Genomic DNA, 72,089 nt, shown 5'->3' on the forward strand with positions numbered 1-72,089 from the left:
GTTTTTTATTTCACTTGTTTGGATTTCAATGTATTATCTTCAAAATGAGAGTATTGGAATAAATATCTGCATAGTCTGGGCCTACCCTTCAAATATTGCTGCATATACCCATCAGATGTAACCCAGACAATCCAAGTGCTCTGTGAATTCAGATGAAAGGCCACTTCGAAATGTCAGTACAGAGGAGATCACAGAGGAGGAGTACAGAGGAGAGGTTAAAAAGTAATGCAAACACATTTAACCATTGCAACCTTAAAACTGACCAGTGAAGATCCCATGATGTATAAACAAGAGGGTTGACCCCCGTTTCAATTTTATTTTCTGGATTTTAATCTGGAGGTTGCACCATAATTTCCAGACCTTGAACAAACTTTGCATGCACACGGGTTGAAACAACTGCACTTATTTGAAACAACATCATTTTCTTCCTTATTCAAAAGAAAGTTCACAGTGCATCATCTCAAATTTACTGTTGTCGGTAGCATACTTTACCGCATCTGTATCCCTTTTGGTTTTTCATATCCAGCAAGACTCTGCAAGTAGGTAAGGCTGTCTTTTCTTATTCCTTTCTATTACATTCAGAACCAAAATAACGATGCTCCACATGGCGGGGGGGGGGGGATGTCACACAAAAGTGCAGATTGGTTCCACTTTAGATTTTTGATTACCAAACACAAATATAATCTCAAGGAGACCCAGCAATTCTGTATTTTTTGGGTCTATTTGATAACAATCTACAGCCATTCTATACTATCATAACTAAAAAAAATTCCAGATTTCTCCAATTTTTTTTGTTTATCTCAATATATCAATTTCTTGTATGTAAGGTCCATTTCACAGATTCCATTCTTTATCTCTTGATGGTCTTTACAGTAATAATTATTCACTGTTCCCTACATGTTCAACTTGTTTCCATTTTATACCTTTTCTTAAAGTGATGTTTCACTGGGCTGGGGATTTAGCTCAGCAGCATAAGTACCTGACTTGCAAGCAGCTGATCGTGAGTTCAATCCCCCGTACCAATTAAAAAAAAAAGAAAAAAAAAAAGTGATGTTTCACCATACATTCACTGGGATCAACATTATCCTTCTACCTCCCCGTTTCACTCTAAACTTTATTTAAAAATCTACATTGTATTTATTATCTCACCCCCTTTCTCAAGTAGCAGACTATGACTGTCTCTACCTGTAGAAATATTTCTCTCTAAATCGAGTTTACTCTCCTTAGATCTTCACCTTGTTGAGCTCTTCTATTCAGTATCACTGGTAAGTCTGTTTTTAAAGACTCATATTATGAGTTTCATAATTATCAATACCATCTTTTTTCTGTCTGCTAATATCTGGTTAAAATTAGTCACAACTGGGGCCTAGGCTGTCATGTTTTCTTTCACTGGACTTTTTCTTTAAGCAGTCTCACTGACAGTTGGCTTTGAATACCATTCATTGTATTATACATGGCAAAACAAACATATCCTCCCTTCTATTTATTTTTCAGCTCTGCTTGGATGTTTCACTGACACATTGACACCATTTCCCCCCCAAAAAAATGCTATATTGGCACAGCAAATGAGATGCAATGTCAGTGTTGTTTATCTCTTGAATGGTACATTCAGACACAACAGGTACATAGCCAGAAAGCTATATCTTTTCAATCCCTTTCTCACACTATGCATTTATTACACCATAAGCATTGCACTGTATAAGTTTCTCCAGATTTGCTTATGTTTATACGTCCAACTGTGCTCAGGGCAGACCTTCTCACCTGTACCAGTTCCCCAGTTTTGGATGAGTTACTTTCCAGTCTATGTTTTCTGATTGAAGAGTGAGGTTTCCAAACCACAAACATCTTTCCATAGCTTGTTTCAATATTCCAGTAGCTCTGTACTAAATTTAGAATAAAGAATTTCTTAAAAGACTCTATTTCATGACTTTTTTGCTTCTTTTCATGTGCTTCTATGGTTGCTTTCTACTTCCCAGCATCAGTGGACTTCCTTTGATCTTACCTTGGTCTATGATTTCTCTAATACACAGTATGCTAATGCACCTAGGCTGTTATTTCATATGCTTTTTTCCCTTCCTAGAGTACCCCACCTTTCTCTATGGCACATTCGCAGATTTTCTTGTGAGCACATAATGAGACACACTATGAGACTGCAATGTGATACCGTCACACCATAGGCTCATGTTTCATAGTGTTTACATTTGAGTTTTGAAAACATCTACTTGTTATCACTATCATAGTATCTGAAGCATTTGGACACATAGCTTTTCTTCTTCAATAATGGACTGAATTATAAAAAAAAAAAGTTTGAGAGACATTAAAATATTTTTTCCACATAATTTCTGTCTCCACATGTATTTCACAACTGTTTACTTTTTGTCTTTTTTGAGATAAGATTTTTTTTTTTTATGCAGTTCAGACTGGCCTTGAACTCACACTGTAGCCTAGGCTGACTTCCAACTAACAGTGATCTTCCTGTCTTGGCCTCCCAAGTGGTAGAGTTAGAGGCATAAGCCAGCACCCTTTGTTAACAATGCTTAAGAGAAGCTTGGATGTGCCTACAGAATTCTGAAAGCTGTGAGTCACTGTCTTTAGTGCTATTTGATTTATTATTTTTTATAGGAGTTCACAGATTAACATGACCCAAATTATTCTTCAGAGAAGACAAAAGTACAAGAACACAATTTAAGTCTACATTTCCTTTTATGCACTACTTGTCTATGTGTGATGTGTATCCTTCCCTATCTCTACCTGGAATCTCTTCCTTCAGTGATTACTAGTCCATTAATCTGTTCAAGAAATAGATTCCTGTCTTTATCTTACTGAAAACTGACCATTGAATTCTAACATTTATTTCATTCTACATTCACAAAAAAAAAAAAAAAAAAAGTTTTCACTTTCTTTATTCTTTGGATTCGTAAATTGAAACCTAATATATTTTCCTTTGTCAAGATATATGGCGAACAACACTTGGATTTTGGGTGCAATTCTGAGTTTTTCTCTCTTCAAAAAAGGACCTTGAAGAATCTTATTGCACCTTTGAGTATTTCTGATTCTTGATTTTTCGGTAAGATTATCAACTCTTACTTCAATCATTTTCCATAGCACACAAAAGCTCCCAATGTGTGGACATAAAACAAAACACATGTCTAACCATTCAACTCTATCATTTGATCTGTGGCCACCTTTTTCATAGACATATTTAGTGGAAAATGTTATGACAAGTTTGTTTCAACTCAATTAAATTTTCTAGACATTTGTTTAAAAATAATACGTAACCCTAAACCCTTAAACACTTTTGGAAACAAAAGACCCTGCTTCTACATAAAATTATTCAGTGTTAGGAAAAAATGGACCTCTTTGCTATTTCAAGTAAGCAAAATAAGAGTCAATGCTAATAATATTCATGGAAATAGAAAAAAGAAGTAAGCAGTTCCCTAATTAGGCAAAGCAATACTGAGCAAAAAGAGAAATGCTTGGGGTATCACCATCTGACTTCAAAATATAATGCAAGGCTACTGTAACGAAACCAGCATGACACTGGCATAAAAATAGACACAGAGACCATTGGAACAGAATGAACAGTCCAAAAACAATGCTCCCTAATTGTAACCCAAGAATTTTTGACAAAAGATCCAAACTCATACAATGTAAAAATGTCTCTTCAGCAATTGTTGCAAGGAAAATAGGATATCCATGTACTGTTCCATGTATCTCACCAGTTACTTAGGTGAACCCTAACCACAATATAAACAAGGATTTGTCACCATAATATACTAGATAAAAATAGAGGAAACACTCCAACACATGGACTGTCCCAGAAATACAGGAAAAAAAAATTGTCAAATGGGGTGACATAAAACCAAAATCAACATAGCAAAGAAAAAAAAATCAACAGATGTCTCAACACCACATACAAAAGGTGAGCAAAGATTTGTGTCTATACATCTGTCAAGGAGTTAATAGCCAAAACTGATCAGAAACTCAAACCAAAAAATCACAAGTGAAAAAGTAGGTTTAAAAATGGGCTAAATGCCTTGGCATGGTGTCCAGATCTTTAATCTCAGCACTTGGGAAGTTGAGGAGGAAACTACTGAGGTTCTGAGGCCAGCCTAGCTACATAGCCCATTCAAGGCAAGTCTAACTAGAGAGTGAAACCCTGTCTCAGAAACAAAACAAAAGCCAAATAAACAGAGGCACAAATGGGCTAAAGATTTGAGCATCAATTTCTCAAAAGAAAGCATATAAATAGCAAAGAGATGAATGAAAAATGTACAATATCAGTCAATGTGGCAGATAATTTTAATCTCTAGTTTGCCTGGGTCAAGAGACTTAGGAAAAGTGATTAAATCATGAATTTGTCATACTTGAAAGTGAATTAATCCATTAATATCCAGTGCTGAATGTGCTGATAGAAAGTGGGACCCACTTGGAGGAGAGTGATTGAGAGTTTTCCTCGGGAAGATACATCTCTACCTTTTAGGTGCCACAAAGTGATCAGCTTTGTTCCACTGTGACCTTCTGCCATGACGCTCCTTCTCTGAAGCCAGCTAACCACAGAGTGAGACTTCTGAAACTGGAAACTCAAATAAACCTCCACTCTCATATCAGCATGTAGAAAAGGTTACTCCTAAAGCTTCCTGAATAGACTCATTTAACCCAATTTACAAGGTATTTTGAAACCTCATGAGTACTTTTGGCAATGCTGTTTCAGAAGAATGATGTTTTGATGCAGGATGAAGATGGTGCTTTATTCTGACGGGCTTTGCTAGAAATAGAAAACTTTCCCCAATTTTATTAGTAAATTTCTTCCTAGTAAGGAATTTGGATACAGTAGGACAATTCAAACTCCTGATTGGACATCTGATTTTGAATTGACATACTCAAACAGGACTAAAGAAGCTTAATTAGTGCTTCCTTTGACCCCAATTATGGTTATTGATGCATAGGAGGCTTTTTAAGAAAAGAAATTTGAAGCAAAGGGTACCACTTTTATATCTCTAAGGACCTTCATTTGCTTTCCCAGGACATCTGGAGTCACTTTAGGTTCCTCACAGGAGATAAGAATGTGTATAGCATGGATGAGATGTTATAGTTTGCCCCAGACCTCTTTGATCCTCTCTGTCACAGAAGATAATTAATGTTTTGGCTGACTTCGCCCTTTGTGGCTGTGAGAACAGTCAATTTTCCAGTGATATGGGTCAGTGACATGCAAGTCATGGCCTGGTATGGTTGCATGCCCAGTGTCCTGTTTCCTTGAATAAAAATAGGAAGTCCTTCCTTCAGTAGCTTTGTGTTTTCCTTTAGATGGCATTCTTCCTGTTAAAACACTGTCTACTATTCATGCCATAATTTTGGCCTTTGTTCTAAGTTCTTCTGAATCCTGACTGATGAACACAGCAAAGGTTGTGTCTCACAATCGGCTCAAAGAGGTCTGGGAATCTAATCTAAAGTTTCTGTCGTATTCACTGAATATCTGTAGCTTATTGACCAATGAAATGCTATTCCACCAGTGCCTGCCTCTCCTTGACAAATTGGGAACTAATTTTCTTTACGTTTATAAGGAAAGCTGCTTCTAGTCGGCTATGAAAATGGTTGAACTTTCCTCTTTGCTCAGTGAAATGTCACTTACCTTACCTTCACATAATTAATAGGTTTCTTAATGAATTAATAAGAGCAGTGATCATTTTAGACTTCACGTATAATCTAAATGCAGTGTTACAGTCCTCATTTGGCTCTACTGGACAAACAGTAACATCTCTGGAGTGGTTTTCTTCTCATTTCATGGCATACCACTCTCCTGCATATTTCCTAATCTAAGATTCTTTGCTCTTCATCAGGATTGTGGAACCTGATCACCATTTGGTCATCTCACCATGTAAGGTCAAAAGTAATAGCAAGGTCTGAATCCTACCTGCACACCTGCTAGGATCCTCTGGAAGTTGGCCTAAATTTTATTTGCATTGTTGAATATCTGCCATTGAAAAAGAAACTTGAGGGGTTGGGGATTTAGCTCAGTGGCATAAGCGCCTGCTTTGCAAGCAGGCAGTCCTGAGTTCAATCCTCAGTACTGATAAAAAGGAAAAAGACCAAAAAAAAAAAAAAAAAAAAAAAAAAAAAGAAAGAAACTTTAACTCAAGTAATAAATATCCTCTACTCCCAGGACCTTGTTAGGGACATGATGGACTGTGAGTTGGAAGAGTAGGAAACTTTACTCTGAGTATGTCCTTCAGGGCTTAGAGTTGTTAGGGGACACAAAGAGAGACCTGAGGAGTACAGAAGCTCTCTGGGCAGAAGTCTGATGAAGTTTCTTAGTCACCTTGAGAAGGCAGGTCTGAGGATGATAAGGAGGAGGTTAGGGGATCTCCCAATGTGGTTTCTTTTGTTAAGCAGAAAGGGAAGACAGTATCCCCTGAGACACAGGTGGAGATCTAATGAGGTGATCAATTGTATGAATCTCCTATCTGGAGCCTTCATTAAGCACCATACATCTTGGGCCTTTGCAGAGGGGTGGTTTCTGACAAAGAGACATAAAAGCCTGAAATAAGGGATTTTAGAACACTTCCCTTGCCTTTTGCAGGAAAGATCTAACTGATCCATAGCATTATAATTTAGACTGCCTTTTTGCAACAACTTCTTGCCATTTGCTAGTTCATTCTGAAGTGTAAAGGTGAGGTAATATCTTGCTTCACGGGTTTTATGTTCCTTATTATGCCTCACACTGTTTTTGGAGAAAAGAAAGGGAAGACCATATCTGGGGGCTTTCTCAGGGGTTTCCCATAGAAGGATGGAGTCCTACTGAGCTCTGGGGAAACATCTTGGAAACTTCAGTTCACTACTATAACTCCCTGGAAAAGCAAACTGCATCAGTGCCCCATTGTTTCCTTGATCTTTTTCATTATGCACTGTGGAGTAACGTGGATCCTTATAGAACGGACAGGGGTGTTTCATTGCTCTCTTTCTAAATAAACAAGTAAAGCATCTTCCTATAAAAGACTTTTATTTGTCATTATTATTATCTTACTATTTTTAGAGCAGTAGAAATAGAAGTCTATTTCTCAGCATTAAAAAACGAAAAAAGCCTGGAAACTTCCAAGTGCAAAGGTGAGTCTGTTGCCTTTTGACTAAAAGACTCCAGCTCCACTTCTGAGCACTCATAGTTCTTGCAATGACCTTTGTTTTCTGTTCCGTTTGTTCCACTCAGGCTGTCAGGTTCATGTTCTGAAATTACCTGAGTTTTTGTGAGAAGAAGGGAGGGAATCTAGCAAGATTTAGAAGGAAAGAAAGAAGAAAACTAGGAAAAAAAATCTCCCTAAGAGATCTGATCTACCTAGGCTAGCCAAGAATTGTTACTGAAGGATGGGTTGCAGGTGTGTCTTTTTCCATTTTATGTACTACAACTTGGACCAGACGTGGAAAAGTCATTGAAGATATGCATTTACCGGAGGTAGGAAAGAAGTACACTCTGCAGAGTGACAACGGACTCTGAGGATCAGGGAAACAAGTATTTGCACACAAAATTCCTGGATTGGCTTCTCTGTCATTCAAATAAATCATTGGGATGTTTGTCTAAGAAGTCACTTGGGGGCTGAAGGCTTAGCTCAAAGGCACAACTGCCTGCTTGGCAAGCGAGAAGTCCTGAGTTTGGTTTATAGTACCAAACCAAAAAAAAAAAAAAAAAAAAAAAAAAAAAAAGAAAGAAAAAGAAAAAGTCACTTGACTGAGGCCAGATCTAAATTGCCTCATAGAAATACTTATTTGACTTTCCATTCGATGTAAATGCAGAATTGAAAATGAGATCATGGTACAGTGTTTGTTCAGTGCACAGGAGCTCTGGCATCTTCCTGGGTCCTGTGTTCTGTCCCTGTCCCCTAGTTCTGCATGATTTTCACAGATTCCCACCCTGAAGATAACCCAGTTTGTAACACCCGGGCCTCCTACATCCACATCACCATAAGGTGACAAATGTCATGCTTGCTAATTTGTAAAGGTCAATTTACAGGTAGAATTACTCATGTTCTTCCTTGTTTGAGTAAAATGATATCCTCAAAGAGATAATTTTAAGGCACTTTTCTAACGCACATAAAAGAATTGAAAAGTAGGTCATTCTATGTGTGTGAAAAGTCATTTCTTCCTAACACATTCTGTCTTTGAGCATTTTGTTTGTATCTCATAACAGAAATTAAAAGCACAATAGCACAATAGACACGGTTGCTAATGTATTATTCTCCCATCATTTTCTACAACTGACTGACAAGAGAAAAGTAAAAGGTTAATTTTCTAATTACATACCCCCTTGAGGTAAATTATACATGTTATCACACATTCATTGACACACTATAATGGGCACTTTAGGGAAAAGTGGTTTTCTCTGAAGCTATGAACAATCAGAAATACATTTTTAGCAAGCAAGTAGGCAGTAAGAAAACCAGAGAGTAGATCTGATTTTATCAAAATGTGTTCCTGAGCAGCTTTTGCCTTCAAAACAAGTACGGTGTTTCCAAACCACTCAATCCAATGATAGGAGCCAAAAATAAATTGTGCCTTGTAGGTCTTCTGTTTACTAATCATATTCTTATATATCTGAGCATTGACTTCTCCAGACATAAATAGAAATAATTATTATGAGGATGCAATTAAAGGCAGAAATATGATGGTCTATGTATATACGGTAATTAATACAGTGTCTGTCACATATCAGACTCTTGGTGCCTTATTACTGAGATAATGAGTCATGAAAGAAGTTAAACATAGAGAGTGGATCACATATACTATACTCATCCTTAAATAGAAGCAGCAAGACAAACAAAAATGTTCCAGACCATGTCCCTTTTTGACTTGAACTTCAAAAGGAAACACTATATGTTTTAGAGATAGAGGTAAATCATTTCCCGTGATAATTGTATCTGTTTTCATAGCATGCGTTTCTAAGCTTCATTCAACTTTAACAGTAACACAAACCCTGCATATATTTAATGTGCACACATACAGGAATTTGGACATAGGTTCACATTTGGAACACCACTGGCACATCCAAGCATGAGCATGTGCTTCACATCCATACATTTCTGTATGTTCTGTGTTTATATATTTTGTTTCCAAATGTTTCAAAATGCAAATGCTTTAAATAAAGGAAATTACTTAACATATATCATTTTATTGTGTTTTAGAGGTTATGTTACTGTTTTGATAAATGTGTTACACTGTTTAACAAATTTTTAGAAGTTATTTTTCCTACTTAACCATAGCTTTATAGACATGAAGCAATGATTTCCCACTTGCTCCTCCCCTCATCTCTTGGCAACCACCACTGTTCTCTGAATCTATGAGTTTCTCTATTTTAAGCTCCTCATGTAAGTAGAAAAACTTCATGACATTGGTCTTGGCAATGACTGCTTGGATTTGACACCAAAAGCACAGGCAACAAAACTGAAAATAGACAAATGGGATTGTACCCAACTAAAAAGATTGTGCACAATAAGTAAACAATAATATGACTAAGGAATCACATTTTAAATCATCTCTCTGTTGAACCAAATTAAAATAGCATGATTAACATAGGAAAACTGAACAAAGCAACATTTCTTCAAATAGGATGTGCAAGTATTCAACAAATTCATGGCAAGTTGCTCAACAGAAAGACTCATGAGGGAAATGTGGTCAAAATCACAGTGAGCTGTCTCCTCCCTCCGCTTAGGACGATTGCTCTCAAAAATCAGAGGCAACAAGTGCTGTTGTTGGGATGGCGACATCAGATCCCTGATCCCATACTGACAGAAACATAGAATGGAGCAACCCCTGTGGCATGTTTTGTGAGACCATTCAAAATGCTAAAAATACAAATGACAGGTAGTCCAATAATCCCAACTCCACTTCTGTATTTATGGATTTGTATTAAAATCAGGATATAGTGGAAATATCTTCATCTTCCTGTTCCTTTGTCATATTTTAACAGTAGCCCAAATAGGTAAACAACCTCATGTGAATGGATAAATACACACACATACACACACACACACACACACACACACACACACACACACACACACAGTAACAGGACCTTAAAAAGAGAAAAAAAAATCAGTATTTTTTCTGTGTTTTTTTTTGGTACCAGGGATCGAACTCATGACCTACCTATGCCACTGAGGTATATCCCCGGTACCCCCAAAATCAATACTTTTGAATGAACCCAAATGAAATTATGTTGAGTGAAATAAAATAGTCATGGGAGACAAAACACTGCAAGACTTCACTTTGAGGAAGTGTCTTAAACTGTCAAATTCATAGAAAAAGAGACGAAAATGGGATCCTAGTATCTTTATGTAGTGCGTAAGGTTTAACCAATCTGGTACATAAATCTCAGTGTCCCGTTAGAAATCATCCTCTGAAACTTCCACTCAAGTTTACAAACAAACACTCATGCTTGAAACCTCACAAGTGGGGGCACCTGGAGTGAGACTGTTTGAGGAATACTCAAGACTGATGAAAAGGGAAGAAAGCTAAAGCTAAAAAGTCTCAGGGAATTAAATCTATTTTTGTATATCAGTCTTTATCACTAGAGGACCACACCAATGAAGGTCACACAATTAAAACAGTCTAGCATCCTCATTACACTAATTATTTTAATATTAATATACATCTCAGTAAGTTTTTACTTGGAATTTTCAGTGACACCTAGAATACTTGCATATTTGCGTGTCTGTTTCAGGCATGAAGGGTTTTGTATTTTGTGAGAAATTTATTGTAATATACTCGCTTGCATCTTTAGACAAAATAAACTTATGTTCAGCAGAAATAATGTGAAAGGTTGAAAATCATGTAGAATTTTGACTAACACCCAGCTTCAAACAGTATTTGCTTTGTGATCACAGAGATGATTCTTTACTTGTGAAAGAAAACTAATACCAGCAATACTGGAAGACTGTGAGAAGGTTAAATATTAGCAAGACTAAAATAGTTGCCTCAGTTCTAAGTAATTGTAGGTATTTTATGTTTACCCCACTAATGTGGAAGACATGCTTACTGTGGAATTATTGGAATGGTCTGGTACACAACTTGAATTTGTCAGGTAAGGATTCACAGATTCGCAGATGTCTATAAATCACATGTACTTCTACCTTGGAGAACTCCACATGACAGGCAGAAACACACATGCTGGCACCAGGGAACCAGAAAGACTGGCGTGGCACATTAAGGTGGCCCTGGTCCTTATGAGGAATTGGGACTGGCTTAATGGAGTCATTTCATGGGCTGGAATGGAGCTCATCTGCTTGCCAATGATGAGAAGAAACTGTATCAAGACTGTTTCAAAAAATGTGTTGCTGAGCTAGAGCGCCTTACCCACAGGGAGAGAATGAAAAATGAATCTTGAAATTAGGTGTTGTGAGGCCTTCCCTACTTCTCTGGACTTTAAGGAAATATTTAGCCCTGAACCATGCTTTTAGGCCTTCCAGTAGAGTTTAATGTAATCTTGTAATCATTTTTATCCTGGATTTTATTTAAGAAAAGGAAAGAATAACAACTTATCTGTATTTTGTTCAGAACAACTAACACTCCTGAAGGTGTTATTGTAATGCAATGATATCATTATGCAAAAAAAAAAAAAAAAGGAAGAGAAAGAAGCAGAGAAGGAGAAAAAATATTAAAAGAAGAAACTTTCTAGATAAAATACAGATAAAAAAATCTAAGTTTCATTAAATAACAATGTGAATTTTATTGAACCAGTCTCTGAAGTACTAGTTCATGTTGGGAAAGTTTAAGGTGGAGACATAAATTTTGTACTACAGTTTCATCATTCACTACAGATGCAGGAATTTTTTTTCTCTAATTATTTAAAAATGTTAACAAGTCTTTTGGAAATAACAGAACAGAGAAAATGGTAGAAATAACAGAACAGAGAAAAACCACTAATGTCCAGTAGATCCTCACACTTCTGTCCTAAGGTCAGCTACTGTTGTCTGCAATTGACCTGATGGTCTGTTTTTTTTTTTTTTTTTTTTTCTATCAGGTCCTTAAAAATTTCACCCAACTCTCTCTTAGAGAAATTTCATATTGCATCTATAGGCTTATCTTTCAGCTAATACTTTGCATGTAGTGGAGGCAATTAGACAGTAATTTTTTTTTTTTCTTCACTTTGTAGTCTTTTCTCTAAAGTCTTTGTAGTCTTTCCTATCAGGCTAAATAATTTCATTTCCTCCAATATTTATCATTTTTGGTGAAATCGTTCAAATTTATTTTTCCTTAGCTTATTTACAAGCATATACTGCATACGTCAGAGTTACCTCACGGCACCCTGTGATAGGACCCCAGGACTAATCCTTTGTGCCCATTGCTCCTCCAGTCTCTGTACCCACAATCAGTTCTCTAACTCTGACTGTTATTTATTTGGTGGCAACTACCTCCTTCCTTTCTCCCAGAAAATGAGCAAGGAATTACAGGAAGCAATTTCAGGCTTGTGAGTTTCTTAAGTAGACTTTTTAGATAATATGGAAAGGAAACAGTATATTAAGATTCTTACTTTAAAGAGCCCAGGACTTGAAAGACAAGTGGTGCTTTTTTATTCTGAATTTCAAATAGCTCTGGCTTGGGAGGAGCAATAGTCAAAGCCTGAAGAAATGCAAAATGAAATATATCCATGCAAGTGAGACATGTTGAGGAAAGCAAAGTCAAAGTCACAAAGTAAATATTTACTAAGCAATAATTACAACCTAAAGCGTATGCAAGTTCAGTCATTTAGGGTAAGAAGGTGTGAGAACGTGATTAAATTGAACTTGCTTGGGCGGGCGCTTCAAAAAGAGCACTATATCCTCTGCTGTCTCCCCAAATGTGGTTCTATGCTTGACTGTAGCTTCCTGCTTCAAATGAAGACTATATGTAACTAGACTGTCAAGGGATCCTCAGCCTGCAAATATCAGTGAAGGCCATTGGTGAGAGAGTTCATCTCCACTCAGTTCTGAATGAATACAGAGCATCTGACGACGCAGAGCTTCTCTTTCAAATGCCTTGATGTCATAAATGTCTACTATTTTTCAGTATAGAAGGGGAAGAATAGGATATCCAGTAGTACTGGGTCAACTAGGTTCAAAACAAGAATCAAAGTTTTGGCTATAGCTCAGCATCACAGCATCTACTTGCCAAGAGCAAGGTTGTGAGTTCCATCCCTGGTACAAAAAAAAAAAAAAAAAAAAAAAAGTATCAAACTTCAGGATTGAAAAAAAGGTATCAAACTTCAGGATCTGCAGCTTCTGTTGTAAGAGTAGACTGTTCTCACTGAAAATGCGATCTTCAGTTTATGAAGTTCTTTAAGGTATTTATCAATTACTATATATGTAATTCGCTACATGGAAAAAACCATTTAAAACATTCTATTTTATCTTACAGTTTAAAAAAAAAAAACAACATAAAAAATTCATGGTTTATTTCCTCCAAAAGTGATATTCTATTTGATACTTTATTATAAGACAGTCCTTTGCTTACTTAGCCATCTTTTGGACTGAGCTAGTAAAAATATTGTATGCACCATGGCAATAAGCACCTTTTTTCTTTCTTTTAAGATAAGAAAATGAAGCAAAATGATACTAATAACTTGTCAAAGTTAGAGTTAAAAAAGACTTGCATTTGGTCCATCTGACTGACATGTAATACTATAATCTTCACATGGTATGATCTCCCCAAGGCAATATATAATCTGATCACTGTTAATTGGAAACATTTAGTTACATTAGCTTGTGGGAAACTGGTCATATATAAAGGATAATGCTCAATTCATCACTTTAAATTACATGTCTCTTTCAGAATAGATATTGCTGAAAATTTCCTAAAAAAATAATTGAAAATGTATTGACACGAACTTTCTCATTTTCATAATAGAATCTGAGACCCAGAGGGAAAAATTGTTGCTGTATATCTTCACACAATTTAGTAGTTAATATAATAATTCCAAATCCAAATTACATACATGCTAATTTCTTGATTTTTCACTGTATTGAGATTCTGCAACCAAATATTGTTGCCTGCTAGGACATCAGGGTTTAATAAGCTTCCGCCTCTGCTTCATGGACATTAAAATCCAGGTGGAAAGAACTCGTACCCTGAGCATTGCTATCTATTAATATTCTCAATACATTTCTTCTTAGTGCCATATATAAATGATGGGAAGGGTTGTCAGATTTGGGTTGATATAATACAAAACAACATCCCAGAGTAAGGCAGACATGGTTATTGTGATAGGCTGTTATCAGTCAATTCGTTCCCTCCGGATGTGCTGTAGCATAATCAGTCACAGAGAATTGGAATATTTATTTAGGATGGCCATCTGTAGTTTGTACTGAGCATTTCTCCAATTACTGCCGTTGCCTTAGTTACTATTTTCACCAGCGTGTTTTATTTTAAGACAGTCTCTATCTTCACATATTTTTATTTTGTTAAATTCGCTTACAGGCGGTGTCCATTTTACATTCAATGTAAAGAGTTCAGAGAGCCTGGATTTGAAGGCAGATTGCTCTAGAAAAGTCCGTTGTTCTAAGGAGTAGAATGCAGATGTGCCACTAGAATCCTCTGTTCAAACACTGACTATAGTCACTGAGCAATGTGTAGAGGAGTAAAAAGTGAAGAAGGAGCCTTTGATTTAGCAAAGTGAGATGAATGAGAGTTTGTAAATTTGTAAATGAGAACAAAGCCCAGCCTTTATATAACAGCGTTCTGTTGTTTTCATTTCTATTGAGAATATAACAGTGTGAAAAAAAAAAAAAGTGTAGTGTAGGACCTTAGGCTCTTTGTACTACACTATTTCAGGCTCATCTTTTATTTCTTTTGAAATACAAAACTTTGCTGAAAAAGTCAGACAATGGTAGTTTTTCTGAGTCCACCTACTACCTCAGAGAGTTGATATTAGCCTAAATTGTATATGCAATATATATATATATATATATATATATTTGATATATTTGTTGTTTCAGGCCATAATAATTTGAGTGGAAAGAAAAACACAAAGAAATAAAATAAATCCTGTCATTAATGTCCCTCTTACTGATAAAAGAGCAATTAGACAGGATAAAATGAGTATAAAAAATTTGGCAGAAATGGACCGATTTATAAAATAGGTAAATAATTGTGATACATTTACATAGACTAAATGAACTATAACAATTGCTTAAATTAGGATAAAACAGTCCAGGAAGAGCCATGAGAGATATTTCAACAAGCGTAGTATAGCATTATTTGTGAAATATTAGACTATTTCCATAAGTAGAAGTGAGGCAAAAGTCTTGCCAATAACTGAGGTCAAAAAATGGAAATAAAGTTGAAAATTTTAAGGATGGGTTGAAAGAAAATAATGTGAATTGTAGTATAATGTGTGGTCTAACACATTTCTTTTGTGAGGAAAGGGGATTTCATCACTATGGATTTAATGAGATAACCAGTCTCAGGAGACTGCTGTGCCTTCTACATAAATAATGAACCACAGTGCTGTGTGGTTTTAGCCAGTGCTTTTGGATATTGTCCCTGACCACATGCTTCTCAGCTTCTGAATATTAGATACTGACATGGCCATGATTGAAGAAAAAGAGCAAAACTTCTAGTAATCTTTGGTAAAATAGAGTGATTCACTAGCTCACTGAAAATAATGAGGGCTCAAAAGACCACAGACTACTACCATTTATCTTTGGAAATGGGTTTAGCTTATATTTTCTTATAAGGACTCCTTACATATTTATCTTCCACAGTTAAATTATTGAGAAAATATTTTGCAAAAATACCAAAAAATAGTTTAATATCACCAACATTGTATTAACATTTATGTTTTATGAAAACATTTTCATAGTTTTGCTATTATGAAAAATAAATATGAGATACTTTGTGAGATATTCATATTAATAATAAATTCCTATTAATGACAAATTCTATGAAAAACATGTAAATGTAAGGTGTACATGATAAAACATAGACATTTTCTTAATTTGCAAAAATCTATTAAGAGTTACTGTCTCACATAATAGTTAAAATATGCAAAATATTCTTTTCAAAATTAGGGAAAAATACTAATGTTTAATTTATTTATTGTATTGAATTATTGTAAATCTTAGCTACCACAACATGTGAGAGAAATAAAAGCATAGTTTAATTCTTTAGATGTAAGATGGCAAACTGTTATTACACTCTGCATTAGCATATGTTTAAGAATCTTAAAATAGTATACAAAACAAAAGAATGAAACAAAATGTAATTTATGTATATGTATGCAACAAATAGTAATACAATTGATAAATAAATGTGCCGCCTTTAAAAGCGATAAAAATAAAAGAAAAATTATGTACTAGAGATGCAATAACAAGAAAAAATAAAATTTAGTTTCATACAATTACTATATATATATATATATACAATGCTCTCTACTACTTCTTAACATATCAATGGGAGTGAATTGTATTTTTCTGGCTATGTAATTTACTTTGGCCAGTGAAATATTAACAGTAATAATTTTTCCCATTTCTAAGGGGAAGCATTTATGATCCAGTGTGTGTTTCTTTATGATCCTTCACTACCATCACAGATACTAAACGTTTTTTTGTGCTGAGGTGATATCATAAACAGGTGAATCTATATATGTCTCTGTCTTTAAAAAACTGCAATGAACAGAGGCAGAAATATTTTACCAAAGTTATGACATATTTATGATAAGGCATGAAAATGCCAACTTTTTACTGTAGCATAACCTAATCTGTTATCACAATAAATGTAATTATTAATCTTTTTAAATTTGGCTCAGTTTATACACTTCACATTTCTTTTTGAAAGTTGTGTGGGCTTAACATCTTTTATGTATAAAATTTTTCCTAATCCATATCAAATTCAGTCAATTATAGTCACTAACAATCAAGATCTGATATCAAAGTGTGAGAATTTGGGGTCAGAAAAAGGGAAAGTGGACTGACTTCCATTTAAGAATCTTATCACTATATCCAATACCTAAAAATATTTTTTAAAGGCTTATAGCCTCATGATTAGGCTTAAAAATATCCAGGTGAGTTCTGCAGTTAATAGCATCTTGTCAGTCAAGATACATGATCCCACATGACAAAGGAACCACAAAAACTGCATTTCCACTTATCCTTTATTAATCACAAAGGAGGTTGTAATATAATAAGGAATACCCACAGCAAATACATCCAATTTACATTTATTTGTAAGTAGATAATTTTATTTACAAAACATATTATAAGAGCTTCTGATGAATAAAACAGATTATAGCAGGAAAAAACATATCAAATCTGATTTAAATTTTGTATTCTAATCTACTTTTAATTATTTTCCTAATTAGTTTTTGCCTCTTATAAATTGACTATCCGCCATGTGTTAAATACAGATCTACAAAAGATAATGAGTATCTTCATTATTCAAGGTTCTTTAGCAAAGCAATATTAAAAGATAAATTATATTACTGATTTCTAACTAAACATAAAGGAAGCCATATATACATAAGGAAATCAATGGGGAGAATGTGCTTATTTTGCCAAATGATATGTTCATTTTGCTGGTTATTTTGCTCTCATCACTGAGATAAATAGCTTGCTGCCCTAACTTAAGGAAGGAAAGGATTATTTAGTTTACAGTTTGTGGAGGTTTAAGTCTATGATCTGCTGGCTCTGACATAGGGTGGCACAGGGCAGAGGAACAACATTTCATGGAGACAGCAGATTCCAAAGCAAAAAGAGCACAAAGGGAGGAGCATGAGAGAAGATTATTTCTGTATGTAGGCTGCCCATCGCAGGGTGAGTTTAGCACTCACATCCATAATCACAGCATTGCACCTGAATCAATTATAGACTTCAGAAGCCTGCTCCCATGACTGCTTGAGACTTTGAGGAGACATTCAGACACAAACCATAACAAACAAATATTGCAAATCTCCCATGGGACAGTGTTCATGGATTTCAAATGAAACAATAAGATTTCTCTCAAACAAATTAATAAATACAAAGATAAATCTCTAAGTCAAGGCATTATGTAGATATGGATTTCTCCAAAACTGGCATTTTCTTTCAATTCAACCTGAAATTTTAACTTATTTTTTTCTAGGAAAAACAGTTCATAAGTGATTTCTATTTCAGACACGTATTTGTAAAATTTAACACACTAGAAACCAATTTGATATCTTTTCTAATTTTTGTATCTCTTATTAGTGTACTTATGATTATTCCAATTTATATCTTTGGTAAAAACCAGCAAAACATTCCAACACAGTTCCACTTCCCTGAAATTACTGATTAGTAGTCCTAAATTTTCATCCTAAATGTTCAAATTTCCTTGGCAATATAAAGTAGCAAATAATCTAAAACAATTAGCTGTTTAAATATAACTTTGAATAAGTCCCACACATTTTTTTGTGTCTTAAATGTCCTTCTGATCTGGGAGTTTTTTATTCTAGGATATTTGGAGAACACAAGAATGAGAGATAAAAAAAAAAAAAAAAAAGAATTGTTTTTAATCTTGGTCAGTGTCACGGTTTATGTTAGTGGCCCCCAAACCTCAGGCAATTATGGACTCAACCAAAACTAGCATTTGTGATTGGTTCATTGTCTAGCACTTGGATTGGTGTTGTGAGTGTTTCACCGGCCCAGGAGTACAGCCAGGATATGATGTATTGATGGAAGAAGCTGCGTGTCTCTCTCTCTTTCCCCTGGTGCCTTGATGTCTGTTGCAGCTATGAACGGCAGCCCCAGGATGCCACCCTGCCTTGGAGCCAGCTGAGTATGAACTAAACCCTTGAAAACTGTAAGAAACAAACCTTCCCTTCCCTGATTTTGAGCATCAGGTGTTTTGTCTCAATGAGTAAAAAGTAACTAAGGCACTCAGAAAAAGCACTTGTTTTCTGACCAGCATAACAGAATGTTTTATTGCAAATTAATATTAGCCAAGTTTTCTAGTAGAAATTTTAAAAGTGAGGATCACTTAAATTCAGTATTCTTCAATTGAAACAAAAATACTCTGTGTGTACATAATCCCCCTTGGTCTCTCCACATCATTGCAGTAGGTCATGGGGGCCAAAGGATGTTAAAGTAAAGATGAAACGCATGCGTCTCTACTAACTGTAAGCAATAAAGCCTGCTTTGTCTCATTTAAGAGTCTTCTCATCTAGATATCTGTAACACTGTGAAAGGTGATTTGTTAGCTTGTAAACAGGATAAAATAAATTATTGTTCACAATAGGACTATGCAGGAAGTTATGAAAAATTCACTTGAAATGTCTTATAGCTTGTTAATATACTAGAAAAAAGTTATCAAATTAGCCATGAAAAATTGTTCTAAATTATGCAAACTCTTGACGTAAATATGACAGAAACTGCTGAAATCTAGAAGATTGTTGGCAATTATTTTGAAAATCTGTATGCCAATAAATTGGAGAATTCAGAAAAAATCAATATATTCCTAGATTCATCAGAATTAGCAAAACTAAATAAGGAGATATAAATACCCTGAATAATACAAAATTAGGCACTCAAATTAGAGCAGTATTAAAAAAAAAAAAAAAAAACTTACCCATGAAGAAAGTCTTATATTCTGATGAATTCACTGTTGAATTCTATATGAAGTTCAGGCAAAATCTAATACCAATACTCCTCAAGCTCTTTAATGAAATTGAAAAAGAAGAAATACTACAAATGTAATTTCTTGATTGTAGTATTTTCCTGATTTTGAAACCAGACAAGGATCAAACTAAAATAAAAAAAAAATATATATAGGCTACTCTGTTTCATAAACATAAATACAAAGCCCCAAGTCTTAGTAAGCAGAACAAATATAGTCAAAATGAACATACTTCCAAAAATGATATACAGTTTTACACAGTCACATTTAAACACCAACAACATGCCAAATAGTGGTAGACAAAACAATTCTAAAGTTCACACAGAAGCAGAAGAGAATGAAAATATCAAAAGCAATCTTGGGCAACAGGACAAAGACAAGAGGCATCACAAACCTTGATTTGAAGTTATATTGTAAAGTTACCATGATAAAGACAATATGGCATTGTTATAACAAGAGACTTGGGGATCAAAAGAACAGAGTAAGGAATGTAGAAACAATTCCAGGCACATTTGACTGTTTGATCTTTGAGAAAGGAACTCAAAACATACAATAGAGGTAAAATATCCTCTAGGAAATGATGTTCAGAAAACTGGCTACCACAATACAGGAGATTGACTCAACCTATATATATATATATATATATATATATATATATATATATATAATCATGCAATAAGTTAAAAACCAAATGGATAAAAGATCTAAATGCTAAAACAGAAACAATCTACTGAAAGGTAAAAGGGACAAAATGCTTGAAGATTGAGTAGGAAAGAAATTTCTGAACACAATACCAATGGCACAAGAATAATACCGAGCATCAACAAATGTTATCATTTCCAATCAAAAAGATCCTGCCAGAAAAAGAAACAACCAACAAAATGAAACAATCTACATAATAAGAAAAATCTATATAGTCAATTATTCCTCAGAGTAGTATCTAGACCATATAAATAACTGCACCGAATTAGATCCCCAACATAAATGACTTAATCCAAAATGTGTATTGGAAATGAATATAGTTTCTCAGAAATTAGTAAATTCAGGAAAAAATATTCATCTTCTCTGGCCCTTAGAGAACTGCAAATTAAAATAAGACCAAGATTCCACATTAGTTAGAAAGAATCACTGTCATTAAGACATCAAATAAAATGACAAGAGCTGGTTAGCTTACAGGGAAAATGTAACATTTCTATACTGTTGGTGAGAATATAAAGCAGCACAAGTATTATGAAAATCAATATGGAGGTTCCCCCAAAAATCAAAACATATGCATTCCATTTGACCCAGCTCTTTTTTGTCTAAGCATCTTCTCAAAAACAATTAAAGACATCATATTACAGTGATACATGTATATCATGTCTATAGCGGTACAGTTCATAATGCTTTGATCCTTGAGGTAATCTGTAAGTGTATCAACAGATGAATGGAAATTAAAATACAGTATTCTTACACAGTGAAGCCATACTCTGTCATAAGATTAATGCTTACGAATCATTTATACAAAAATGGTTACACCCTGAGACCGTATATTAAGTGAAATTATCAGACATGCAAGGTTAAACACTGAATGGTTTATCTTATGTAAGAAACACAAATTATAAATAAGAGGAAAACAAAAGATAGATAAGACAAAGCAATGGGATAGATCTTTGTCAATTGAGAAAGAGACCAAGAGACGAAGAGAACAGAGCGAAAGTGGAAGAAAAATATTGAGATTGTTTTACACGTTTACAGACTCCCCACACATAATGTATATATGCTCCAAATGTATACTAATGAAAGATAAAGTCTGAAAAGAAAAATAAAATAGAATGATAGTTACCAGAGCCTATGAAATCTAGCAAGGAACACTGATCAGTAGCATTAAATTAGAGTTATAAAGGAGCGGGGAATTTTGTTATCCTAATTTATAATATTATTTTATCCACAGATAACAATAGCATGATACTTATTTTAAGTAGCTGCAAAAGGGGATTTTGAAAGTTATAAAGAATGATAAAAAATAACAAAGAAATGGTGTTTCAGGAGTTAATTATTCCTAGCCTGATTTTAACAGAATACAGTGTATATCTAAATGACACAATACTGCTTTTGTTTTTATGTATCAGCTAAAACTAAATTTAAAGAAACTTCCACTAGTTCTCTATTTTTTCAAGTCAAAAACTGACTGAAAATAATGGCATGTTAATCCACTTTTATCTAACTTCTTATATCAAAAGACACCAGCATTTATATTTTAATCACAATGCAATGTTACTTATGTAACACTGTTTCCTTAGCACATGTGTAATACTATTTTTGTAATTCTTGATTTTATGAACCTCAGCTTCTATGAGTATGAAGTTTGAATTTGTCATTGCTATATGTTTGCAATGCATTAGAATTGGTTTTATCTTTTGGAATTGGTACAGATAACACATTTTGATCATTTTCTCTCCCCATTCCCCTACCCAATTTTTTTCTCTCCTTCCTTTCCTGTATTCCCTTTCTAAACTCACAGAAACTGCCTCCCTATTTCCAGCCATCTATCATTTATTATGCTCTTTGGATGATTTACATTATGGGTTTCTCATTTTAGAGAAACCATATGATATTTAATCCTCTGAGTCTTATTTCATATAAAGTATTATGAGTTTTTAGCACATAATCTCTTAGTAAGTTTATGTTGTTACAAATCCTATTGGAGAATACACCATTTAAATGCTCTCATTTATAAAAAACAAAATACTGTATAAATAACTATGTAAAACCATTATAAATGAGAATCATGTAAGAGATGAAGAATTGATGTTTTTAGTGTAACTTATCTAGTTGAGTTTTATATTATTTTAATTAAAGTCAAGATGAATTTACAGATTGTAAAGACTACTGAATCCTCCAATAACCAATAATGTTATCATTTTGACTGCATATGAATATAACTTTAAATTTTTGACTTTGTATTACCTGGTAGATAATAATTGTCAAGAAACCTAGATAGAGTGAATATAGAAAAGACGGTAGAACAAACCTTGAATAAAATGTGATTTGCTTAATACTTACCTCACTAGCAACCTCTGCTATATCTATTCTAGTCTTCACTTCCTCTTTACAGAAATACTATCTTGCAGAGAATGCTAGATGATCTGGGGCTGAAAACTTCTATGATTCTTTATTAATTATTTAAAATTGATTATCACTAATCATAAAAATAAGGCTTGCTCTCTAAAAAGAAGAGAGGGTTTTTTAATCTCTACTATACGTTTCCATGACTGATGTATTATTACTTGTGAATATCCTTAAACACCAACATTTCCATTTGGATTTTATGTGTTTACAGTAATAAAGAGCATTTTTTCCAGTATTTTACAGAATGATCTACTACAGATCACTATTACTTTAATATTCTCTTTTGCTCGGAGAGTTAAGTATTCAATACTCTGGCAACTGATTCCAAGAATATTAGTACAAAACCTCTTAGACCTCAATGTATACTTATATCCAACTGCTGTAAATAATGACACAAAAAACAAAAATTAAACTCTCTAATCCAATTATCTAATCCCATCGCACAGAGTCCGCTTGATGATAATTGGTTCTTATGCCACCAATCCCTCTCTGCAACTGGATGAATAATTATGAGAATCTGTCTATGATGATGGCAGAGGTACAATCTTTTAAAACAACAATACAAAAATATTATCTAAAATATATCTGTAAGTTGCATTTAAGTTTAATATTGATGTTGTGAAAGGAGCATAACATAAGTTTACTTTTATCTCTTTCATTTACAGGAGCACTTGTTGCAAATGTTGTGTTACCAACCACAACCCAGTGAAGCATTTACAAGGGTAATTTTTATTGTTGTAAGACTCTAGAGTAGTGAACTTGAGCAGTAAAATTGAATCACTCATGAAAGTCATGCCCGATGTTATTCATATCAGATACTCATTAATGCATACACTTCATTTAGCAGAACCTTACACTGAGTTATTAGCATGAGACTGTCACTTTGTAAGTGATTGACATCTGAGTTTGGAAAGATTTATGAGATTGGTTTGCAGGAGGATCTAAAATATCTCTTGTATGGATTTTTCCAATGGGAAAACAATCAATTATGCTTTTTATTTCATTATTTTCCCAAATTTCAATGAGTACCGGATATAGTCAGTTCTCTGAGAAAGATATTTTAATCTTTCCTACCCTAAGTAATGATTGACAGCTGAATAAGTTGCAGTTTATGGTGTCAGTAATCTGGATAAAATTATATGAGTGAATCAAGAATAAATAAAATAAAGGTATTGGGAAAATACACTGTTAAAATTTAATAGAACAGTATTTCCTAAATCATTTTCCCTTTGAGTTCAGTTTTCCAGATTTGGTGTTTTAAAGGGTTTTAATAACATGGAGCTAGTGAATGAAAAAACTCTAGATGAATTGTGACACTGAATTAAGGAAAGGAGTGGCCTAGAATAGTATGTAAACACATTGCTTTTGTTATGGTACGTAAAATAGATAAAAAGTTTAGGTTTAGAGAATAAACTGACTGCATGAGCTGGCTAACAAATTCAGAAGTATGGATTTCCCTAGAGTTTTCTAAATAGGAAAAATCCTCAAATGATTTAAGTTTTCCATAAAAATACTAGACAACACAGTCTAGATGAATCAGATATGATCCTACTGAGGGTTTTGGAAGTGGCCTTGAGACATATAACTGTCATTAAAGTTTTTGCATTGTGATTTTTTCTAATATAATGATCTCAGTTTTTTTAAAAACTATGCTACTAAAAGATACAGAATAAAATGCTAGATGATCCTTGTTTTAACAGAATCTTTAGGACTTAACTAATACTTCTGGATCAAACTACAATTTAGATGACTTAGAAATACAGAGCTCTTCTGTGAGAATTTATTTATAATAATACCTTAATAAAATGTGATACTATTGTAATGCCTCTGGATATAATAGGACTTACTTTGGTTTTCACTGAAACATAACTTGATATGCCTATGCAACTTCTAATGGACTCATTTTTAAATTTTTAAGAAACAAAAAGGGGACCTCCATTCAGTTTTCATTTGCATATGTAAGCCCCTATCTAAATTGTTCAAGCATCTCAGCTGAGAAGTCACAGTTGACATAAAATGATAGCATAGTTCTTTATCTTCCCAGCCTGAGTTCTGAAGTTAAACTACACATGGCATTGGCAGACAAGGAAATGTCCAGCTTGCTTGCTAATATAATCAAGATGCCCATGAGGTCAGCCCTGCCCAGAACCTACTTCTTGGCTTTTGAAGTTAGAACTAGATGATCACCTACCAAGAGCAGACTCAATGGAGATGACCAGGTGACAGTTCACTGAATGACCGATCATAATTCAAAGTCTTTTAATCTTAGAAATTCAAATTATAACAGCACAGATTCAAACATATTTTTAAAAGTGCAATTATTGTTCCACCTCCAACCTTTTCCCTAGTGAGACTAAATAAATTCTTACCTATTTCTGTTCCTGAAACATAAATTCTCTTTGCATTTCTCAGCTATGAAATGTTTTATCATATATACCAAATCAAAAACTCTATCCAGGGCACATGCAGGCAGGTGTAGGGAAACTCACATGGCTCAGTGGAAAACATGAGACATTGCAATCAATAGAATTATCTAAAAACTTTAGGGTCTATACATGTTTGATCGATTGTGGGTTTTAAAGAACGTCAAATTAATTTAATGGAGACAAGATATTATTTTCAATAAAAGGTGCTGATATGGTTGGATAAGGTTGTATAAGGTAAATAAGAAAACGTTGAAAACATAACTATCCTTTCATTAGACAAAAAATACAAAGATAATGCACAAACCATAAAAATTATAAAAGCTGACACAAAATTGTAGGTCCAGGCGTTTTTATTTTCAATACTGTGGCACATTTTTCAGGAATTTTACTCAACATTTTGGTTTAAATGAAACTTTCATTTTACTCAACTGAGAGGTTTCTCACTCCAGAAGTTTCTTTAGACATATTACCATTTTTCCATATCCTATAGCTACACTTAAAAATAGTAAGTAAATGTATATAAAAATGCAATCCAGGCATGGTGATGCATACCTATAATCCATTAGGCTGAGGCAGGAAGATGGCTGTAAATTCAACAGAGTAAAATTTTCAGTTTCCCTCATTGATGTTATCACAGAACACTGTATTATAATCAAGTGTTTTTTTAGGCCAGGTTTGGTGGATTATGTCTGTAATACCAGCACTCTTGGGGGCTGAAGCAGGAAAAAGTCAAGTTTGAGGTCAACATGGGTATCTGAGTAATTTAGTGAATTACTGAGACTCTATCTCAGAATATCACATTAAAAAGGATTGAGGATATTGGTCTTTCATTTCAGCTCTTAGCACTGAAAAATATTGTGTATGTGTATTTATTTATTTGGTATCTTCTGTCTGTCTGTCTCTCTCTCTTTCTCTCTCTCTCTCTCTCTCTCTCTCTCTCTCTCTCTCTCTCTCTCTCTCTTTCCCCACATTATATGTTAAAGAGAAGCCCATATTAGCAAGTCAGAATGGGACTTTAGTTACCTCTAATGGGAAATACACACATTTGAGCTTTAACCGTTTTATAAGAGAAAAATCTTTGTTACATGGCCTTTTACCTATATGATAGTCTGTGCTTATAAGCAAAAATATAATGGTTTTCCCTAACTGGAGATGCACAGAGACATTTGTTCTGTTCTACCATTTCCTGCATGTGTTTTCTTCCACAGCTATAAAAATATGCTCTCCAGTGCCATGAAAATTAGGTCTCATAATTTTTAGATTACTGACATTGTAAGTGTGACAACCACCTGCTTCCTATGGAAAGCACTGTTAATAACCTCCTCCCCTTTGATCTGGTTACTCATCACAGTAGTTCATTGTTGCCTTTAGATTTTGTACCGCACTCAAACACAGCAAGCAATGTATACATTCATCAGACAAGAAAGGTCATGGAGAGCTCTGGGCTTTACCCTCATCTCAGAATCATCCCACTGTAGATAATCACAGCAAACAGCAATGCTACTCTCTGTAGAATCATCTCAGAGCATATTTGGAGTTTGAAGTAAGCATAGACTCTGAAAATCCCACAGGTGATGTTAGGAGAAAAGAACGATAGAACTCCAGAGACAGGCAAATTCGTTCTTTTGCAAAGTTATTAAATTATTAAAGTTTCATAGTGTGTTATTGCAAGAACAAACTTGTCCCTGTAAACTGATTTAGGAGGATGTCACCTTCAAGCCTTTTCTCATTATTATTTGAAGTGTGTTGAACACCGACAGGGAGCTTTGATAGCTTTTAGGCTGTCCTTGCATTGTCAATATTAAAGATGTAGAAAAGGAAAGACACAAATACAAATGCACACACACACACACACACACACACACACACGCACAAGACTCTGCAGTCCTTTAGATCTTACAGTTTGCTTCTTACTAACAGCTTGCAGGAGCTTTGCTCAAGTTGGCTAATACACAAGGACTTCATCCTGTACTAACATAGGGCACTTCCAATCTCATTATCCATTCAGAATTAATGCATCTCTAAGAAAATTGTGTTTTCCATATTGCTGCTTTCTTTTTCCAAATATCTATTATTATATTTCTCCAGGTAACTTAAGCCTTTGATTCTTAAATCAAACCCTTTTAAAATTCTTCCTAATGAGTTTCCCTAACACCTCCTCTTTTTTATTAATTCACCTTGCTATTTTACTAGAACATTGCCCATTACTTATGACCCTGCTCTCTACTTTGTACATTTTGTCACACACTAAAATCACAGTATATGTCACAGTCTTCTTTTATCAGTGTACTTTAGCAGTTATCTGTGCTTCTATACCACATAAGTAGGTAAATAGGTGAAAACGTTTTTTCTCTCAGACACATAAAATTTAGAAATTATCACCAAACATATGGATTTTTTTTTTGGTTCAAATATCTTGCATTTATTCTCACCTATTTTTCCCGCAAGATAGTTTTTTCCCAAAAATGTAGAATATTATTTCTTTCTGTTTTATAGGTTTTACTCCAAGTAACATCTCCTCAAGGAATTCTTTTAGGATCTCTCAATTTAAATGCAAGTAGATTATTTACTGGTTTTGCATGGTATAACATTAATTCTTTCTCAGCAAAACATAGATTATTTACAGTTTGTATTCATGATTTCTTTTTTCCACCAACCTCTTGTGACAACAATGTGATCTATAAAAGCAGAAACCTCATTAGTCTGTTCGTATCTCTTAAATATATTGTCTTACATTTAAATGACTGCTTAATAAATATTGCTTAAGTAAAATTTTAAAAAGACAAAAGCTTATAGAGGTGGGCTTTTATTTTATAATCTAATATGTCTCGGAAAAAAGAAGACAGTGCTGACATCATTTATCTAAGAAGCCATAATTTACATTGAATCATAAAATACCTAATTAGGAAGTTTTTATTCTACACAAACACTATGAGATGCAGGAGCATACGATCCACCAAACCTGCCTTTCCATAGCATATTGTAAATCAAGAAGGTAAGAAAAGTTAATAGGTGACCATGTCTTAGTGGATTCAGAAAAAAACAAGGATAAGTTTCACGGGTTTGCAGAAGCAGTGAATCTACCTGAGAGAATCAGGTAGGCCTGATACAAATCAGAGGCCTAGGAATAGATGATGACTTATCAGTGTGAGCCAGCCCTAAGAAAAGGTACACGTGAAGGTCAATTCAAGCATGCTGGATTTTAAAAACAGAGTATTGAAAAGTCTTGCTTATAGAACATTAAAACTTTCTGTTGAACAGATTCAAAAGCCACTTGAACCTATTAGGTCAGGGTTCCCCATTTGTGTTCTTGAATTTACTGTATATGATTGGATACATATTTAAAAAGAAAATAAATTTCACTAATCAGTATACTAGGGCCTTTAGATCCATTCTAACCTACTGGGTTTTGTAAATATCATTTTATTGGTATATAGTCTTAACTTAAATATTATCTCTATCCACTTTTGTACAATAATGGTTCTTTAGAATTGCAGTGACATATTATATATATATATATATATATATATATATATATGAGAGAGAGAGAGAGAGAGAGAGAGAAATTAAATTAAAATTGTACCTGTGTGTCAGTTCACAGAAAATATACATGAACTTCCACTAGATAAAATGATAACCCATTTGTTATTCTTCATAAAGGAAGATAATACAATTGTTTTGGAAAATTGTATAATGTAGAAAAAATACAAGATTTTATAAAATGGATGCACTTACTGAACCAAAGCAACAGTACAGAAAGAACTAAAACAATTAAAAATACTAATTAAAGGAGATTGAAAGTAGTGGTTAGTAGCAGCAAAATGAGGGCAGAAGGAGTTGATATGAAAAATATCATAACAATAAATTTGCATATGAATGACCTGAGAAAAATCAAAGTTGACTGAACTGTAGAGCTTTAGTTAATTGAAAGTTAACTTATGATTGCTAAATTGGAAAACCTAGACTTGGAGATCTGTTTGGAGAAAGAAGGAAGAAATTGGGTGCCTTTGATTGAACCTTTCATTACAGTATCCTTGTGGACATATCCAAAAGACCTGCACTTACACTGAGAGGTCCAAATCAGATGCTCAAATGGATAATCAACACAAGTGTACTGTGGTATCTTAGCAGAGAAATAGGAAGGATAACAGGATTAAGAGAAACTAAGCCAAGGAATGAGGAGAAATAGACACATGCACTTATTGAAGTTTTTTAATTTACTACCTGAACAGTGGCTCTCTTTGTTCTTTGACTTGCTTTTTGGAGTTTATGAAGCTTATACCAGAGGGGACATAAAAGACTAGGCAGAGAATCAATCTAAGAAATATTGCTATCAAGAAATGATACTGCGGTGCTAAATAACACAAAAAAGCAATTTTTCAACTTTGATTCAGATGAGTAGGTGACTCTGTGGGGACACAAGGAAGAGAATGCATCATTTCTTAGCATACCATTGAAATGGTCTGAAGAAGAGCAGTAAAGGAATAGCAAGCTCTTTCTTGATTTAGCAGATAAACCAGTAGATTTTTTATACCACACTGAAAATAGATGATCTGCATGGAAATTTACAATAAATAAGAGTGAGAGACTTCCACAAATCAAATAAGGGGCCTGAAAATGGGAACAGCCTACTTCATGGTGGATTGAATGATTCAAGAACCATTTGGAACATAAATATATGGGATCCGGAGATAAAGGAAAGTAAGCCAGAATGCAACAGTTAATCACAACAATAAGAATAAGTAAGTTTATCTGGAATACTTTAACAGTTCATTAAATAAAATGAACTGTAATTATATGATAAAGTTACATATTTGCAATTCATTAAATATATTTAGAATCAATTCTAGCATTACATCTGAGAGGTTGTTATTCCTTGGTATAGATGTAGCTGTCATCACTTACACTTATAAGTAATTTGTGTGGTTATATATATTTAAAAAAAAACCTTTCTTGCTAATATAATATAGCCAAGTACATTAGATAAGCTGACACGCACGATTTTAGTGTAGACAATCTGATCAGGATGGAAAACAGAGTAGTGGCACAACCTCAGATCACAGTCTATTCTATGGAAAAATAAACCAAAAATTCATAATATAATAATAAATGAGCAACAATAGTTGATATACTTGGTACCATCAACTTCAAAGCAGTCACTCAAAGTACAAGATATCTGTAAAAAAAGATCCTACCTTATAAGAAAGAAAAGATGATATTAACTCAAAACAGTAAGTGAATAAGGCAAAACTAGTACATATTAAACAAAATAATATATATTTGAAAATATTTTTGAAACAATGAAATAGGTAATTTGGAGAACCTCTTAAACCTTCTTCCAGTGTGTTGTTTAATCTGTCTTCTATTTTGCTCCTCATTTGCATACATATACACATTGATTTTCTCATACAAGGGAAACCATGCGATGTCTATATTTATGTGTCTGACACAGTCAAAAAAGAATATAATCATAATGAAGAATATTCCTCTTTGTGTATGCTATATATGGTATTGGTATACTCCTTTCTCATCTATTTAATTACATGAAAGTTCTACAAGTGCTTAGAGATTGGAATGTTTGCTGAGTGTGTTACCATTAGCATGTTGTAAGCTGTCCTTGTACTGTTATTTCAAGGCATGTGTAGAATTACTGTTTTTCTTCTTTATGAAAAAGAATGTGTTGGACTAGGAAAAGCCTTATAAAGACCTTGCACAGATGATGGTTTCTATTTCAGGTTTATTTTGATATCTTTGAGTGGATATTTATTTTTTCATATTTTCATAAACACTACAACCATCTGTGGAACATTTGTTCTCCTTTGGAAAATGCAAATCAATTTGTGTATCCATAGGTCATGAGGTCAGACTGACTCTCTAGGAAAAAGGAAAACAGTATCAACCATAGGTATTGATAAGAAATTTGTGAGTTCAACCACTTAATCTTGAGACAATCCTAATAGCATTTTTCCTGTGACCTGATGTATAGCCGTTCCATTCCTTAATTGATCATGATTAACTCCAAGTATAAAGCTGTTCCCAACCTGCTAGACGTAGCCCCAGAGTGACCCTGATGATCCTGGCTTGTTAGTAACTTGGATATGAAGCCATCTAAATGGATACACACAGTAGAATCTTTTTATCAGTTGGGAAAGGTATAGCACTTATAAAAAGGAGAAAATGATCAAACAGAATAAACAAAAGCACTGAAATATGCATATTTCTAATTGTGTGTATTTTCAAGGTGAGGAACATTATCCATCGATTTTCTTCCATTTTGTTATACAGTCCAAATGCCATCAAGCTAAGTTGAGTGGGAATTACATAGAGGAATGAAATTACCATGGAAACCAACTTCAAAAATTTTTCCCTGCTGAGAATTTAGCTCACTAGTTAATACTTTGTTTTTACCTTTCTGGAAAATTAAGTGGAAGGTAATTTTAGAGGCATAAAAGACTTTTCTGAGTTCAAGCTATGCTTGGGTTAGTTTTCCTAGGGGTAAGAAAATTTATATTTGTGTATCTTCTACAAAAAAATAGAAAAATGAGAGATCTAGATAGTCTATTAAGATCTTCAAATTACTTTGTCTAGACAATATCCTGTGTGCTGTTTGTCCATCTGTTGAAGGTCTCAATACATAAGAATGAGGACACAAGAAAGCACCATCACATTATAGTCAGAAAATTATCGTAAAGATTTAAAAATTTAAAAACAATTAAATGAACTGATGAAGAGTTTCTTAAAGGGTTATACTTTAATCCCATGGACACAACTGCAAAACAGGAACAAAACAAAACAAAACACACAAATACATCCTGTGACATCCTTACTCCTTTCTATTTTGAGAATTAATCTTCTACTAATACTTGAATTAAGACAGGTGACTGTATACTTTTCTAAAGATTGGGATCAATTATTTATGTCATGTCCTAGCTAAGAGCAGGAAATAAATTTAAAAATTGAGACCCAAGATTGAAACTTTGCTTCGCAGTGGTATTCAATGCAAGTTTGTGATTTTGGAAGGAAATGTGTTGCTTCAGATACTGGAGAAACAAAGCAGTTGTATGAACTTGTTTACCTGATTAGGTGGTGAAACCACACATTGGACCTCTGCTAGCAAAAACACTCTTACCTCGGAATTCCTAGTGTCTTAAGGAGGAAAAGTTTGTTCTTATTAAAATGTGGTATGATGTACACAGGGGAATTATGCGAACTTTTAAGATTAACAATAAAAGTGAAGGCATGAGCTTGTTGAAACAAGACTTTTCACATAAAATAGTTGAGTTGTTTCTATATTCTACTCCTTTATTTTTCATTCAAAAACTTCTTGGTTTAATGTGTGAACTGGAGATCATCACTAACCTTCTTGTCCTTAAAACTGAATACTAGTACATACCTCTCCACACTATTTTATTTCATAGATTTATATTCTTCTACATCATATCTTGAATGCATACACAAATAGAATACTCGGAAAAACAACACATTTTGGAGCAATTAATGGGCACTTTAATTATTTCTATTGACATGAGCTGAATCATCAATTTTATGGAGATTTGATGTTTTATTTTGTGTAGGCCAGTAGTGAGAAAATGAAATGGCAGTTCAAAAAAGAAAAGGAAGGGCATATTTAGAGAAATCAGATGGTTTAACCAAATTTAGAACAAAACATAGAAAGGTTATTTAAAATTGACATTGCTTAATGAAATATAAAGCGTTTTATAACCTTCATAAGGTGAAAACTCATTTTTTTTCTTTTTTTGATACCAAGGATTGAAGTCACAACCTCACACTTGCCAGGCAGGCACTTTTGCTGCTGGGCTAAATCCCTGGCCCCTGAAAACCCAGCTTTGACATATTCAGTATAGAACAAGTTATGAGGGGTTTATAAAACTATTTGGAATTCTTAAATTTTTTACTGAAAAAGCAAAACATTTATCTATTCTTGGTCTCTGTGGATCACAATCAATACAATTCAAGGCCAGCAAGTTAGTTGACTGATGTACAATGTACGATATTCTCTAGACAGATAGGTTCCAATAAATGTTCATAAATTTATACTGGAAGATGTCATATTATTATTGAAGGAGATAAGATTTGGGTTCAGGGTAGATTTCCAAACTGTCAAAATTAAAATTAAATGGAGTTTTTGGGGGTAGATTAAACTAAGATATTTAGTGGTAATGGTAAATATAAATAGTCCTTTAAACGGAAAGTAGTTAGTATGTTATTAAGAATATAAAATAAAGTTATTTTCTTAAAACTTACACTTGGAAATAATTTTTAATAATTCAAAGCTACCAAATTCTGCCTCGATTAACAAATGTTTTTGCATTAGATTTAACTCATTTCAACCTACCCAAATAGCATTCTAGTCTAGTTTTATGAAGCCTAGATTTAGAAGACAAAGATCTTTGGAATTATGAATATTGTCATTAAAAATATTAAGCCTGGTAGTTCTCACAGATCTTTGAAGCACTGGTACACACTATTTTCTGTTCAATCACTTATTCTTGTTAAAATCTCTCCTAAGTGTATACTAGATTAAGTCTTCATGTTTCTTTTGTTAGAGATCAAAGGCTTGATAATACTTACCTTTAAGGAATTTATTTAAATCAAAAACTGTGATGGGATGGAGAATGTAGCTGAATTTAAATGGATTAAATATTCCTTATTAAAGTCCAATTTTGTGATATGATCTAAATCATAATTACTAGAAAGGCAATAGAATACATGTAAAATGTATGTGTATATTCTGAGCATTAGAATTGCTGCAGGCTCTAATAAATTGACTTTCTGAAAGTAACATAAACCTCTTAACAAAAGCTATTTTCGATTTAATTTCACATGACTAATATTCTATAATATACATAGAGTTTTATATTTATCTACTATTACAAAAACCTTGCTTTTGTACTCCTTTGAGTAAAAGTGCTTTAAAGTTAAAATATTTCCTACAGAAACTTAGAGTTGTATTTTCTGAAGGTAAGATAGCCAACAACAGGATTATAAAAATAGCTCCATATTTCCTTTGACAAATTTTGCACTGTGTATTAAATGTATTAAATAAAGACAAGCCAAGACATTATTCTAAATTCATTGAATTAGCTGCTGTGTCACTTTTTTATTAAAACTCAATTATTCCCTACCCCCGATTCTACATAATTTCCTGATATATTTTGTATCATGTTTATGTTGATTGATGGCTTCAAGTTCATAAATTGTGTTTCTAGATATGAAAATACAAAGCAGTTAGAAACATATCATACGCTTTTCTTTTTTGAAAATGTTATAACAAAGGTGTGAATGTAACATGTCCACGAGGAGACATTCTTTTTTATTAAGGAGTCACTGAGTTTTAGAAATCTTTACATAAAATGTAGGTGTCTGAGAAATAAAACGTTGGTACAAGAGAAAGGGAAGTGCTTTTAGGATTATAATTCATCTGCATGCATATGTTTTTGGCATTATAGCCATACATTTTAGAAAAAACAATTCCACTTCCCAATTCTCAGTTTAATACACGGAATTTTATTTTTTGACTCTGATTTGTCTTGAACATAAAAGAAACCGAGAAGTCATAATCTGCATGCCTAGGGAGCAGACAAAAGTGAGATTTGAACCTTGTACCTCATGAACCACATCCACCTTCAAAGGGCATGAAGCCTGCACAGTAATGTTGCCATGGCAGTGAACGATTGTGAGTTCTCGTGTATTTAGACCAGTTGAGCAACACCACAGGGCATGAGGTTTTTAAGCAGCAGCACAGGAGTAAAAAAAAAAAAAAAAAAATCTCCACAATACTTTCCATCAGGGCCACATAAAATAGGAGTTGATCAAAGAGGGATCTGATAGGTCCTAGGACAGAAGAATGTAGCCTGGGCTTTGAGTTTTCCCATCTGTAACATCAGGTTGTGACAGCGAAGAGCATTACAAATGACAGTAAAAGTAAGCAAGTGTAGTCAATAATATGTTGTGATTCTTTACTACGATGCCTCTGATTGAGTGATTTAAGGGTCAGTTGCTAAATTTTTTTCTGGGTGTGTCTGGGTGGTTCATGGAGTGATGATCTTGGATGTATGTCTGGTTTCTTGTCCGTTCCTCTGGTCTTTTGTTCCTCCACTCTGCTTCCCAGACAACATGCATTCAAACTCATCCACCATGTGTCGGGAAAATGTAAGCCAAAGTTACCTCTTCCAAAATGTGAGTATCCAATACTGGGTTCCTGAGAGAGGAAATCCCACTAATGCATATGTCATATAATTTGTAGGAAATTGTATTAATCTGTAGGGGAATACTTTTCCAATGATAACAAGAAAAACTTTATGTTAAAGACATGGAATATAGAACTTGATAAACACGATGTGCTAGAGTTTGTCTTCTTACTAGTGTGTAAGCATTTTTATAATCAAAGAGAGATGAAAATCCATAGATATTTGATTATCACAGTATAATGTGCTAGATCTGAAGATCTTATGTCAGCCCATTATTCAAGAGGCTTTTTCTTCCAAAACAAACTTGACTGCCTCTCTTCATCAAATAGAAAGAGAATGTCAGAAGTATGTAAGTTCATCTCTGAAAAAGAGATTCAATGGGCATATGAAAAGTCTTTTTCCTTGGCACTAGCACAACACGTAATACTTTAACAGAGAATGAAATCTTGTGTTTCAGAGTTTATATTGAAACAATCATGGCTTGACTCTAAGCCATTGCTTCAGTTTATTTGATATCTCCAAAAAAAAATGTTTCCCAGTGCTGAAATATTGTGAAATTAATTCCATAGTTTTTTGTAAATATGACAGGCAAGAAACTTGCATAATTCTCTAAAGAATCTCAGAAATTTAATCATTTGAAGCATAATTTATCCACATATTGCTATGGTAAAAGAGATATAGTGCATGAATATATTTAGAGTCTATTGTATGAATTATCTAATCAAAAATCTTCAGACAAAATATAAAAAATTCATTGGAAATCCTTATTTCATTCTCATGAAATTTAGGACTTGAAGAATATTTGCAAGGGTTATTGTTTTATAATTATATGTGATGATTCAATGTTTATTATTTTACTAGGAGATTGCTATCCCTTTTTCTAAACTGCATCATAATTAAAACCCCAGAAAATACTTATTAATGTATTGATATTAGGACATGTAAAAGTCATAAGTATTATTAATTACTGTGGAGCTGCCAGTTAGTTTAGAAATTTTGTTACTGCTATTTCTCTTGTTGCTTCACTAGAGATAAAACCAATTGATATTTATAGAGAAATTAAGTAGAGGTTGTAAAAATATGAAGCTTGCAAATAATTTAATTTAGTACAAATGGCTAGAGATAAAATGCCCTTAATAAGTTAATAAAAAGTGTAAAATGTTTGAAACATCTGATAAAAAATAGAAGAGTAAAATTGAGCCAAATTTTAAAGAATGTCTTTTTCAGTTGTGCAGAATTAAATATTCTGATACTCATAAATCTTGAAAATTAGTCATGCATTTCAAGTTGTCCAAAGTTTTCCTTTGCTTTAATCCACAGTTAATGAATAACTCCATAAAAAAGTGAAGGTTGATTTCTACTAGACTCAGTGTATGAAATGCATTTGCATCTGTAAAATATAAGTCTAATCTCATTTACTGATGACCACAAATGGCATGTAACCAATGTACAGTGAATCAGCTGAACAGATAATTGGCTTTGTGGTTTGAGATATAGAAGAAAAGAAGAGTCTTGAAGCTCTTAAGTGCCTTCCTTAATACTACATTCAATTTGGCATTTGGTCTTCTACATGATATAGAAGTTAAGATTTTGTGGAACTGAAGTTTAATTAAACATTTGGATGAAGAAAGAAAAGAGAGTTAAAAGAGTAACACAATTGGTGTAGTGAGATTATTGGCAATTTTAATAATGTTCATAAAAAATGTAAGTTTTTGGACTGATGGGTAATTACTATAGTAATCAGTGTTTAATACAAATACCAGTTTATGACCAACATATTACAATACATTCTGAGAATAGAAGAAAATTTGTTCTTGATTTTTTCATTTTTCTTTTATTTTGTTAGTTCATGTTTAAAATACATAAGTTTACATTAAAAAAATACATAAGTGTAACATATCTTGATTGATTTATATTTTCTGAACCTTTCCCATGCACCTCTTCCCTCCACCTCTAGATCTTCTCTCCTTATTTGAATTATTACAGTTAATATTATTATCTTCAGTTCATATTAATGACATATAATATTTACATCTATTACTACTATTGTTTAATATATGCCACACATTTTAAATCATTTTACTGGGAGCTAGGTAACAAGCCTTTACTTGGTTTCCCTTCTTTAACATTCAATTTGGTTAAGTACATACGAATAAGGTCTAGATCTGCACGTTTTTCCATTTATGTGACATGTGAAAATCAATGCCAATTAGTTCAAAGTGGAAGGAAGAAATTTTTTTATTCCTCTGTCAATATATTAATTTCAAGGCTATTCATTCCTGAATATTTTCCTCTTTAAAGTGTAGTATCAGTATAAAGAAAGTTGATCTAGTGTCATATCTGACTAAAGCACCATAAAAGTTAAATGGTGAGAGCCAACAAGTTTCTTACTAATTGGTTGTAACTATAGTACAGTATTAATAATAGAAGTTAGACAATTGTATATATTTTTGCTGAAGACAGTACCAGTTATTCTGAACTATTATATCATTAATTTGCAGTAATATTTTCCTTACATCTTGCAACATATGCATATTAAAGATCTAAATATAATTGAGGTTTAGTAAGAACCAGCAAGTATAAAATTGTAATGTATTTTGTTTTTTTAGTTCACATTTGTTTAAATGAAAACAATGCAATTGAATTTAAGTCAATTTACTCATATTAGGGAAAACTCATTACTCTAATCAAGTAATCAGTGTGTATAACTGTTACGATATGCCAGTGATTTCTTGAGCATTTATTCAAAACAATGAACAAAAATGTACAATTAGATTATTTTCCTTCTATAAAGTATAATATATATATATATATATATATATATATATATATATATATATATATTACATGGAAGATAGCAATGAAAAATCCAGTAAAATTAGTTCTTCTTTTAAAAAAATATAAAAGTAAAGGATTTCTAGATTATCATTTAGAGAATATGCTTTGTAATAAAAATATGTAGAAGAAAATTCTCAAAAGTCTTTTCAGAGAAAAGAAAAAATATTAAATACTTAGAATAGGTATGATGTAAAAACTCTAGTTCCTACAGATGCTATGAGTTAGGTAACATTTGCAGAAATTACCCTTCACATTCAGCATGCTTAAATTACCATATAAAACTCACAAAACCTGTAGGTATGAGAATATTTCTTTATTGATCTATACCTGAATATAATCACGTGCAGATTCTTGACTTCAGATATACAGAGACAAAAGTGAGCAATTAAAATAAACCATCTGTCCTCATGTACAGGGCTGAGCCAGCAAGTGCAATGACAGAGACGCAACGAACATGTCAAAGGCCAGAGTGGCAGAAGAGGAAAACAAAGTAGAACAAAATCATGAATCAAGGTAATAATTTTAAGCAAGGAGGACAGTTTTCCATGCAGTAAATTATATTCCCCAAGACTCCAGTATGTAGATTCTCACAGTCAAAGTCTATGAACCTAAACATTTCATGAAAGTATAAGGCCAAGCAGTCCTTATACTAGATACCATTGCTAGATATGGTAGACATCATTGATTCCCTACTCCATAAAACATTAGTAAACATTTCATTTATGTATGAGCATTATGTTTAATTCACATAACAGCACTATATATTTTAAATATAGAATTATTGCATTTATTTTTTATGTGAGGAAAGTGAAACTTAAAAAAACATTAGTAAGTTACCCAAAGACCTCTCTCATTTAAGTTATACAGATGAAATTTGCATGTACTTAGATGTGAATTAAGGATCTCTGCCCTTTAACAATGATTTGTTACCTTTCTTCTGCTGAGACAAAATACCCAACACCTGAAAGTTAAAGGGGGAAAGGTTTAGAGTTCATAGTCAGCTGCTGCCAAGGCAGGTTGGCATGGAAGAGGAGCATAAGAGAGAAAAATCATGATATAGTAGTCAGAAAGCAACAGAAGCATCAAAAGACAGCATCAGCTCTCTTTCTGCCCCTCATATTCTATAAGGGTCTCTCTGGGTACCCTGATATAAGGGAACCCTTAATCTCAGCATCACACCATGAATTAATCCCAGTATCACGTCCTCCATCCTAGAATCATACACCCCAGTTCCAGCCACCTGCAGAAATCCCCATCTATGACTACATGAGTCTTTAGGGGGATGTCTAGATCCAGGACATAACATTTTGGATCTCTGGGCAATGGAATTTGAGTTGAGACGAATGATCAGTATATTTAAGTGTATAAGATAGATAATGATATTACTGAGTTTTGTTGGATCATTGAACAGAACTGTTTGCAGTCTCACTGTTGGAATGTCCACTTTATAGGCTTTAATTTTGTAACTTGAACAATTATTTCTAAGATGAAAAAATGTAAGCCATTAACTAATGATTTCCTACTGTTTATTTTTTTCTGTAAATCTGTATAACTTATACCCTTTCTCTGCTTTTTTTTTTTTTCTCCTTAAATTAAAAAAAAAAAAAAAAAAAAAAAGAATGAGCAGCTGGCCAGGGAGAAAATCAGAAAGTGTGAAAACTCTGAACATGCAAAAATTCTGAAATAGTACAGTGTCCACAATGCCATAGTTAATTTTGAATGAAAAGAAATATCACAGGAAAATAGGTGAATATAGAAAGAAGATGCATCTCAAAAGTTTGTATATAGTTTGACGCACATGTTATGCCTAACTAAACACATTAAGCATTTCAAAAGAGCAGTAATAGTTGAGATATTTGATTTTTTAAAAAAAGTAATAAGAACTAAGGAGTAATAAAACCCAAAATTTGTAAATTTTGTTGTAAAAAAGAGAGGGAAAAAAAAGTGCTCTAAAGGATACAACTGCAAGTGTGTTTAGGGGTGTTAAATAGCTGACCATATTAATGTTTTTGGTTGGATCATTGAACACAACTGTTTGCAGTCTCTCTGTTTGAATGTCCACTTTGTATGCTTTGATACTGTGACTTGAACAACTATCTCTCTAATATGATAATGTGTAATCTATTAACTGGTAATTTCTTACTGTTTTTTTGTTTTGTTTTGTTTTGTTTTTTTTTTTTTTTTTTTTTTTTTGTAGCTCTGTATTACTTGTACCCTTACACTGCTTTGTTTTGGTTTGTTTTTTCTCTTTTTCCTTTTAAATAAAATTTTTAAAAAATCAAAATGCTTTTGCACTTCTAGATAATATGATAAATATGTAAAAGAAAAAAAATACTCAACTGAAACTTTAAAAATGTATTTAAATTGATTCTCCCTCTGTTCCAATCCAGTTATTGAATGGATAGGTCTAATCAAAACTTGCAAAATACCACAGTGTTTTGCAAGTGATAGGCCCCAAATATTAAGCAGTCTCTCAAGTCAGTATGGTGTCCTAACTCTTGTAATTCCAAATATTTCAGGGTTAAGACCGTAGAATTGTGTGTTCAAGCCCAGGCTAGGCCCATTGGTGAAGGCCTTGAAGCTCTTGGGTCCAATACCCAGTACCTCCAACCAAACAGAACAATCTTTCATCACATTCTTAAAAAAAAACTTCTTGATTTTCTCCCAGGAATGAACAGAAGTTCAGAACGATGTTGAATGATTTACATCCCCATCTACTAACAACACCTTTAGCCCTCATTTCTTCAGTGAATTAATCCACTGTTGAGTATTCCACCCCCTCGACACATTAACCTTTGAAAGACCACATTTCTGAACATATGAGCCTTTTTAAGGACATTTAGGTTTAAACCTCTAACAATAATGATGCAATTTAAATATATTGAAAACACATTTGGAAAAGTTTCCCCTGCATATGTTTAATTTTGATGAGTGATAGAGAGGTTGAATTCATAATTTTACATTTCAAAGATGAGTCAGTAGATATACTGATAGATCCCCCAATAATAATAACAGATTTAGATTCAATAGTAAACAATCAATACTCCAAATTTTGAACTTAGACAAGCTTGACTAAGGAGATTATATAAATCCAATGATTGTGACTGAAACTTTCAGGCTTCCAAAATTCTCAAAATTCAAATTGATATGAAAAATAAAGATGAAGAAGACAAAGAGGAATGGAGAAAGATATAATGAGAAAAACCATAAAGTTAAGACATGACAAAAGTTAGGGAAAGCGTACCTACAAAGTTTTATCAAGTAAATGAAAAGAAAATGTACTATAGAATTTAAGATGAAAGATTGCAACCAAAACATCTGTCCCAAATCCAGTTCCCTCATCAATGAGGTTCACAGTCATTGGAAAATTATACTTTTTGCTATAAATGGATTTTCTTTTCTTTGATATTGTGATGAACATACTTCTGAGCTTAGATATGCATTGTATGAAGCAGTGCAATGCATTTCAAATACTTAGAACTCATTGGTACACAGGAAGTATGATTTGTGACTTTGCTTCTATGGAAAAGTTGCAAAGCTATTTTAAATATTGCTGAAAGCTTTAGTAGGAGGAAGTTGTGATTATAAAACTGACTAATAGTTTTGTCAACATTATAGTTACTGTTGCATCAGTGAGGCAGATCCAGTTAAGAATGGAAGTCAAACTGAGTGAAGTTAAAAATGGAGTAAGAAGTTATCACTTCAGAAACTTTGTGTAGACAATTCCTTTAAAAATGGCATATGGGTTGTGTGTGTTTATATGCAAGTGAAAATATGTGAATTTACTTATATAGAACAAACAACGTGAAGCTCTCCTTGAAATGGGTCCAGAAACAGAAATAAATGGATCAATTTTTTTTTTAAGTGGAAGATACTACAAGAGAAAAGATGAATTTTGGAGAAAATTCATGAAGCAGAAAATAAAACGTTCATTAGCTGGTAAGGTTTTAGTAAGTCAGATAGTTTTCTCATCAATATATACTATTGCCTTTAATACTCAAAACATCTTTGACTGAGCAAAGCTTTGCTTAATCTATTGATTCCAGAAATAAATCTATACTAGCTGAAATTGAATCAGAAAGAATAAAGACTGATATTCATCTGAGTTAAATGTAACTACTCTCATTGAATCCATCTTTCCAACATTATATATATGTATATATACATATATATGCCTATATACATACTCTTCAACTGCTTACTATAATGGATTTAGTAGCTGTTATGATTTGTGTCTGGGTGGCCCCCCAACCTCATGCTGAATCTGGCATTTGTGATTGGTTCATTGTCTAATCTGGGATTGGCGACCTGAGTGCTGCATACATCCACAGGCGGGTAACCAGCATATAATATAAGGGAGAGAAGGAAGCGTACTTTCCCTTTTTGCCCTTTCACTCTTGCGTTTTGCAGCAGCCAGGCCACACTGCCTTGGACCCAGCTGAAAATGGACTGAAACTTCCAACAGTCTGTATGCTAAATTGACCTTTCTTTGTTTTGCTTTGGGCATCAGGTACTTTGTCTTAATTGCAAGAAAAAAGTAATTAAGACAGTAGTCTAATATTACCTTATTTTGGAGAACCTGAAGAAAACAAAAACTCTTATTCATTAGTTCGAGTAAAAATTTTCAAAATCTCTGTATTTTCTGGTAGTCATATAGCAACCCTGAATGCAGCAAGGGATATGGAGACTACGGATTGGTTAGGGCCACGCATGTGAAATGAACAGTAATCTTAATGAATTGCCAAAATATTTATTTTCAAAGAGAGGAGATGGGTTTTCAGAGAGGTACTTTCGGAGCTCACAAAGCGGATCGAAACAGAAATTTGTCCATTCTACTCATTCAATAAACAATGATTACTGTTTACATGCCACTTTGTTCTTGGTCAATGACCTTTGTTGTCCTTTCTCATGGTGATGAGAGAGTATGATACATTTTGTGTTCACTCTGTTTCAATTATGGGTTAATGTGGTTTGCTGCCCTGGTTATAAATCATTGAATACTTGAATTCTCTGTTTTACTAAACAGGATTTTTTACTCCATCATGATTTTCTTTACTTTTGTTTCCTAATGTAGTTTCTACTTTTTCTTCACTCAATAATTCACCTTTCCTTGGGCTCCATCCCAGTGAGTCTGTATTTATTATGCCATTCTCTCTCTCCCTTCTGCTATGAGTCTTTCTATGTTAAATTCTCCATGGCCTTTTTATTTTTAAATCCAGGTACCAAGTCATATTCAGAGGTTTTTTGGGCCAACTATTTCTTCAGATTCATAAGTATTTCCTTCTACCCAGTAACATATTTTGTACTTGTGCTCACAAAATGAATTATACAGTTTGAGCAGAAAAATCCAAATTTCTCGACTAAAGGCCACTAAGAGAATGGAACTCCCACAGCCAATTTTAAAGAAGTCATTTATAGTAGAAAAAAACTCTTTCAAATAATGCTTCCTATTTTTCTCCTTTGTATATGGTTTATTATACAGCATTTTAAAAAGAATATAGTTTGTGTCATATGCTGAGGAAGGGAATGTTTATCCTAGTTTTGCTGAATAGGCAATGGATTTATATCTACTGTGTTTTCATCAGTTCTCCATTTTATTTTTCTTATGAGAGAGATGACGGCGACTGCATGTGGACATAAGCTTGAACTTAAACTTTCAAGTCTTTCTCTGCCTAGTGATTCAGTTAAAATGTCAAAGTACTACTGTTGTAAAGCAAAAGCTCAAAGCTATAGAAAATACATTTCAAAAAGTCCAGAGTTTTAAAAAATACATTCAGCCCATTTCTGAGTTAATTTTGCCTTCCTCAAAAGGTAACAACGTTTGTTTGTTTGTTATTTTCCTATCTTGTAATCATTTCTTTTTTGTAAAGAAGTTATCTATTTTATTTACTGAAGACCTCAGTGATTTCTCAGTAGAGGCATTTTCAAGATAAAAGTCTGACAGGTGTACCATCCTATGACTGATAGTTCATTCGTATTTATTCAGATAATTAAACCCTACTTCTCTAAAAAAAAATTGTTCTAGATTTCTGAGAATAAAGAAAAGTATAGCATTGTGTTATTTTATAAGGAAAATGTATAAAAGGAAGATCAAACATCGTTTGGTGATTGACAGACACCTCATTTAGTTTCTACTGCTGTTAACATCGTTTCTGTGATCTAAAAATAACTCTCCTGCTTATTACAGTGTCAGAAGACAACAATTTACATTAAAATCATTTGAGTGCATATATGAACCATGCCTTCCACCTTCTCTCAATTCCTGACTTTTAAGTAAACTATGGAAATTTAGGTATGACAACACACTTAATTTTCTCTCCAAGGAATTAACAAACTAAGAGAAACATAGTATGATACATTAGCTCTGCAATCTCTGAACCTCAAGAAGCCACATTTTGGATGGGGAAAGGCTGTCCCAAACATCAGAAATTCATCAGAGTGACATATTACAAACTCAAGTCTCTGCAAAATGAATGAATCTCTTTAAGGCAGTGTCAAATCACACAAGGGGGTTTTTAGATTAACTGATGTCATATAAGTAAGAGGCAAACATGCAACCACAAGAGTCAGGAGCATTGTTCTTCAATTCTAACACATCTCTTATTTAAACCTCTGAAATTTAAATGCATCAAAATGAAGTGATTTAAAATTATATTATCCTTTCATTGTTTTGATCATTTCCTTTGGTTTTGAGGAACTTTTTAGTTTATTGTAAAACCCTTGCTTTTGTTGCTTGTATTTTAGGCATAAAATGAAAAAAAAAATGATTGCTGAGAGTTACCCCAGTTTTCTGCTAAGTATTTTATGGCTTTAGGTCATATGTTGAACTTTTTAATGTATTTTGAAATAGCATTTTATGTTAGGTGCAAGAGAATCATAAATTTTATGCTTTCGAATGTAGTTACACAGTTTTCTCAGCAATATTTATTGAAGAATTTCCTTTTTCCTCTTGGACATTCTTGACTTCATCAAAAATTAGCCCACATTATGTATAGGTTTATTTCTCAGCTATTTTGTTCCATTACTCTATATTTCTCTTTCCTTTCTTCTTTCTTTCTCTTAAGAACACCAAACTTCTTGGTTATTGCAGCTTTATAATTGAAAATAATAAAATAATGATATATAATATCTCCAGTTTTGGCATTTTTCTCAAAATTGCATTATCCGTTGGGGATAAGTGAGTAGATCTTGAACATCATAAATCATCAGGAAATGCAGATTAGCACTGCAGTGAGCTATCCTCTCACATGATAAGGTGACTACTATAAAATTGCAAATGACATTAAATACTGCGGAGGAAATAAAACTGAAATGGAACGCTTGTTAACTGCTATTTCAAATGTAAGGAATTTTCAAATTGTTGGAATTCTGAGAAAAATAGTTTCCTAAAAGTATCTCAAAAACTAAAAATAGATTCCAGCTATTTCCCTTCTTGGTTTATGCACAAAAGTTATAAAAATCATTGCAATCTACTAATGTTTGCATTCTTGTGTAAACTGAAACGTTACAATAGCCAAGATATGGAAATAAACCAAATGCTTGACAAGTACAATCTAGCCTTAAGAGAATTGCTACCATTTGCAACAATAAAGTTAACTTTGTTGAGGAAATTATGAGAAGTCAGATGTATAAATATGATCTCATCCAATTAGGGGAATCTAATAATAATGTCAACCTTCTTAGCAGAGTGAAATAGTTGTTAGTTACTACAGGTCAAGGAATGGAGGGGACATACTGGTCAAAGAATGTAAACCTTTGATTTTAAGATCAATAAGCACTGGAGAGCTTATGTACAGAATAATGGTTATAGTAAACAAAATATATAATGTCCTTGATATTTGCTAGGAGAATATGTCACAAGTGTTCTCATCATAGAAAAAAATGATAACTATGACCTGATACATATTTTCACTAGTTTGACTCTGCTAATGATTTCACAATGTTATAAAAAATATCAGTGTTATAAATATATCAATTATTTCAAAATGTTATAAATGTATCATCTTATTGTACACCCTAAATTTGTGCAATTTTGACATTCAAACCTCAAAATGAAAAATGTATTTTAAAAGATTACATTAATGTATTTCTTTCTCTTATCCTTTCATATATATGTATATATATGAATAATAAATTATCTATATTTACATAAACCTTAATAATATATTCATAAGAAAAAAGAAAAAAAAAATTCCAAATAGAAAGTTTCACTCATACTTAATTATGACAAGTTTTTCTCTTTCACTAGTGTGTAAAACAACAATTTATTGTTTCCGTCTGTAAATTTTGTCTATGTAGCATGAGTAGACAAAGTACTGATAAATCAAAGCTGAAATCTTACTTTAACAGAATTGTTGTAGTACTTTAGACGAAGAAGGTTTAAGGTAATATATTCATGAAGGAATGAGATTAAATTAGACTGAGCAAACTAGTCAGATAATCTCAATAAACTGGGAGTGAATAAAGGGGAATTGAAGCATAAATAGACACCAGGTATTGTCCTGGGAAGCTGATAATTACATTAAGAGAAAATTTGAATTGACTAGTGCTAAAAAGAATTGATTTTGAAGAGCTTTTGAAACAAATGAAAAATTTGACTCCTATCGATAGAACTATAACATAATTCTCACTAGATTAGAAATAAAACATGAACAAACAGTGGCTAAACCAGTACTCCATTGCTACTAATTCAAAAAATAAGAAAATATATATCATTATATGCAATGATAGTCGATTCTAATCTCTTTCAGACTAACTAAAAATTCTACCAAATCATAGCCAGGAGGGGAAAAACTTCAATTTTTATGATTCATGAGGCTTAACTAATATTAAGAAGGAAAATATATAAAATTCATTAGGTTATTTTCTGCCTTTACCAACTCAAATGTTGTTTAAAAATCAGTAAACCTTGATCAGTGTTACAGTGCTTTGAATTTACACATTCTTTATGAATTTAGAAATGCTTTGACTTAATAGAACTGAATGATAGAGTTCTGTCAATCTAAGACAATATTTTAATGGCTTTTGAAGTTTTATAACTTCTGGGTTTTTCCTTATGTTTGTTGCAAATAAGTGTCTGTTGTGGAAACGGCCGTCATTCCTTTTATGAAAAAATCTGAAGTCATTTAAACATTAAGAATAGCATTGTAGAATCCATAAGTCTGTGGCTGGATTCATAATAGATTGTCAATGCTCTGAAATGGGGTTTGTAGATATGAGAGCCACTGATGGTGAGGTAGACAAGGACTCTCATGGGGACAAAAGAAAGAGGGTTTCTTAGACCAAGTTCCATGACCTCCTACCCCCTGCAGATAAAGATATGTCTTTCCCTATTCACCCTTACTAATAGTGTATGACATGTGTCCTTTCCTGTTCTTTCTCCTCCTTTTATCACTAAAATGAGATGTCATGCTATAGTTCGAGCAGGAGGGCATCATCTTGACAAAAGAAAAATAGTCACAGTTCCATATTTATAGGAGGGAACATCAAGAAAATATGAGGAGGTGGTATTTGAAATACTTTTCATACTCATAACCTAATTGAAAATAATGAAATCCTTTGCTATACAATACCTTTAAAAGTCCCTTCCTTTTGTCAGTAGGTCAAAATGATCTCCTCCATCACAGCTATGTCCTTGTCAGTTGTTCTACTCAATCTGAAGTGGCTTCTCTAATTTCCTTCTGAATTAAAGCTATTGCTTATAACATTTGCTTTTGCTTATTGTTTAATCTCCATTATTACTAAGACAGAAAGGCTCATGTGTTTGATATAAAAGAGAAAATAATATTTTGCTTCAGACATAAATTTAGCAATATTCCAATGTCAACTAATTAATTGGTCTAACTTATGAATATTGATACCATATTATGTGTAATACATAATTCTAAGGGAAAGCTATACATTTCTCCACTCAGGATATATTATTTGTCGTAATCAGTTGTTCTGGCTTTTATCATAGCACTGATTGTATGGGTCATAATCATCATCATCTCATATCTAATAAATTGGGAAGATATGATCTTGAGACAGACACAAATGCCAAGAGCCAGCTATACCTAGAAGTTCACTCTGAGGGATACACATTTCCTGGAGAAGCCTGGGTACTGGTGATAAAGGTACCTGCCATAAGCTATTTGCAATCTTCAACAAAGAAAACAAATTCAAATTAAAAATGAAAAAAAATCAGAAGGAAAATGCCACCCATCCCACCCAACAAAAGGCCAAGGGACAGCAATATAGAGGAAATCAGAAGCCACTGATCTAAATTACTTTTCTTTTCTTTCTTTCTTTCTTTTTTTTTTTTTTTGTACAGAGGATCAAACTCATGACCTTGCACTTGCCAGGCAGGTGCTTATGCCACTGAACTAAATTCCTGGCCATGACCTAAAGTTCTTAAAAAATAGCAGGAGAAGTTAAACAAACAACGCTCCACCCAAAAAAATTAAACAAACAAACAAACAAAAAAACATGAATGAAGTTATGGAGAAAATCTGATAAAAAATATTCTCTCAGGTTAAAAAGAGATGATAATCATCAAAAAAGACTTTATCAGGGAACCTATAGTAAATGTAGATTAAAAACTAAAGGCAAGGAGTTTAGAAAAATGATGAAACCATAAATGTCCAAAACAGAAAAGAAATTGAATCCATAACATAAAATAAAACCTGTTCACAGAATGGCAGAAATCTTTTCAACATGAAAATAGAATTTGACATAGTGAAAAGTGAGGCATATGGAACTCAGGAGACATAAACAAAACAAGTCTGCAGTAAGACATATAATATTCAAGACTTTAGAAAATAAGCACAAAAATAGAATCGTTAATGCATTTAGGGAAAAAACAAATCACTTCTTAAGACAGGTCCATGAAAAACACAGTAGGATTCTTAACACAAACCCTAAAATTAAGCAGAGCTTGGACAGAAATATTTCAAGACCTAAAAGAAAATATCCTCCAAACCAGATTGATGTACTCTGCAAAACTATTTCAAAATCAGTGGAGAAATAAGATACTTTCATGGCAGTAAACAGCTGAAGAAATTCATGCCCACCAATCCAGTACTCTGAAATATACTGTAGGATATTTAGAAAGGGATTAGAAAAGGCTACAACTTTAAGGACACCAAAGGAAAAAATAAATAAATAAATCTACCAGCAAGGCAAGCAAATAAACAGAAGTAAAAGATGGAACCAAAAACAGGTAAATACCATGACAAGGAGAGGTCAATGCATATCAGTTATAACTATCAATATTAATGGTCTCAATTCATCAACCAAAAGATAAACTGTCAGAATGTATCAAGAAACAAGATCCGACCATATCCTGAATACAAAAAACACATTTATATAAAAAAGAATTTCATATTCTGAAAGTCAAAGTATGGAAAATAATACTTCATGCTACAGAAACCCAGAAAAACCATGGGTAGCATTCTGTTTAAAGGCAAAATGAAATTTAAACCAGAACTGATGAAGAGAGAACACTACATTCTTATTAAGGAATAACTCCAAGAGAAAGAAATAATAATCATAGATATATGTGTATCAAACATCAGTGCACTCAACTATATAAAACAAATACTACCAGACACAATCAAACAATTGTAATGGGAGACCTCAGTAACCCATTCACAAATAAACAGAACTAGACAAAAAAAAAATCAACAATTATGTATCATAACTGAACCAATCCTGTGAACAGATTAAATTAGTATCAGTACAGTGTTTCATCAACATTTCAAAATACATACAAAATAAACCACATACCAAACACAGAACACATTTCAGTAAAAGCAAAGGAATTCTAATTATCACATGCATATTATGCAGCCAATGTGCAATGAAGTTAAATATTAATGGCAAAAGAACTCCCCGGGGGGGGGGGACTACGTAAAAATTTGGAAATTAAATAACACACTCTTAACCAGTTGGCAACAGAAAAAATAAATTAAACAAGTAAGTGATAATGTTGATACAACATACCAGAATATATGGGACCCAGTGAAAGTAGTCCTATGGAGGATATGAGGAAGAAAATATTCAAATGGGAAGGGTAGCTGGGGGGGGGGGAAAGGATTACATAAAAATGACAAAAGAAGAAAAAACTGGAAATAAAATTTTGTAAATGAGAGAAACATGGTTGAAGTGATGAGAGGAGAGAGGAAAAAGTAAAATAATCAAGGTGTATCATGAAAAGGTACAAATTCCCTGTGATACATGTTAGCATTATGTAGGTTTAAAATGAACGTAGGTATCAATGAATTTAATTAATTAAAAAGTATGTATTCCTATCAAACATGCTAACATAAAATCTTGATTTGTACCCAGTGAGGTATAATTTAGACTTGTGATGCTGAAAATTGTTTGATTATAATAAATTTTTATTGATTAATCCAAGATGTTTGCAAAAAAAAGTTTAGAAACATCATAAATAAAATACAGATTTCCACTGAGTTTCATTATTGATTTTCTTTACTGATTTGTAGGTCTTTGTTGAAAAATACTAGTTGGCAATTTTAAATTTAAGATAGGGAGGGACAACTTTAGGGAAACTAAAGCATGAATGCTTTAATCTCCAAAACTAAACTCTATATTAGAATAAGTACAAACTGGGTGGATCACTGAGTTTTCAGTATAAATTGCCAATCTGAAATTAAATACTTTGACTGAAACTATAAGAATTAACATAGGGCAAGTAAAGGCCATATAACATATAATATGTGAGCATTTTCTTTTTATATTTTTAGTTAAAGAGAAAAAACAAAATAGAAAAAAGGGTAGAAATAATACAGAATTTAAGAAAATATGTATAAGAAATCACTAGTTGATAAATTACATATTATCATCAAGAAAGTTATTCAAGTCACAAAATTAAAGTGTACAAAAGTAAAGTAAAGTAAAGTAAAATTAAAGTGTACAAAGTGAACATTCAAACAGTGATACTGCAGACAGTTGCGTTCAATGATCCAACAAAAACTTAGTAATATGCCTATCAACCCTACACACTTAAACATATATACAGTTATATCCTTTAGAGCATTTTCTTTTCCTCTCTTTTTTACAGTAGCAATTACACATTTTGGATTTTATTACTCCTACAGTTCTTATTACTTTTTACACTGAAGACAAAATGTGATATTTATTAATAAGATTCTTATTTATTTCACTTATGAGGATCATCTCAAATTGCCTATAAAGGCATCAAGATCATCCTTTTTATAGCTGAGTACTATTACATTGTATGAAGAAACCACATATTTTTCTGTGGTTGATGGGCATTTTGGTTGTTTCCAAGATAAAAAAAAAAAAAAAATTGTGGTACTATGAACATGAGTGCACATATATCACTGTGACATGATCTTTTCCATTTTTCTGGGAAAATACCCAGGAGGGGAATAGCTGATTGAATGAAACTTCCGATCTTTGTTCTGAGAAATCTTCATACTGATTTCCATAGTTCCTGCACCAGTCTACACTCCTACCAACAGTGGAGAAGTGTTCCTTTTTCCCCACAGCCTCACCAACATTTGTTATCATTTGATTCCTTGATGGTAGCTATTCTTTCCGGAGTGAGAGAAAATCTCAAGGATGCTTTAATTTTCATTTCTCGAATGACCAGTGATGATGAACATTTCTTTATGTATTTGTATGTCTCATCTGAGAACTGTGTGTTCATCTCACATGGCTGTTTTTGGGGAGGGTCTTTGAATGTGGGGGCTTGATGCTTTTTCAGTTCTTTATATGCTCTGGACATAAGTCATTTGTCTGAGGGATTGCTGTTAAAATTTTTTTCCCGTTCTGTGGGTTTGCTTTTCACTCTGTTGGTGATTTATTTTGAAGAGCAAAAACTTTTAAATAATATGAGATATCAGTTGTTGATCCTTTGAAGTAATTCCCGTGCAGTTTACATTTAGTTCATGAATTCTCTGCCGACTCCTATGTCTCTAATACTTGTACCTACCTCGACTTCCAGTAGATTTAGTTTTTGTTTTAACATTTAGATCTTTGATCCATCTTGACTTTAGAATAGTGCATGATGAAAAACATGGGTCTAGTTTCAGTCTTCAGCATGTGGAAAGCCAGTTTTTCCAACACCATTTATTAAGAAGTCTATCCTTCTTCTAGGGAACATGTTTAGCCCCTTTGTCAAATATCAGATGGATGAGTGTTTTTATAGTTGTGCTTGCACCTTCTAATATATTCCATTGATCCTCAGGTCTATTTCTTTGAGAGTATCATGCTGATTTTATCACAGTAGCTTTGTAGGGTAGTTTCCAGTCAGGAATTGAGATGACTCCTGCCTTGTCTCTGTTGTCCAGAGTTGCCTTTGCTATTTTGGGTTTCTTCTGTTTCCAAATGAATTTTAGGAGTGTTTTCTCTATATTCATAAGGTATGTTAATGTTATTTTGGTTGGGATTGCATTAAATCTGTGTAACAGTTTTGGGAATATGGCAATTTTCACAGTGTTGGTTTATTCTTCCTATCCAAGAGCAAAGAATATCCTTCCACTTTCTAACATCCTCTTCAAACCCCTCTTTTAGCATAGCATAGTTTTCAGCCTGAAGGACTTTTACATGCTTAGGTTGATTCCTAAGTTTCTCATTTACTAGATGCTACTGTGAAAAGTGACATTGCCATAATTTGTCTCTCAGTGAGTTTTTCTGTACAGGCATGTTACTGATTTTCGAGCATTGACTGTATCCAGATACACTGCTGAATTTGTTTATTACCTCTAGTAGCCTTTTAATGGAGTTTTTGGGTCTTCTATATAGATTATCATGTCATCTGAAAACAGTGATAATTCAACATCTTACTTTCCTATCTTTATTCTTTTTATTTTTCTCTCATGTTTGATTGCACTGGCTAGTATTTCCAGAACCATATTGAATAGGATTGCTGATAGTGACATCCTTGTCTTTTTCCTGATTTTAGAGTGAAAGCTTTCAGTTTTAGTTCACTTAGTGTAATGTTTGATGTTGGTATGTCATGGATGGCCCTTATGAGAATGAGGTAGACTCCATGTATTCCAGTTTTCAGAGGGTTTTTATCATGAATAAATTTTGGGCTTTATAAAAAGCTTTTTCTATGTCTACTGATATGACCATGTGGTGTTTGTTTTTGGCTATGTTTATGTGGTGTATTACATTTATTGGTTTGCATATGTTAAACCATCCCTGCATTCCTAGAATGAATTTCACTTGGCCGTGATGTATAATCTTCTGGATGATTTGTGGCATTATATTTGCCAATATTGTATTGAGAATCTTTACATCAATTTTCTTTAGTGAGACTGTCCTATAGTTCTCCTATATGGTTGAGTGTTTCTCTCATTTTGGTATCAGAGTAATACTTGCCTTCAGGAATGATTTAGGGAGGAATGCTTTCTTTTCAATTTCATTGAAGAGTTTAAGGGAGTATTGGCATCAAATACTCTCTAAATTTCTTGTAGAATTCAGCTGGGAATTGATCAGGACCTGGGGTTTTCTTTGTTGATAAATTTGAAATTATGTTTTCAATTTCAATAGCTGATATTGGGTTATTCAAAATTGCTATATCATCTTGGTTGAGCTTTGGTAGTTAAAATGTTTCTAGAAATCTGTCCATTTCCTCTGTATATTGCTACTTTAAGTGAGTAGAGTTTTTCAAAAAGATATTCATGATCTTTTGAATGTCCATTGGAACTGTAGTAATTTCCCTCTTTTGAGTCTTTGTTGCATAAATTTGGGGTTTTTTTCTCTCTTTTTCTTGATAAGGTTAGCTAGAGGTTTGTCAATTTTGTTTATTCTCTCAAAAACCAATTTTTTGATTCATGAATTCTTTACAAAGAATTGCTTTTATATTTTCTCTTGCATTAATTCCTGCTCTGATCTTTACAATTTCCTGTCTTCTGTGAGCTTTGGGTTTAACTTAATCTCATTTTTTTTTTTTTTGGAAGCTTAAGATTAAGCATTAGGTAGTTTATTTGTGCTTGTTCTGTTTTGTTTAGATGACAATTTATTGCTATATTATTGCTCTTAAGACTGCTTTCATTGCATTCCACATTTTCTGTATGTTGTTTCCACATTTTCATTGAATTGTAGGTATTGCTTTCTTTTCTTCTTTAATTTCATCTGTAACCCCTCATTGTTCAGAAGGTTGTTATTTATGTTCCATGAATTTATTCAGGTTTTGCAATTTCTTTTGACACTAATTTCCAATTTCAGAGCACTATGGTCAGAATCTATGCATGGGATAATTTCAATACCTTTGTATTTACTTAAGAACGTTTTCTGTGAAAATACGTGGTCAATTTTGGAGAACGTAACATGCAGAGCTGAGAAGAATGTACATTCTGATGTGATTGGGTGGAGCACTCTGTAAACATCTAGACTATTTACCCACAGTATGATTCAGTTTTATTACTTCTTTGCTGACTTTTTGTCGAGCTGATCTATCTCTTTGTGATAAGAGGATATGAAGGTCATCTGTTATAGCTGTGTTCTTGTTTATTTGGTTTTTCATGTCCATTAGTATTTGTCTTACATGCCTGGTATGCCTGTATTTGGCACATGTATATTTATAATTGTTAGTTCTTCCTCTTGAATTTTTCCACTAACAAGCATGTAGTGATGTTCTTTATGTCTTTTAATTATTTTAGGTTTGAAGTTCACATTGTCTGCAAATAGAATAGTTACCCCTGGGTAACTATAGGTAAATAGTTTTTTCTGGGTTCCTGTTGCATGGAATACCGGTTTCCATCCTTGATTTTTAATCTATGAGTTTCCTTTTGCGTCGGATGTGTTTCTAGTATACAGCATATTATAAGATCATGTTTCTTGATCCATTCTGTCACCTTATTTCTTTTGATAGGTGAATTGAGGTCATTTGCATTTAGGATATAACTGATATGTACTGGCTCAACTTGGCCATATTATGTTGCAGTTGTTTGCTCTCTGTTTTTTGCTCTTAATTGCTTTTCCTGCTTTGTGGTTTATTTCTGCTGTTGTTTTGGACATCATGATCATTTTTATCTCTAGTATGTATTTCAGTAATTTTTCTAGGATTGTTTTTATGGACAGGGTTTTCTTTATTTGTTCTTTGTTATGGAAGTATATTGTTTCTCCTTTAAGTTTGAAGGAATTTTCTGGGTACATCAATCTGGGTTGAAAGTTGATTTCTTTTAGGGCTTGAAATACCTCACTCCAAGCACATCTTAGCTTGAGGGTTTGTGCTGAATAGTATGATATGATTCTAATGGGCTTTCCTTGATAAGTTGTGTCTTTTCTCTAACAGCTTTTAGTATTCTGTTTTTATGCTATGTGTCTGGGATCTTAATTATTATATATCTGGGTGTAGATCTATGTTGGTTGTGACTGTTTGGCATTCTAATGCCTCTCTTATCTGCATATCAGATTTTCCCCATGCTTGGGAAATTTTCTGCTATTAATTCTGCAAATATTTTAGTTATGTCCTTTGCATTACTCTTGTGTCTTTACTGATACCTGTTAGTCTTATATTGTTTCCCTTGGCATCATCTTGAAGCTGTTGGATTGTCATTTGATTCTGCTTTGTTATTTTTCAAAGTTGTATCCTTTCACGATAGAATTTTGCTAATTGTAATCCTGTCCTGAAGGTCTGAAATTCTATCCTCAGCTTCATTTAAAAGGTTTTTGCAGCTTTCAATAGAACTTTTTGTTAATTGGATGACTTTTAGATTCATGAACTCTTCTCATTTTCTGTATTGTTCATTCAAGTTTTCTATCAGTTTCCCATGCTACTGTACTTTTTCTCTATTTCTTCTATAGCTGTGCTGAATAACTCCTTTACTAAGATTATTTCTGTGTTTACATAAGAGATTACTTCTAATTTGATTTTGTCTATAGCCTCATGTTTTTTTTTTTTTTTGTTGTTTTTTTTTTTTTTTTTTTTTCCACTTGCTATCTTTTCAGAGATTTCTGGTGTGTTACTTTTGAAGTCTTTTATTTCAGTGTCTCTGTACTTGCTCCTGGTGGACTAGATGTTTGAGATTGCATTTTGCTTTTTATTTTGCCATTTTCCCCCTTTTGGGTTAATATTTGATCCTTCAACCCCACTGGTGTCAACTGTTGGTAGCGTGCATCTTTTGGTCCTACTGTAAGTTGATATTTGTCCAATTGCTGGGTCCCACAATGAAGAGGTAGAACAGTCACTTGAATTTCCCCTTCAGGCCTGTTTGGTGAGTCCTATATTCTTCCTAGGCTGACAAGCCTAGTATTATTGATTGAAATACACTCTTAGTTCCTATGGCTATTATGTCTTCAGGTTGTTCAGAGTCACCAGATCTCCCTGTTCGTAGTGTTTGTCATGGCTGACACCATACTGTGTCTCTAAGTGTCTCATAGTCCCTTTTAATTTTCTCCAGGTTGGGGGAGGCCTTATTGGCACCCTCCTCAACCTACCTGATGTTCTCTACATATAGGAAGAACTCACCCACCCTCTTGCCAAGCTTGCTAATGGCCTACTTATGGAGGTGGCTTCACTATTGCTCCTGTTTACCCATGGAAGGTGGCAAACTCTATTCCTATTTTAGGGCCAAAATCACCACACTGATGGAAGCCTGCTGAGTTCTTCTGTTTGGATGAGGGGTTACGAGTCTCCTCGCAATACAGCACGGTTAATACACTATAGTCCAAGGTTCTGTGGGGTGGTGGGGAGCTGAAGATCAACAGTAATACTAGGTCTAGGAGTTGGAGGGGGGGTCCTGATGGCAGAGCTGGGACTTGGGGCAGGGGAGGGAGCATGTGCTGCTGGCTGGAATTCCTAGGCCCTGAGATAGATGGCCAGGATGATGGGGGCATGTGAGGAGCCATGTCTGACCTGGCCCCGAGTGTGCTGCTGGCTAGAGTTCCTGGATCCTGTGAGGTAATCTGCTGGGATGGCAGTGGTTATGGAAGGGGCCCATATATAACTATGCTGTGTCAGTATTTTGTTTGGTCTTTCTTATGAAGTGTAACTAAACAATATGAAATATACTTGAATTAAAAATGTATTACAGGAAAAGACAGTACTAGTTATACCTCTAAAAAATACTCTGCTTTGCTTCAAATACATTTACCTCATTCTTATAACACTTAAAAGCCCTTTTGTATGTCTTTGTATTTTTGTCTGAATTGTAATTTGTGTGGCTGACTGAATGTCCCAAATTGATTCCAAATGTTTAACTTTAATAGTTATGGTCACTGGGATTTTGAAGAAGAGCCCAAACTCCCTCCAGTTGAATGAAACTTGGCAGCTACATTCAGACTATTTTTATTCACACTTTCTAAAGACACAAAAAGTGCTTCCAGAATTTCTTCCAAAAGTGGCAAGAATGATGTTAAGTGTATTCAAAATAAAGTAAGTATGAAGGAATTGATAGCAATATAGCTTTTTCTCTAATCAGCTATTTAAGATTCACCATGTGTGATCACTATGCATCTTTCATGTTTTTATTTTCAGAAATCACCAACATTTCTGACATTCTGATTCTCCATTGTCTAACTCATATCTTGAAAACTCCATTTACTTTTGTATATTTTCTATAATTTAATGTGACATAGAGTTGATATGCAGTACATTGTCTTCCAAATTGGGTTGGAAACTATTTTTGACTCTCATATTCTTCACTCCTCCTCCCCCATTTATAAACACCAGTGGAAGGAAAGCTAATAGTTGGAAATAACTCAAGAGTGGCAGATTCATTAATCAGTCCTTAACCATTTTCAATATCCATTTTCTCAATTATCTACCATAATGTTACAAAAATTATAAATGAAAAGTTCCAGAAAAAAATATTCAGACAATTTAAATTTTACTATTTGGGTGTAAAGTGGTAAATCTTCAAACAAATTAGCTCCAGTCTGCCCAGAAGCAGGACATGACTCATCTCTTTGAGTCATGCATCCTTTTTGCACTTCTATTGTACTTTCTTGATAGTCACTCATTAGGTACTGTGATTATAGGCTCAAGGGTTACATTAACACTATGCTTTTGTTCAAGTAACTATCTTATTTTATTTTATTTTAAAAAGAATAGATCTATAATAAAATGTCTCAATTCAGGCTAACAGAAGAGTAACAATAATTAATATATTGAGCATTATTATCTTCATAGTAGTTACTCAAAATAGAATATATATTCAAAATATAATGTCCAGAGAAACTAACTGTATAACTATCTTAACTACCTTGAAATTATATATATATGTTTTTATGTATTTTTCCTTTCATCTTGCTTCTTTTCCCATAAAATGCAAGAGAAAGGCTGTGTTCCAAATACACCAAAGAAAAGCCATAAAATGCATTAAGTAAAAAGATGGAAAGCATAAAATGTTTTGAAAGACAACATTGATATAACATTTATTATGGTCTATTGCCATAATTACTACATTTTATTTAGAGATATTATTAATTCCTTATTGTATCTACTTTATGAATCAAAATTTATCATTATTTATGTATATTTAAAATGTATATAGAGTTTGGTATTAACAGTTATAGGCATTTATTGGGATTCTTAGAATATGTTAAATAGTGTACTATTTAATATGCAGAAAGTAAAATGAAAAACTTTCTATAGGCTCATTAATCTAGCACAAGTGCTTTCACGAGAGGATATTCAGATTAGAGAAACCATTAGATTTGAGTAACTCACCATAAAATGGAGGTATGTAAAACAGGTTTTGGATCCTCTTGCCTTTAAAAACGCTTACAGTGGTTTTGTAATACAGTCTTTTGTGGGACAAATTACATCTGAGGCATAGACTGTGCACTAACTGAGTCATGTAATCCAACTCCTTTCATATACTGGTATATTTTGAAGTTTTTGTCAAAAATGCACATCTTCATCTTCTATGTGCATCTGTATTTGAGATTATGATTCTGTCTGCTATTATGCTGTTGTTTTTCAATAGTGTTAAACCATGATAAAGACAAGATGTGGTTATCCAAAAGGATTACTATCCTACTGATTCTTTTACTATACTAATAATAACTGATCAGAAGTTTGTACAGACATATTAATACAGACATTCTTAAAAACAACCAATAAATTCTTATTCACAGAAGTTCTCATGGAAGCGAGTCTAAACCTTATATCTGTGCATGAAAAATTTACTGCAAAATAAAGAAAAGTTAAAATATCCCTACAATATTATAGAATCACTGTAACAGAACTGCTATAGATTTTAACATACAAAACCAAAATATTACTTATATTTGTTTGCTCATTGCTCTAAAGTATTTAAATAATTCTTTGATTTGCCATTTTTCACCCTTTTTTGACTTCTGAATAAATATACATTTGTTTGAGGATATTTTCTGTCAAAGAAAAGACTATTTTCCCAAAAGTCAAATGCATGTTCTACAGCCAATTTGTTCATAAGATTTAGGACTCTGAAACCTAACATTTATATAAATATGTCCTGCATAACTTGGTAGCACTTAGTGAAAAATATTTTACTAATACTTGCAAACCAATAAAATATACTTTTGAAATAAATCAACATCTTCGACCAAATATTTAAAGAGCCAAATTTTTGATGTTTGAATGATGTAAAACGACAGCTTAATTCTGACTTCCTGTCAGAAAACAACCTGAAATGTCAGAACAATACTTCAGAGATGTGACTTACATTGTGGGAGTGAATTGATATTCAAGCCAGTTAATAAAATAACAGATATGCTAATTCCTACACAAGAAATGGCATTACTAATTAGTCTCTTAAGTCAAACCACTTTAAATGTAAAAATGTAGGTGCATCTTTTCTGCAAAATCTTTGCACAGTGGAAGATCATTTTGGAATACTGCAACATATGGAGAAGGTAAAACAATTTATGGGAATCTGACTTTTGGAATAGTGAAGAGTAAGAGATCTTTGCATGCAAAATAACTTTAAATGGAAAAGTAATGCTAACTGGATAAGGATCTAATGAAAGGCACCTGAGCAAGCGGAGGGGAAGGCTGACAGCTGTTCAGACACAAAGCCTTGTAACACAGTTGTCTCTTCCATACAGAGTTGTTCACAATAAGTAAATGAATGAATTGCCCCTTTGAAAGAAATGTCATTCATTCATAAGGAAGTTCCCAATGAGTAACCCCTATTCAGGTTGAGAACATAGATGAAAATAACACCTAATAAATCTGTTTATCAAAGAGTAGCAAATTGCATTGTGTAACAGGTGATAATGACTGGAGTGGAAGTAAGAAAGCAGGAGATATATGTGAGTGGGTATGCCTGAAAGACTGAGCTAGAAAAGAGAAAAAAAAAAAAAATAAGTCAGATGAGAAGACAGAGGGAGTGAAGGGATCAGAGAAGAGAAGCTGGTTAAAATAAAATCAATCAAAAATGCTAGAAACCAAAATAATCTTAAAATCTAACCAAAGGCTGACAGAAGATTACCAGGCTCTATTTCTTGGAAATACCATATTAGACTATGTACAGGGTGTAAATCTAGTTTCTAAGGAATATGTGGAGGAAAATTCACAAGAAATCAATACAGAAATCTTTTTACCTTTTTAAGAACAGAAGCTGATTTCTTTTACCAATAGAAGGAAGGAGAAACAGCATTTGTACAGACAAAGATAAGAATACAGTGCATGTAGCACTCAAGGGTGAAAAGCACTGACCAGAAATGTCTGAGAAAAGCAGTGATATATGTGGATCTGTATTTTCTTACAGATAAACACATGTTATATGGACTCTGTAAATTTTAAAATGAGTGTACAGAAATTGATTAAGTCTTGGACAAATGTATTGATTAAATGAGAAAGTGTAAGTTAATTAAATGAGGAAGTGCTTGTTATAACCTAAGGCCCCCTATCGCACCGAAGTCTGTTCTGTATAAGTGCCACCTGCTGCTTTCCCTCCCCTTCCCCCTTCCCATCTAACTAGGTTAAGTTTTAACTTCCTAAAAGGCCATAAAACAAAGGCCTGATGTAATAGCTCCTGACAACCCCTTCCCTACCTGGTAGCCTGTCACAAATTGTGTTAATTGCATTAGATTGTATTAGATTGTACTATTCACAAAAATAGCTTCCTTATATTTGTATCATAGCAATACTTGTAACTTGGCCTTATTGTCTGTGTTTTCCTATTCCCTTTGGATGACCTAATTGATATGTTAATCAATTCTCTCCTCTGTAAAGAATTGTAAAATCTTACCTAATTCATATGTTAACCATTGTTGCCCTCTACAAGTAACAGTTGTGATGCTAAAGTAAGGTAACTAAGGTTGTTAATTGCTGCTAGATTTCTCTATTCTTTGCTAGGAAAAAACAAGATTTCTTCTTATCTAAACTTGCTAGACTTGCTTGTTAGCACAACCCTTACCTGATCTTGCCCTTCCCAAGACGAGTAATTGCCATTTCTGTAGTGTGCCACACCCCAGTCCCCCTCCTTACATTGTGTGACCAGCAGCTATTTGTGTATTTACAAGATAAAAGCCCTGACTTTTAGCTGTGAGGGGCGCAGTCTCCAAATTGGCTCCTGGAGGCTGTGTCACCAGGCCTGGAAATAAAGCCTTTGCTTCCCAAATTTTAATTTCTTGCTTCCTTGGATTTTTATACCGGGGTCTAAGTTATCACAGTGCTCATATTTTAAAGGAATATTCTCTAGAATCTTAGTAGACAGTAGTCCCCCAAATTTTGATACCAAAGATTGGTTTTGTGGAAAAAAAATTTCCATAGACTTCTGTGTGTGTAACTGTACACTCACACACATATATAAGCATGTATATATGTTTTACTTTTGTTTCTCGCCTTTAGGTGTATGCATTTGTGACATATAATTCTATTCTCCACAGTTAACATCATCACATCAGCACCCAGTCAGGTCACAGACCTTAGGTTATTAAAGAAACCTACGTGTAGATCCCCTACATATGAAGTTCACAGTAGGATTTGAATTCCTATGAGAATCCAGTGCTCCTGCTGAGCTGACAAGAGGTGGAAGTCAGGCAGTAATGCAAGCAACATGGACTTGCTGGATACAGATGAGGCTTTTCTCCTCTTGCTCAAGTGCATTTTGGCCCAGTTGCTATCTGAGCATAGCACCATTTTCTGTTCTTTATACTGAGGTATAGTTGAAAACTGGCTTCCGCTGTGCATATCTATTCTTAAAAAAGCCAAGAAATAATCTGATGTTATAATAAAGTCAGTCTACTCAGTCCTACAACATGACAACTCCTCTCAAAAAGACATGCCACTTGTGAAGACACATGCTTACCATCTACCCTTGTGTAAAAGAATCCTAGCACTTGATCTTCTCATCATCCAATCAACTGTCTCTCTTCAGTTGCAGTGTAATGGGTTTTGATTAAGCATAGTCTTTCTGGTGGAACAGATTCTATGAAGAAAAATCAAGGTTACTATGTTATCTTTTATTGAATGTTCTCAATATCAAGGTGTGTGTGTGTGTGGGCGCACGCGTGTGTTTCTGGGATCCTATTAGCTTCATTGTCAGTAACAACTAGGTAATAATAACTAAGTCTCTTTTAGGGAATTTTGGTTGTGATTAAAGGTGAGAAGAACCATTGTTAGAATATTTTATTCATAGACTCATTTAAATAATTTGTAGCCTCCTGTTTTATGGGGTAAAGAGAAACTTTTTTTTTATTTCATTTTTTTTGAGTCAATGAGGAGTTTCTTTTTATGCTTAATATTATCTTGGCCTCTAGGGTAGTCTATAACTCCTGAGAATGACAGCTTCATCAAAGTTTTTCAAATAGTATTTTTTGTATACTTTCATGAGCAAAACATTCCTATTACCTCTAATTGAAAGTGAAACTCTGTGCTACATGACTATCTTGCACTGTGTACAGTGTGGACTCTTTAGAGTATGAAATCTGGTAGTTTGTACTCTCAGACAGTTATCCTGAAATTAAATGCTTCATTTTTGGAAATGAAGGGATATCTAAAGGATAGATTCTGGAATGGTAATTAGTAGGTGCTGCCCAAATCATAGACTAAAGTTCTTACTTTAGTAATATCCTAAGTGATTAAAAACCTCTTTTGTAATGGTGTTTGCTCTTAATTTAGGATTCCTGATAAAAGATCCTTCAATTAGAATCTGTAGCCTAATAAAATTTTTGTTATGGTAATGAGTTGGCTGGTAGATAGGGGTCCTATAAATGTAGTTTGGGAGCATGTCACCAAGAGGAGGAAAGAAAGACATTTAGTGCTATGGCTTATAGGCAGATGTTCCCTTAAAGCCTCAAGTGCTCATAGGTGGAGATTTCAAAGGTGGGTGGATTAAGGGTTTATGAATGTGGATTAAGGGTATGTGACATCAGTACACTAATTAGTTTAACATAGTTCTTGGTGTAGATAATGGGAAGACCCATCCTGGGAGTGGGTGGCTCTATCCAATAGCCTTGTGGTCTAGATGAGATAAAGAGGAAAAGGAGGCTCTCTTTTTGCTGCTTTCTACCGACTGTGTCACTGACAGTTTCTCCTCTACCAGGTCACCCTGAATTGGAGCCAGCTGACTACAGGTTGTGCTGAAACAAACTGTGAGCCAAAATTAACCTTTCTCCTTTAACTTGTGAGTGTCCAGTATTTTGTCTCATCAAAAAGAAAATTAACTAAGGAGGTTAAAAGACTGGAACTTTCAATGCCATTCTCAGTATCTAGGACAGACTCAAAACAGTCACTACTGATTAATAATTTAATCTTATTTAACTCATGATGCCTCCATAAAAATTCCTGCATGTACTTCGCAGAGCTTCTGAGTGATTACTGCATTCACATCCGGGAAGGGCAGCATGTCTGGAGAAAGCATGGGAGCATTTATCCTGTTCATCTTTACACTATATGTCACTTCCATGTGACTGCTACTGAATCCTTGTCTTTTTTATTTTTTTCCTTTTTTAAAATGAAGTAACCTCTTGAGTTCTGTGTGCTGTTATAGTAACTGAGTTGAGGAAAAGATCATAGTTACCCATCAGGTGTTATTGGTAAGTCAAAAGCACGGAGAGGGGAGCTGTAGCCCTTAGAGGTCATCTGAAGCATTGCAGATCTGGGATTTGTAGCCTGTTAAAGCCACTGGTAGGTCTACATAAATAGGCCTCTAAATGAATGAACTTTAAACTACTAGCTGGTCTCCAGAGAGTTGGAGAATTGGTTAGCATGATTTAACCCCCAACACACACACAGAGCTTATACATCATAATATAACTGATCCTTTTCAAAGTTTTTTTTTTTTTTTAATTCACATAGCAGTGCTTCAGAATATACCGTGTAGAACTAAAATAAATTTTGAGGCAACTTCAGCACAGTAAGCCAGTCCTGATTTTTCTCCTATAAACTTTGATGTCCTACTTAGAAAAATGTACTTCCTGCCCAGAACCTTTTTCTATGGAAACTGCTAACATTCTAGTGTCTGAAGGGTTAAATTTAATAGTCTTGGTTTTTCAGAGCATTCCAAAATTCTTCAAGATCAGAAATGAATTAGATCTTGAGAGGCAAACTCTGAGCCCTCAAACATTTTCAGATTTAGAGTGAAGCTGAATATCTAGGGCTTTGGGATGTATATCATATGGTTTTGGTAAGAATATGCTTTATGTTAAATTTCTATTTTGCCTGGTGCGGATCCAAGACCATGCTATGTACTCAGGAGGCTGGAGACTGATAAAGAAAACAGTATTACAAGAGCTCCACTGTGCGCTGTCAGAGAAAACAGCTAGAAACTTTTACCAGTTTGTCTCTTGGTCTCTCCTCTATGTAGAATTTCCTCTTTTGAACGCACTTTAAGTCTTTTTATATAATCAACTAAAACCCTGAGTATAATACCGATGAGTTCTGAGTTCTTCTATCCAACTTTTAAGCCTGAGTGTGATCTTAAGAATCCTAATATACTGAGATTCTTTCCAAATGGAAGATTTTGATTATCATCACCACAGTTCCCAGCCATTTTTTGACTCTTGTGGGAAAACTGGATTATGTATTTAGCTTCATTTTCCCAAAAGGGCCATGAACTCATTATTGGACTGGGCCATTCCTAAATAGGTACATCTTTATTCCATCCTCTGGGCAACAGTTTCTCAGATTGCAATAACATTTTTGGCCAGCACCACAAGTTATCCCAAAACACAACTAGGTAATGTTTTGTTTCCAAGCAACCTCACACAATTGTTAAAAGAATTCAATTCTTGAGAGCTGTTGAACTGAGGATTTTGGTTTCTTGTTGAAAATTGCAGAGGTTGCCCTAATTCCTTTACCATGTGGTTTTCATCATAGGTTAGATCTAAATAATGGTAGCTGGTTTTGCCAGATGTGATGAATAATAAAAGAGAAGGAGAAAGAGAGAGAAAAAATGAGAACAGACATAGGAAAACAAATGTAATGCTCCTATGTAATATAATCTAAGTTGTGATGCTCTAAACTCTTACATTGATTAGAAACACGGAACTAGATGTAGCCCACCCACATTTAAAGGAACAGCATTACATGGACTGTGAATATCAGGAATTGAGGATGACCAGAGCCCATTTGAGAAGCTGTCTACCATTCAGAGTGGAAACTTCACTAATTTTCTCTCCTTTGAAAATTACCACCACTGTCTCATCTTTCAGAATATTACTTCCACCCAATTTTACTTTGCTTATGCATTTATATATTCAAATCATTATTCATCAAACATCTAGGTTTCAAGCTCTGAGAAGAATGTTAAAAAGACAGTAAAGGATGTGACCCATTTCTTGCCGCAGAGGGAGAAAAATTAAAGTAGGTATCTATAGAAACAATGAATTTAAATCTGAGAAATTATTTGCAGAGATTATGTAACAAAGATTCTGTTTGACAGTATGCTTTCCTCCTGAGTTGGTAATTGACCCGTATTGCAAAGCTCTAGCAAAATTACCAACTGATCTTGTCTCATAAGTAATTTTTGTTATCACAGAATATATAGAAATATTACAACAAAATATAATGATATTTCTTGAAGCAGTATTCTTACCCTTAACTCTGAGCACTTCCCTTTGAGTAGGAGTAATCTGTATTTTATATCCATTTAAAGCCATGCCCTACTTGGCAAGCAAAACGCAAGTGTTTCCCAATGAATGAACATATAAATACATTTGGCACATGTATATAATATTATTTAGCTTAAAAAGTGAATGGATTGCTTTTATAAGCTACAAATATTCATGAATCCCAAATACTTATTTTATTTGCAAGAAGCCAGACATGGCCAAATATTATTTAACCCCATTTAAAAGAAATGTTTAGAATAGTGTCTAAGTCTTTTAAGCCTTTTATAACAAACTGCCTTGAGCCAAATAATTTATAAATAACATAAATATATTTCCTGGAGTAATAGAGACTTAGAGGTGCAAGATCAAGGAGCTAGAAATGTCTGTCTCTGGTGTACATCCAATTCTTGCTTCATTGATGATGCCCTCTTGTTGTGCAGTCATATGTTGGAAAGAGCAAGTACTACTTGGGTGTTTATCTTTAAATTGAGCTAAATTTACAGCTCTTTTAATGTTTTTTTTTTTTTTTTTTTTTTTTTTTTTTTTTTTTTTTCTGTAGGGTATTCCTAAGTCACTAAGTTTCCCAAACTGGGTATAAACTAGTGGGCCTCTTGTATCTGCCTCAGAGAGCAATGCAATTATAGGCCTACATCACCATACCAGCTTCTACTGTTTCTTTTATAAGGACCTTAATCTCTATCCTGAGGATCTATCCTTGAAACCTACTCACTTTCTGAGAACCATGGTTCACCACATATTACTTTGATGCTTATTTTTAAAATGTAGCCTTTGGAGATGTATAATTATTTCTATCATATCAAATAGATAAATCCACAGAGGTAAAAACCAGACAGAGGGAAGTAGAATGAAATAACTGCTTAATAGGTATGAAGCTTTAATTTGCAGTAAAAAAAAAATATTTTGGAACTGTCTTAGTCACTTTTCTATCATTGAAACACAGCCCCAGATACCCACAGTTTAAAGGAGAAGTTAATTCTGGCTCATGGCCTTCCTCCAAGGTTAGCTGGTTCCAAGGCAGAAACAGGATAGAAGATGAGCATGGCAGAAGAAAAGATCCTTAAACCAGAGCAGAAAGGAAACAGGGGAAATGGAGGCCTGCAGGACAAGAATATACTCTTTCAGGTCATATTCCCAGTGATAGCCTGGCAGGCAGCCCTTACTTCCCAAGAGCACCTTTCAGCCACTGAATTCATTACCACTTGAATCCACTGATGCATATAGCAGCACCTCAAAAGCCTCATCTGTGAAGATATGACGCTTTGGAGGGATTTTCTAATATAAACTATGAACCCCAATAAAGGTGATAGTTGTGCAACACTGTGAAAGTACAATATGTCATTGAATTATCCACTAAAAATGCTAATGTTATGTAAATTTTAACTCAAGAAAAAGCATGTAGAGCAAAGGAAAACATGAACATCCTCCAGTAGGCTAGTTCTTCTCCAAAGGGCCTGATTTTCAAAAAATATAGTAAAACAGCAAACTAAAATTATTTTGACTGTATTTTTTTAAAGTTTTTTTTTAAATTTTATTTTAAAGAGAATAAAACAAAAGAGGACACAACAAAGCAAATCAGAGCAGAACAATGTGAGCAGCACAGCACTTCACAAGACAACCGGATATTAACTGTAGCTACCATAATGTCTCTTTTCTTTGAAATAGTTGAACGTATCTTCACATTATTCAGGTGGAAGATTCATAACTCCGAGATACTTCTATGTAGGAAAATCAGTCATGTATCACTCCTCAGAGTGTAACCCAGAATTAAAATGTATTATTCTGAAATGTCCTACACGTTTTGCTTGTTAAGTGTTTTCCAGGATAGTGTTTCTTGTTCTCTTGTCCAATGTCTCTAAATTTACTTCAACTAATATTGTATATGAACAATTTTTCCATTTATATTACACTTCATAATTCTTCCACTTTTATTGTTATTAATACATTAGAGTTTTTAAATCATAAATCTAAAATGTGGACAGTAAGTACTTAACAAAAGGAAATTTTGCTCTATTAATTTTTGTACTACTTGAAAGACAAAAAAAAAAAAAAAAGCAGAAAGCGAATAAGTCAATCATTTTCAGAAAGAAAATTAACCTAGTAATGAAAGACGAAATGGGTTAGACAACATAAAATATGGTGGTCAGTCTGAAATCCCTAGGCAGGAGATCTTTGTGAAACGATACTATGAGTAGAAATAGTTAAATATGCAAAAACATTGGGAAAGAACGTTTCAGGCAGGCAGAACAGAAAACTTAAGAATTCTAAGAAATACAAGTTTAACATGTTCTAGAAATAGAAAAGAAGCCACAGCAAGTACAAGTCAGTGAAAAGGGGAAAAACCTGATAGAAGACAAGGATGGAGAATAAACAGAACCAGACATTGTAGGCCATGTTTACAGAAGTACTTACCCGAAGTGTTAATCCTTAGATGAAAACTGAACACACAGCTGTGGATTAATTACTAAGCCTTGTAATTCTTTCGTGCTTGGTAGGACTTAGAAGAAATAATATGAGGCCAAGAATAACATATTTTTAATGCCTGATAAGTGCAAAAACACAGTGTTAAGACTTACAATTGGCCCTCAATAAAAACTATAGGAGAGGAACAATGTAAACCGATTTCAGTATCAAGGATTTCTTCTTTCTTCCCTGTGCTTGGCTTGTTATAACCTTCTTTTTTGTGCACCTCATACATTCTAGCTCAGTTTGTACTGTGAGAATCTATGCTGCATTTCAGTTCAACTCCCTAGCAACAGGCATTTGATTGCTTTTGCTTCTTTTGGACAATGCATTTCAGGGAGAGGAAGGTGGTTCATTTCGGAGAAGAGCTGTTAAGTTTTACACTGGCTAAAAGAGCTGTGTTTGCCAAGTGGGCGCTCTTATCACAAAGTTCAAGTCCTCTGTTTTCAGCGAGCTCAAGGGTATGGCTATTAAATGTAGGACTGTTCTTATCACTTCTCAATTGCACATTTTGCTCTCAAGTCACTTCACCAAAAGTCTCCAATTCAGTTATGCACAGTAAGCAAACACTTACCAAAATGCTCAGGCAAGTGACCTGAGGCCTGGTACAGGGAGCTGACTGCAGAGATAAATTAGCACTCTGGAAGAACACTAGCTGCAGCTCAGAACTGAGACCACTATGTCATTTTCTCCCAAACAAAGGAGGACCACACATTTATTTTCAAAAACAGAACATCATGGTATGATTTTAAAATGGATTTTATAGTGGCTGTAGTGCGACTAACTTTATAGTATATGACTGAAGCAGCTTCAGATTTCCTTGTATTTGTAACTTAGAAAATCAGCTGGCACCTCCAAGTTTTAATTCATATTTATTGTTTTCATAAGAAATATGCTACATGACTCTTCGCTAGTTGTTAAATAATCCAAATACTAGACAAGTTCATAGATTTTAGGGATACAGCATATTCTGTCTTCCAAATTGATCCCCTCCTGTTGTAGTTTATGTTTGGATCCCCCTCCCCAAGCTTCATGTGGTCAAGGAGTGGCTGGATCTAGCATTTGTGATTAATTTGTTGTCCATCCTGGGATGGGCAGTGTGGGTGTTGCACATGTTCAGGGGTGGCTACCTGGCATACACTATAAGGGAGGCAAGGAGATGTGCTTTTCCTCTTTTTCTTTTTCCACAGTTTGCTCTTGTTGCTTGCAACCACTAGGAACAGTTGCCCCTTAGCCATGCCACTCTGCCTTCGAGCCAGCGTAGTATGGTCTGAAACCTCCAAAAACTGTTAGCTAAATAAACCATTCCTTTCTTCATTTTTAGTGTCAGGTATTTTGTCCCAACAATGAAAGAAAAGTAATCAAGATACCACACATCCATTATTCTTCAGTGGTAGCCAGTAGATATGGTTTGATATTTCTTTTCAGATATTTTCATATACACGTACACAAGCATTTACGTACACAAACACACATGCACACTCCAGAAAACTGTATCTATTTATCTGTCTATCAATGGGAGAACTGCCTAATTGAAACCAAAGCCTTCCAGCTTCTCAATTTCTTTTTCTTTCTTATTTTGAGACAAAGTCTCATTAAGTCAGTAAGTTAGCAAGACAGGTTTCAAACTTGCAGTTTTCTTGCCTCAACCTTCTAGAGTACTGAGATTACAGTGTAGAACAACATTTCAGAACTCTGTTGTTATTTTAAAATTTCCAAAGTATGATTAAAAAAATAAAAACTGTGAATGCTTAAATTAAGGAAAAAAAAATGAGAACTCATTGCCATAAATTACTCTTGAAACTCTCCTGGCTCACTTCAAGCACCCTTATCTAGCCCATAATCATTTCTTCATTCTTTGTATTTTCTGATGCAGTTCTTGAAGTCCTTGTTTCTTTCACAGCTGCCTTGTTGTCCTGAATTGGTTCAGAACACTTTTCATGGTCATCTTGTCTTTGGAGAAAAGTCGAAAGACTCCCAGCATTACATCTGGTGAAAAATGTGGAGAAAGACACACCATAATGTCTTTCACAAATTTACCTATATGTCCAGTGCCAATAAACAGCAACCTTCTTAATCATATCTTGTAAAAATATTTGTGAAAGAGAAATTCTAGAATTGTTTCAAAAGTGGCAAGAATGGTGAGATAATTGTGTGATGTGAGAGGAGTATTTTGAGAGGCATTAGTGACAATGTGTGTTTTACAGTAATTTTTTAAAGATTTAAACATTCACCCAAATTTTGATCACCATGCTGTGAATTGGAAAAGTAGTCTAAATAATAAGACCGTACTGCATAGATGTATATGTTAAAGATAATATACACTTACCTCGTTCTTTTAAATTTTTGTTGAACTTTTATGTAAGCATTTTATAATTTACTTCACTAATAACTAATCTTCTACGAAATTGCATTATCATTTTTCTCCTAGAAAGATTTTCTGCATCATAGTTTTAAGTAATTTTATAGCTTATGTACAATGTACAACACTTAACCCAAAATTTCTACCATAACTATATTTAAATTATCAGTCTGAATTTATAATTTACAGTAAAATGAATTTCACAAAATTTACAAAATGGAAATCTCACAAATTCTACAAATTTAACAAAACAAATATAAAAAATATTAATTCTGCTGAATTCATCTTTACATTTAAAAATCCACAGAAGTTTTACGTTTCCAATTATTTTATTAATTTAATGAACTGATATATAATACATTTTATTAATATTTTGGGCATAATTACTTGCAGTGAAAACATCAAATATTAATCTCTTACAAAAGAATTGTTTTATAACTCAATAATTATTTTATATCTGAAGAATTATTTAATTCTAGTATGCAGGTCATGAGAAAGATCGGGAAATTCAATAAGATGAGAAAGCATTTGCTTCAATTTGGAAGCAAAAGAATTTTACATTCCATAAGTATTTTGTAGATGACCTGTCAATGAAGTAAAAATAATACAGCCAATTAGTTGTAAGACTGTGAGCATTCAGTAGACCAAAATGAGGAGGAAGTGCCTACATGGTGCATTATTTTAGTCACCAGAAGAACAATGTCATCAATTTTCATTTCAAATATCTGACAGATGTAGATGCAGATTGATGCAAAGCAAACGTGTCTAGGGAGTATCCTCTAATAAAACTACTAATAACTACACTGAGTATACACATTATATTTTGTAATTTTATTGATTAAGTTTTCATTGAAGTATTAAAAATGGTCTATGTACTCAGGTTTTTTGATCAAAATTGAATTACCAGGAGAATATTTAAATTATGCTATAAAGTACATTAAATAAAAATATAAAATAATAGATCCATTCTTCTACCTTTTCCCCAGCTACTCTCTACCAACTGTTACATAAATTGAGTGAATAATTTGGTTTCAGAAAAAGTTTAAATTATGTATATACCAGTTAATATATGTAACATATCAAATACATGATTTGACATACATATAT

Source organism: Cavia porcellus, unplaced genomic scaffold (assembly GCF_034190915.1).
Source record: "Cavia porcellus strain 051 isolate PalLab524CR breed Dunkin Hartley unplaced genomic scaffold, mCavPor4.1 scaffold_17, whole genome shotgun sequence".
Lineage (NCBI taxonomy): Eukaryota > Metazoa > Chordata > Mammalia > Rodentia > Caviidae > Cavia > Cavia porcellus.